General features: G+C 36.1%; 1 protein-coding gene across 1 annotated transcript; it reads left to right on the forward strand.

Annotated features, from left to right (window-relative positions):
* The first annotated feature begins 31,728 nt into the window (after nt 1–31,728).
* LOC131662626 (uncharacterized) lies at nt 31,729–35,659 on the forward strand. Its single transcript, XM_058932469.1, has 9 exons — nt 31,729–31,878; nt 31,984–32,099; nt 32,480–32,589; nt 33,910–34,022; nt 34,097–34,363; nt 34,441–34,510; nt 34,582–34,749; nt 34,803–35,332; nt 35,408–35,659. The coding sequence occupies exons 1-9, from the start codon at nt 31,729–31,731 to the stop codon at nt 35,657–35,659; spliced, it is 1,776 nt and encodes a 591-aa protein (XP_058788452.1).
* The last annotated feature ends 36,430 nt before the right edge of the window (nt 35,660–72,089 follow it).

Genomic DNA, 72,089 nt, shown 5'->3' on the forward strand with positions numbered 1-72,089 from the left:
GAGGTATATTTTCGAGGACGAAAACTCTTTTAGTGGGGGAGAGTTGTAACACCCGTATATTTTAATTTTTAATTTAAATGGAAATTTAATTAATAATTAGAATTATTGGTGATTTGTAGAATTTAATTGGAAAAGGATGGTTATGGTGTTGGGCCATGTGTGATGCTAAGGAATGAGGGGGTGTTATGTTAGTAAAGGTCTTATTCCAATTAAAGTTTATTTTATAAAATAATAAGAATTGGGAATAAGGGAAAGGAACGTGAAAAGTAGAGCAGAGGAGATGAGGGATTGGAAAGCTGGTACGTGAAGAGGAGCAATGGAGGGAGAGACCAATCAAGAACTCTTGGCTAAGGTAAGGGGGGACTCTCCGGTTATCATCTATTGTCGTATTCTTGGATAATAATATTGATTAGGGATGTTGTTGAGTCAATTGGATTATATGTCGGGTTTAGGGAGGTTATGAATTGATGAAAATTGCATGGATTATTGATTGATTATGTGTTGTTTTGATGTGTGATGATGAATAATGATACAATTGATGATTAACTGCATGTATATGATGTTTAGAGTCAGTTTTGGACTCAAATTGGGTGAGATCGCAGGATCTGACGCAGACATGAAAGTCTGTGAAATCGCCAGTTCGCGTCGCGTCCTAGTGTTGGCGCCGCGAAGGCGTACTTGTTTTCTCGTATCGCGCCGCGTGCATGAGTTGGCGCCGCGAACGTGTTTTGTGTGCTTCAGGTCGCGCCGCGAACTTCGGTTGCGCCGCGTGTTGTAGCGTTAGTTGCTTTCTTGGAAAAGTTATACGATGTGTAACTTTCGAACCGTAGGTCCGTTTTTAGTACCGTTTCGAGCACGATGAATCTTATGAGATAGCCTACGTGTTTAAATGATGGAATGAGGTGTAAATCCAATTATTTTTAAATATGATTTTATTTCTTGGTGAATGATGTATTGTACATATATGTGATGAGATGTGTTAAATACATGCTATGTTGAAATATTGATCATGTGACAATTTGTTTAATTGGATGATGTATTGTTGACATATATGATGAAATGTGACAATATAAGATGTTGTTTTGAAAACATTACGATGTGAGGATTGTTGAGAATTATATGATGATGATTGATGATTTGTGAATATTAATATGCTGTTAATATTAATATGTTGATTGTGGTGAATGTATGTGAATGATTAAATGATGCTTGGACATGTACATACTTGTTTGTGATGATATTGGTGAGATGAAATGAGACGATGTTAAGCATCGGATCGGTGATGATATAAGTATGTGATATGTGTGCATTCATTCATAAATCATTTACATTGGATCCCGTTGATGAGTGGATCGTTGGTGGCTAATTCCCATTGTGCGGAGATTAGTAAGCAGTCATCGTGTGCCCATGTGGGGTGTGAGCGATGAGATTAGTCGTGTGCACATGTGGGGTGTGAGCGACTTGAAGGGCAGTATCGTAGAGAGAAGTCCTGTGAATATGATTCACGAATTTTGGTACCACATGCATAGTGTCAGTTCATACATATGCATACTTTTATAACATGATTGGAAGTATTCCAGTGTTATAAATATTGATGATGTGTCGGTTGCGTGTTTGTTGAATTAATGTTTAGTATGATTGTCTGTTTGAAAGATGTGTTTTGTTAGCCTTGTGTAAATGATGGATGTTCCTGATAATCTGAATATGATGCAATTGGGTGAATGATATGACTATGATCTCTTGTTATTTAAGATGCAATAACATTTGTTAACTGTGATGAGACTCACCCTTACTGTTGACATTTTCAGATTGAGGATAGCTGCTTTCGACTTGGTGAGGATTAGCTCATAAGTCGGTTTAGTTGTTGTGTCGGTGTCATGCTCTGATAGATGTAACACTGGGGACGCGTTTGAGTTCCGATTATAACTCTATTGTCTATTTTATTTGAAGTCTGATACATTAACGATGTAATGTTGACTTGATGATTTGATTCCGCTGTGTAAACATAATTTTTATCTAACGAGTTATAATTTCAGATGTTTCAATGAATGCATGACATATGTCGAACGAGTGTTTTCTTTTATTTTTGAATTGTGACACCCTTTGCATGTTTACTCTGATTTAATTTTGTTAATTGCCGTGGGGAATTAGAGGGGTGTTACATCTTGGTCTTCATCTAGAGTTTATGCTATTCATCTATTTACTTTACTTGTGGTTAAAAATCCAAAGGAAAGAAAATTCTCATTTTGACTTATTGTCAGATGCTTGCTTCTAGTTTGGTTAGATTTTTCTATTCCTTAGCTTTTACTTATGCTTTAGGATAATCCCTTCATCTCTTGTTCATCTTCTTTAATTTTAAAAATCTTCTCCCTTTAGGAGATTTCTTTGGTGAAAGTGATATGGGGTGGAGTCGCCGATGGTAATATCACTTGGGAACTCGAGGATAAGATGAAGGAATCGTATCTGGAGTTGTTTGTTTGAGGTAATTTTTGAGGCCGGAAATCTTTTAAGCGGGGGAGAGTTGTAACATCCCAATTTTATTAGATATTTATTTAATTAGCTTATTAGGTGTTTTTATTAATTATTTGTTCTAATTAATTATTATGAGGTATAATGATTAATTGAGTATTTAATTATATGTGTATTTTTTGTTATTTGATTTATAGAGCTATTAATGAAATAATAAGTTGTTGGGCCTAATTAGTGGAATAAGGTATTGGGTAATAATTGGGTTAAGCACAAATTAGAGAGAAAGATAGTAAGAACTAAGTTAGGTCATTTCTCATAATTTTGGGAAGATAGAGAGAAGAGAAAAGAGGCAAAAGAGTAGAAGAGAGAAGAGAAGAGGATTGTGAGATTCTTGATGGTTGGAGGAGTTTGAATAGAGGTAAGGGTTAGAATCCAAGTTCTTATAGTTTATATGATTGGGTAATGTATGTGTTTGTGTGATTCTCTTCAATCTTTGAAATTCCATGAAAGTGTATGAACCTAACATTTTATGTGAAATCAATTGAATTTTATGATTTGTTCATGTTCAATGTGTTGTATGAATGACCCATGGTTAGAGACGTGTTTAGGAACATTATATGTGTGCTAAATTTGCTTTTAATTGATGTATGGATTGTGTATGGGTTTGTGGTTGTTGTATGAGGGAATGGAGAAGAAAAATGGTGATTTTCTAAGTTTTATGCAATGTAGGTCGACCTACACAGGGGCATGAGTCGACCTGAGTAGCCTAAAACGATAGAAAATTGATTTTCCTTCAGCATGCGTCGACCTATAGATTCCATGAATCGACCTATAAAGTTCCTTCATCGAATCATGTGTCGACCTGAGCTAACCCGAGAGGGATGGAAAACTTCCATGCGTCGACCTATAAATCCCTTGCATTGACCTGCAGATTTCCATTTTTGGCAGATTTTGTAAAGATCATAACTTTTGATCCGTAACTCCGATTTATGCGTCATTCGAAGGGTCAGGAAGCTATTGTGATGTTCTATATGATGGTATAGGATTGGATTGCACTTGATTGATTAATTATGAAGTTATTATGTGAAATAACATGTAATTGATTTATGTGCGTTATGCTTTGGTATGTGATGAATAGCAATTGTTGGAATACTTTGTGTAGATATATTCATGATGTTTGTGATTGGATATATGATGGTTGTTATGCCTCGTTTCAATTGTTATTTTGTTGTGAGGATCTTGTACAATTAGAGATAATTCAATGTGTAAATTATTAAGGTATGCGGTATCTTAAGATTTATGTGAATAATCTTAATTGCATATATGTTGAGATAATTGTACATGCATTCATGGCTGGCTTCAAAAAATAAGCGGTGAAACTTGGGTTCACATGGTTGACTTTGATCCTCGATTGGAAATAGAGGTGGTGAAACTTTGGGTTCACAGATTAGATGTTGATCCTTAATTGGAAATAGGCGTAGTGGCCTCGATCTTGTTCGGATTGGAGGTGTGGCTTGGATTCTAGATATTGAATCGGAAAGCGATGAAACATTAGGTTCACATGGTACCACATGCATTGAGTCACATTTGTTGCATTTCGAGTCACATTGTGTGTTATGTGATTGCCTTGTATACATGTGATTTGTTTTGGTGTGATGATTGAAATATATGTTGAGCAGAAACCAAGCACAGGGGATGCAACATTTATGGAGAGTGTAAGGAAGAGGAAGAAGGGCATAATGGATGAAGGTGATGATGAACCAAAGGGTGATGAGGGTGATGAGAGTTCCAGTGATGAGTCAGTGAAGGATATTAAGTTTGAAGACAGTGAGGAAGAAAGGATGAATCCATTTGATGAAGGTTTTTGATGAGGGATTTGAAAAGGATGAACCCAATAAGCAACCAACTGCAGATGATGCAGATGTTGCAGGCTCTAGTCAGGGTAAATCCTAGTTTGATTACACCTGAAATGGGTAAGGAACATGTCATTGAAGATGAGTATTTGACTGATGAGCTTGATAGTGGTGCTGAAGATGACAGTGATGATGATAGGCCTAGGGTTTTTAGGTTTAATGAGGAAGATGGTGTAAGAAAAGATTTTAAGTTTAAGGTAGGCATGGAATTTTCATCACTAAGTCAATTCAAGAGTTGTATTCTTGAACATAATGTGCTGAATGGGAGGGATGTCAGGTTTGAGAAAAATGATGCAGTGAGATGTAGAGTGGTTTGCAAAAAGAAGGGACAGTGCAATTACACTGTGTTGTGTAGCAGACTGTTAACATCAACTACATTTAAGATCAAGACATTGTTTGATAAACACAAGTGTGGAAGACAATTTTTTACAAAAGTGCAAAAGCTGAATGGGTGGCAAAAGTAATTGTTGATAGGATGAAAAACTGTAGCAAAATGAAATTGAATGAAGTAATTGAAGATGTAAGAGTGAGATTTGCAACTGAAATTCCTGGATGTAGGGCATTTAAGGCTAGGCAGATTGCTAAGAGGGTTGTGGAAAGGGACTCCAGCAAACAATTCAGTCTATTATGGTCATATGGGGATGAATTGAGAAGGGCTTCTCCAGGAAACACTTTCAAGATGAATATACAAACTCCAGGACCAGGTTTACTACCAAGGTTTGAAAGGTGTTATTTGTGCTTTGATGGAACAAAGAAAGCCTTGAATTATGCTTGTAGGCCTTTTATTAGACTAGATGGATGTCATCTAAAGCACAAGTATGGTGGGATATTGCTAATAGCCGTTGGGAGAGATCCAAATGACCAGTATCTACCCTTAGCTTTTGCAGTGGTGGAAACTGAGTCAAAAGACACGTGGAGTTGGTTTATGGAGCTTCTACTACAAGATATTGGTGAAAAAGATGGTGCTTCATTTCTGACCAACAAAAGGCATGTCTATTTTATGGCTATAACTCCTTTGATTGGCTTTCCTTAATAATTATATTTGTTAATGGTTTCATTGTTGTTTCAGGGTCTTGTACAAGTTTTTGAGGAGCAATATCCAGCTTTTGAACATAGGTTTTGTGTAAGGCACTTGTATGCAAACTTTAAGAAAAAGTTTGGAGGTGGAACCTTATTCAGGGATCTCATGCTGGCTGCAGCAAAGGCTACTTATTTGGAGGCTCATGAGCAATTCATGCTTAAGATCAAAGAGGCTAGCAATGATGCTTTTGAATGGTTGGAAGCAATCCCAAAAGCTAAGTGGTGTAAGCATGCTTTTCCTCTGTATAGTAAGTGTAATGTCTTGATGAATAATTTAAGTGAGTCCTTTAATGCAACAATCTTGCTTCAAAGGGATAAGCCAATCATAACTATGTTTGAGTGGATTAGATCGTATCTAATGGGTAGGTTTGCAACCTTAAGGGAAAAGGTTGTTGGGTATAAGGGTAGAATCATGTCTAAACCACTTAGGAGGTTAGATAGAGAGATCGAAAAGAGTGCCAGTTGTACTGCAACTTATGCAGGACAATTGACCTTTCAAGTTACACATGTAATGTTTACTGATAGTTTTGTAGTAGACTTGGCTAAGCACACTTGTTCATGTAATTATTGGGATCTGATTGGCATACCATGTAGACATGCCATTTCTGTCATCCATAGGAAAGTAGATGATCCCATTGGTTATGTACATCAGTGCTATCACAAATCAACTTATGTCAAGTGTTATGAGGTAGGCATCACCCCTTTGAATGGTCAAAACAAGTGGCCCAAAACAAATGATCCTGTCATTTTCCCTCCAATGTTCAAAAGAGGCCCAGGCAGACCCCAAAAAACTAAGAAGAAGGGATCCTGATGAATCAAATGCAACCAGGTGGAGAAGATCTTACACTACTCATAGGTGCAAGATATGCATGGAGTATGGTCACAACAAAAAGACATGTAAGAAGAACAAACAGATTGTTCTACATAGCAACCCAAATGTCAATGAAAATGTGTTTCCCACACAAGCAAGTCAAACTGGAACTGAGCTTCCTAAACCAAAGCCAAAAAAGGTTAGTGTTATGTTTTGAAAATATGATTGGTCTATTTTATGCAATGAGAATAAATTTGTCATGATTTGTTCTGTTGTATTTGTTTTCAGGGTAGACCAAAAGGATCTCCAAATAAGAAGGGTAAGGGATCTAAGGTGAAGGCACCAAGTCAAGCATCTGTACAAGGCCATGTTGAAGCTCCAACTGCTGAGGCTAATAATGAAGTTCATAATGAGGTTCCATCTGCTGAAGCTCCACATGCTGAGGTTCCACCAAACTCAGCATATGCTGAGGTTCCATCTGCTGAAGCTCCAACTGCTGAAGCTCATAATGAAGTTCCTACTGATTCTGCACCAAATAGAAGACAATACCTTGATGAAATAGATCCAGATGTTTTGGATGCAATTCTCAATGATATCAACAATGAGGAAGGAAATGTCCTTGACATTCCACCACTGAATGTTGATCTAAGTCCTATAAAAGAGCAGGCTGCACAAAAAGCTGGACCAAAAACTTTTTTTGGGTCTGTACCAAAAGTAAAAAAAACATCATGTGAAGCCAGCTTTTAAAGATCCTGTAAGTGTCCATGTAAAACTATTTCTGCTGGCAATTTATTAATGTTGTTACATTCTTCTTCTGCTGGTAATTTATGTCTGTGTAATTTTAGGTGGAAGCTCTAAAAGAGGCAAAAAGGAATTATGTCCACCATACTGATGGAAACGTGCAGTCTAGTAAAAGTGATGGACAGGTGCAGTCTAGGAAAAGTGATGGAAAGATGCAGTCCAGCAAAAGTGAGGGCAAGGTGAAGACTAGAAAGATTGAGGGGCAAGGTGCTAAGGTGGAGTCTAGCAAAAGTGAGGGTCAGGTGCAGTCTAGAAAGAGTGAAAGACTTAAGAGTGTGAAGACTAAAAACATCAAGGGACCAGGAAAAAAGGTTGATGATCCAGTTGTGATCCATGAAGATGATGCTTCTGAGCCACCAGTCATGAAGGGTATCAAAACCTGGGAAGACATTCAAAGAAATTTGACTCAATGAGGAAACTATTTAGATATCTTTTTGTAGTTGTTTGGTGTTGACAATTATGTAACAGTTACAATCTATGTTTGCTGCAAACTTTTGGCATATGCTTGTAATTCCTATAGGTCTTAAGTTGCAAAGTTTCTTTTTGTTGCAAACTTCCTTTAGGCCAATGTACAATATCAGTCCATTTAATGGATCTGTTATGGATTAAATGATAAACATATGATGACATTTTGAGCACTATTGTTGAATTGCAAACAGACTTTTTAATTAAAACTTATTTTAGCATGAACTAACATTTGATATAAGTCTTACATAAACAAGAATTCATTAAACAGAATCTTACATCAACTTTAGAATTCATCTTACATAAACAAGAATTCAATAAACATAACTAAATCTTACATCAACTTACAACATTAGTTTATAACACAGACTCACATAACAAAATCTCACACAATGACATAGGAACTACATTGCCAATGACACAATTAACTAGTAAAATCACTACTGATATAAGTCAACAATTACATTTGGACAATAGGAACACATTAATCATAAGAGAAACCAACAAAAGCATCATCTTGATTTTTCCAGCCAATGCCTCTGATTTCAACTTTCCTTGCAGGTTCATGTTCTTCTTCTTGAATGCTTGATACATCTCTCTCATCAATTCAACAGTCTCCAATTCCTTTAGCTTGTTGACATCTACAGATTCGACACCAACACCGTCGTCTTCAACCATGTCTTCGTCCCATATAAATAAATCACACGTATCTCCACTCTGCCAAAATGGACACCTCCAGAAGAGCCTACCTTTGTTTCGACCATTCTTGCAAATGTATGAAACCATTCGTGCTTCACATCCACACTTCCTTACTCGTTTGGAGCGAACAGAAGACGACCCACTATTGGGATTTGAAGCCGAGTTTCTGGAATACGACATGAGCTAAGCAGACGATGGAGCTTGATTTTCTAGAGAAGATGGAGCTTCAGCTTTGTTAGGAACCCTAGACTATCAATTTGGGGAAGAAGAAGAAGAGGGCAATAACGTGAATGGCAAAGGGGGATGTAAATTATGTTGAGTATATTGATTACACACGTGGAAATTAAAGCTGCCGTTTTTATTTTAAAAAAATGCCAAGTCATGCTCCACGTCAGCTTCTGTTAAGTGGAATTGACGGTAGGGATGCATAATAGGGACGGAAAATATTAGAGGGACCATTATTTGACCAAAAATATTAGAGGGACTAAAAACATTTTTTGGGTTATTTACAGGGACCTAAAACATATTTAACCCTTTTTTTATTATACTCACATTTATATATATATATATATATATATATATATATATATATATATATATATATATATATATATATATATATATATATATATATATATTCAGGGGCAGAGCTACAGCCCGGGCACGCGCCCAGGCTCAACCCCTCTTTTCGTTGTATATTCTCCACATAATAGTCGATTTTTGGACAACATCAGGGGAAAAATTAATAATTTTTAGACAAAATTAAGGGCAGAATTGGTAAAAATAGGGTGTGAAATTTTTGGACAAAATCAAGGAAAATTTTTTTTAGGCAAAATCAAGGATAAAATTAGAAAAAATAGGGTGTAAAATTAGTAGAAACAATGTGTAAGTTTTTTGCCCAGGCTCCCTAAAATTTCTGGCTCCGCCACTATATATATATATATATATATATATATATATATATATATATATATATATATATATATATATATATATATATATATATATATATATATATATATATATATATATATAATATTTGTTTTTGATTCCTTTAAAAGACAAGTATGAAAAAGTATAGAATTTTCTTTGTTCAATTGTAGACTATATAAAATAAAAACACAATACTCAATTTCATATTATATCATTGATCATATCATGATGGAAAAATTTAAAATAAAAAATATACATCACTTACATTATTTTTACGGGTCAAATTTTTTTGACGAAGGTAGTAGTTATAGTTATTTGATAATCAACCAAATCGTGGAGGTGGTGGCATAAAAATGGGACCCTCGGGAAACCATATCACCTTATGAAAGGGTAAATTTTCACGAGGATGAGGGTATATAGCTGGTGGTATTCGCTGATTAAGAGGATTGTAATATGGTGATGGCTTATCTTGTAGGGCTTTCTCATCATTATGAGTTATGGGTGAAGGTTTGTCATTAGCCAACACTAGAGTGGTGAGCATCAGCACTCCAAGCATAAGAATTGCTAGTGAGTATATAGAGACCATGCTTGTGATGGATGGAAAGAACAAGGCAAATATTTATAGACAAAGGCTTGTACAGATAACACAACCAAGATGTGAAACAAATGGTATATATTTAAAAATAATTAAGAAGATGCTTGTGATGGATGGAAAGAACAAGGCAAATATTTATAGACAAAGGCTTGTACAGATAACACAACCAAGATGTGAAACAAATGGTATATATTTAAAAATAATTAAGAAGAGTGTATATATAATCTACTTAATATAAATGTAAGGTTGTCATGATGGCAACCCTAGACAAAACTCTAACTTTAGGATGATGTGTCATTCTCTCATAGCTTTTCAGATGACGTCTCATTCTCTCATAGCTTTTCAAATTAAATTGATTTAATTATTATTAAAAAATATCACCTAAACCAAATAATATATCTTTTATTTTTTAAACTTTAACTCTTAAATTTTATAATTATATTTTCAATAATTTTCATTTTTGTTACCATTAAAATTGTATACACTACAATAATAAAAATATATAAAAATACAAATTTAAAAAAACTTTCATTTTCATGATCAATAAAATTGTTATGATCAATAAAATTTTCATGATTAATTTAAAAAGGGAACTAAAAATTAATTGATATGATAGTTTAAATTTTTTTACTGAATAATTTTTTTATCACAATATGTTATATTATCAGTACAAGATTTTTATTAAAATTTACAATCATATTTTTTGAGTTTGTTAAACTATGTAACATTTCATTAATTTAAATTATTTATAGAAATTTTTTAAAATGTGCTATATTTAATTTAAATATAAAATTTAATTAATAATATGATTAATCATGCAAGTTACATAACAACAAAACTATTAGTAGCCTATTAATTTTGTGAACGTTACATAATATGTGAGTTATTAGAAATTTTAAAAGATTTAATAAATATAATCTATAATTTAGTATTTTTATTAAAAATTTAATTCATAATTTATTATAATATAAATTCATTTAGTGAAATATTTTCAATTTTATAATTTATAGAGAAAAATCACATATGTCAACTACCACTATTAAATCTTTTTAATTTTGATTAAAAATGTTAGGTCATAAGATATTACATTATAATTAAAATATATTTGATATAAATTCATTTATAATACTCTTCAACAACTTTAATTCAGGGAAGTTACATAATAAATATATTATTGGACTATTAACTTCCTGAACGTCACATGATAAAAGAGTTAAAAGAAATATTTAAGATTTTTAATAAAAATAATTTCATTTAATTTTTTGTTTTGTTTTTAATGTCATCATTATTATATTATTTTTAGTTATAACTTATTTTTGAAACAAAATCAGTTACAATTTTTTAATTGCATTATCTTCTTAATTAATGTAAAATTAATGTTTAGAAAATGGAGAGTTCTATGAAACGGTTAATTTTTTTTATATCTTACTATAATATCTATTTATTATTTTAAAATTGATCAATTTGTCTCATTTTCTTTCTTAAATATATAAATGCCCACTCACTTTCTTCCTCACACGTATATTTTAGAAGTAGATGCTGTTAGCTGAAGATTTCGTCTTGTAATATTTGTCCTTCGAAGAAGTGGAAAATCGAAGGAAAGATGGTTACTGATGGCCATCCCTTAAAAATAAAAGATGGCTACTGATGGCCATGCTTCGAGAATAAAGATTTCTAAGTTCGTTATGAAGATAATGAATACTGAAAGCTAGTGAAAGTATGTGTCATCGGGGACTTAGACAAAATTTATAAAATATATTCAAGTATTACTACTTAGCGTGTTTTCGTAGTGTTTTTAATACACTGCCACGCGTCGAAGACGGACTCAGGCGGGAAGATTTGAAATTCGAAGACGGTTTCGTAACTGTCCAAGTAACAGATGGCGTCGCTGGAAGTTCTTATGAGAGACGTGGCAGCAGATTAGTGTAGGACCGTTAAGGTCGAAACTAGTATAAATAGGAGTCTTAATGTTAGGATTCTGTGTGTTCATTTTGTACAAATCACTCACATATTTACTCAAGTATCAAGTGTTAAGAGAAAGAGTTCGCTGAAAAAATGTACGTATGACACCACCACTTTAATACATGTGTATTATCTTTCGTTTTCAAATATCTTTCAGAATTACTGCATTCCATTTACTTCTTGCCATTTACATTTCTGTATCTTTACTTTAATGTCATTTACTTTCGAATTACTTTCATGTCATTTATTTTCAAAGTCTTTAACGTTTCTGCATTCTAAGATTCTTTACGTTTTAACAGTCCTTTTAGTTTCATATGTTATGTTACTTATCTTTTCATTGAAATCATACTTACATATAACAAAGTGATTATCAAGATTACTTGTTCTTTAATCGAACAACGCTTATTGAAGAAGACGAATCATGAATATGGCTCAAATGAACATTGATAACAATCTTTTTGACTATGTGTCCTAGGATCAATCTAGTCGATCCTGCGAGTAACCAAATCATATTTATTATAGTTTGGAAGACTAGCGGTTGTTTACCGGAAATCACCGTAAACAAATTGGCACGCCCAGTGGGACAGTGTCAAGCGGATTGTTTTAATCAATTGCTTTATTTTTGTCTAGACAATATCAAGACCTTGTATGAACCTTAGGAACGGTAAATTAACGAACAGTGCACAACCGATTCCCAAACGAAGGTACAACAAGAAAATGGTCGTTACGGCCAGTGCAGGGGGTGATCAAGATCCCCCACAAGGTTCAAGATCAGGAGCGGCAAATTCGACTTCCACTCAAGGAACACGGGATACAACGGGTCCAAATGGATCGAGACCTGCAGATAATTCCCAGGCTATGCCTGAAAATAATACAGGACCCTCAGGGACTATTCCAGTTTCAGTGTCGACAACCGCACCCTCATCCACAAGTGCAGAGGACGTACCGTTTTCCTCGACAAATGCTGCAAACAATTTGTTTGGTCAAGGCACGAATTCTGCTTTCGAATGGAGACCAAATAATCCATATGGAATGCCATACCAATATGGAACAGGCGTACGAGGGGCAGGACCTATATATGCCCCAACTAACAATGCGACATTTTCACCGAATGTTAGTTCAGTGGGTCGAAGTGCACACAACACTAGTTTTTCTACCCAGATGCCCCACTTTACCACAAATAACCAAGCAGCATTTCGACAAGAAATGGATGCAAGCAACCATGATATGCTAGGGGCTTTGGCCAGAGAATTGACTTCAATTTTAAACCCACTAGTGACAAATATTGCTACTACAAATAGGGAAAACTTGGAGACTTTCCAAAAGATATCATCTCAAATGAATCGAATGGCAGAGTTCATGGGAGTAACACCACCTAGAAGGAAAGACAAACAGCCTTCGAATCAAGAAGAGAGGCCCATTATGGAACGTGTACAAGATATAGTTCCGTTATCTAGGACAGCCACTAGGGATGTAGGCCCCTCACGAAGAACAGAGACGATCGAAGGAACTCCAGTAATTAACTTAGAGGCTTCAAATCAAAGAACCGTCCCCGTTCGACAGGAAACGGAGGAAGAGCGACCCAGATTAAGGGTTGTGGGTAGGAACGAACACCCAGATGAGGTTGTCCAAAGAGTCAGAAGAGAAAATCTGGCTACAGAAAATAACTTAACTGCCATGATAGAAAGGGTTATGGCCAATAATGGCCTTAGTACTGGACTTAGACGTCCAAATTATACATCCCCTATATCAGATTATATCATGCAGACAGAATTGCCTAGGGGCACTAAGGTACCCAAATTCACAAAATTTTCAGGCGAAACTAATGAGTCAACGATGGAACATATTGCTAGATATTTGACAGAAGCAGGAGACTTAGCGGGAAACGAGGATTTAAGGATCAAATATTTCCCTAGTTCGCTGACAAAGAATGCCTTCATTTGGTTTACTACTTTGCCACCAAATTCGATAGATGCGTGGGCATACTTAGAAAGGCTGTTCCATGAGAAATTCTATATGGGCCAAACTAAGATAAGTTTGAAAGAATTGGCCAGTATTAAGAGAAAATTCACAGAAACAATTGATGACTACTTGAATAGGTTCCGTCTGTTGAAATCAAGGTGTTTACAACAGTCCCAGAGCATGAACTTGTCGAGATGGCTGCGGGTGGTCTAGATTATTCAATAAGAAAGAAACTAGATACCCAATACCTTAGGGACATGGCCCAATTAGCAGACAGGGTTCGACAGGTCGAACGTCTGAAGGCAGAAAAAGTTAGGGCAAATAAAAGTTATAAGAAGGAAAGGGTAGCGTACGTCGAAGCCGAGGACGCTGATGATGAGTCTTTCAATGACTCATATAGCCCTGAAGAAGTCGAAATAGACTTGGCTGAGTTGAAAGAGGCGCCACCTTATGCCTGCAAATTGCTAAATCCTGCAAATGGAAAAAACCCAGTAGAAAACGATAAGAATGATAGGTTCCCTAAGAAAACTTATACATTCGACGTTACCAGGTGTGATGAAATATTTGATTTACTGGTAAAAGATGGCCAAATGATACTACCTCCAAATTCCAAAATTCCTCCGTTGGAACAACGGAAGAAAAGAGGTTTTTGTAAATATCATGGTTTTTTAGGCCATAAAACTTCTCAATGTTTTCTTTTCAGGGATCTAATTCAAAATGCTATCAATGATGGAAGGTTGAAGTTTGCTGACAAGACCAAGAGTCACATGAGGGTCGATACCAATCCCCTGAACATTGCTGACGCTAGCCTCTGTGAGGTAGAAGATATCAACATGGTGGAGGCATCTGAAGTCGAAGTTGTGGAAACTAAAACAATGTTCAATGGAAAGCAGGCTACTGAAAGCCTAAATGGTGACATAGTCTTCAATACTGATGTTGAAGAATCTTCCAAGACAGAGATAACTGAAGCATCGAAGGAAGAAAACAGTGAGGCCACTGAAGACCTCAGGATGAAACTCCAGAAAATCCAAATCTCTGAAGTTCCTCCAGCAGTGGTTAACATGGTCAGCGCCAGACGCCCACTGTCTGAGTTTGGCGAACTAGAGACATGGCTGACGAGGCAAAATGGGGGCATCGAAGTTCCTCCAAAAACTGAGAGCCTCAAAGATTACTTCTGGAATTTCCATGAGAGAAATGGTGGTAAACAATGGATGTGTCCAAGGTGTTCGATCATGCTGAATCGAAGGGTCGAAGCCAACTTCGAAATGGCTCGACGTGAAAGATGGGAACACCCAGGAAGAGAGCCAAATCCCCTACTACAACTGTACCCAAGGATGGAGGAAAGCTTAGTAGGATTTTTGGTCAGATGCCACAAAGGAAACACTGAAGTTGCTCTGTGCCCCAGATGTGGGGCAGTCTATGATGAAATGCTAGCACGATCATTCGAACGTGTGTACTGCTACATGAGTCGAGAAACTCAGGGGTTGCGTCCTAACCTGTACGGTTTCGACATATGGACTCCAACAAAGAGGCCTGATAGCCCACACCCCAAAGCTCGAAGGGTAACATTCAAAATCCCCGCAGATGCACCCAGGGATAGGTGGGTGCAAGCTGATGCAAGAACCAAGAAATGGCGAAGTTGGGACCAAGGAGGGAGAACTGCAATGACATATAGGAAACAATTTCAAAGACCAAATCGAGAGGCGTATCGATTGGAGAATTATAAAGGAAAAAATCCTATGTCTCGGTCCCAGTGGAGAAGGCATCAGAGAATAAAAAAGGCTCAGAAGGAATACAGGCCAAGAGAAACTGGAGAATCTAGTAGCAACCAAGTCCCACACCAGGGGGAAAAGTCAAACAAACCTCCGGTGGAACGCAGATTATTCGAAGCTGAAAAACTCTTGGATGAAGAAGAAAAGATGCGTTCAAATTCCTGGAAAGAAGAGGATAGAATGAAAAATGATTTTGATTCTGATGGAGTGTCATCTATAAACTTGAATTGCAATGTTGTATCCGTACTCCCTCACGAGTTTAATCAGGAAACTGAAGTGGAAGACTGTGAAGAGGCTGATATCGAAGAAATGGCAAAACACAGACCTGTGTGTTACTATGTGCTGAATAATGGTGCAGTTGAAGAACAGAATGCTTTCTTCGAAAGGCCTGATGAGGGTATGCGAAATCATTTGAAGCCACTCTATATCAGGGCTAAGATTGAGAATGTTGGCATTAATAAAGTCCTAGTTGATGGGGGAGCAGCAGTGAACCTAATGCCTCAATACATGCTAAAGAGAATTGGTATGTTCGATACGGATATAAGGCCACATAACATGGTTTTATCTAACTACGAAGGCAAAATAGGACAAACACTAGGAGTCGTTCAGGTCAATTTGACAGTAGGCTCAGTTACCAGGCCAACTATGTTCATGGGTATACCAGCAAAAGCAAACTACAACCTTTTGCTTGGTAGGGAATGGATTCATGGGGTAGCAGCTGTGCCCTCAACAATGCATCAGAGGGTGACAATTTGGAGGGAAGATGGTATAGTGGAGAATATCGAAGGTGATCAGAGTTACTATATGGCTGAAGTCAACCAGGTGAATAAAACCAACTTCGATAGGAACCTGGCAAACATAGGCCCTTGTCATGCTGCAGAAGAGATGTATACCCCAAATAAAAATGCATTGTACTATTTAACTTTACACCCAAATGGATTCCAATGGGATAGAGAGATCATGGATGGTTCAGCAGATACAGCACCATTGAAGAATTATCCAACAGTACGGCCAACAGGCTGGGACGATGACATTAATCATGTCTGAGTCTTCGTTCTTCGAAAAGATTTTGGCCTATGTGGCCGAGAACAAAAGGAAGGCGGCTCTCGAAGCCGAACTATCAAATACAAAGATAGATGCAGTTCTAACCAAAGAAGGAATAACAGAATTGGAGATACGTACGAGTTTCGAACTCTCTGAAGACACGGCTCCAGACGAAGAGATCATAAGAGAAGAACCAAATCAAAGGTTAGATGCAATATACGACGAGGAACCTTTGGGATTCGAAAAAGACCCAATGGCGTCGAACATAAAGATGTTGGCCCAAGATCCACTTGAAGAAGTAAATCTTGGAGACAATGATAAAAAAAGGATAACATATATCAGCGCGAAACTAGAACCAGAATTAAAAGCAACGGTCATCAAAATGCTGAAAGAAAACAGAGATTGTTTTGCTTGGGATTATGATGAGATGCCTGGTCTAGGAAGAGACTTAGTCGAATTAAAATTACCAATAAAGAAGGGAAGAAGCCTATAAAGCAAACTCCCAGAAGATTCGCGCCAGAGATTCACTCGAAGATTAAAGCAGAGGTCGAAAGGCTCTTGCGTTGCAAATTTATCCAAACTACAAGGTATGTTGAATGGATTGCTAATATAGTACCTGTAATTAAAAAGAATGGCTCATTAAGAGTATGCATAGACTTTCGTGACCTTAATGCAGCTACTCCTAAAGACGAGTATCCCATGCCTGTAGCAGAAATGCTAGTAGACTCAGCCGCAGGTTTTGAGTATTTGAGCATGTTGGATGGATATTCGGGATACAATCAAATCTTTATAGCAGAAGATGATGTATCCAAAACAGCATTTCGTTGCCCAGGGGCAATAGGCACTTACGAATGGGTTGTGATGCCTTTTGGTTTGAAAAACGCTGGGGCAACTTATCAAAGAGCAATGAATTCTATATTTCATGACTTTATAGAAACATTCATGCAAGTATATATAGATGACATTGTGGTAAAATCTACCTCGGGTATGAGTCATCTCGATCATCTGAGCCAATCATTCGAAAGAATGAGGAAATATGGCTTGAAGATGAACCCCCTCAAATGTGCTTTCTTTGTGCAGGCAGGTGATTTCTTGGGTTTCGTAGTCCACAAAAAAGGGATAGAAATTAACCAGAACAAGACAAGCCATTATGGAAACCAAGTCTCCATCCACGAAGAAAGAACTACAATCATTATTGGGTAAGATAAATTTCTTAAGGAGATTTATCTCTAACTTGAGTGGACGCACGCAAGCTTTCTCACCTCTACTACGGCTTAAGCAAGGAAAATTTGAATGGCGTGTTGAACATCAAGAAGCTTTCGATCAGATAAAGCAATACTTGACTTGTCCACCAATTCTGTCTCCCCCAAATGGGAAGAAGCACATGCGCCTATACATTTCAGCGTCAGATAAAACAATAGGCAGCATGCTGGCACAAGAAGATGAGAATGGCATCGAAAGAGCCATTTATTACTTAAGTAGAGTACTCAATGATGCAGAGACTAGATATACTGATATAGAAAAGCTCTGCCTTTGCTTGTATTTCTCCTGTATCAAACTTAAGTATTATATAAAGCCAGTTGATGTTTACGTTTCATCTCATTGTGATGTTATTAAACATATGTTATCTAAGCCAATACTACATAGTCGAATTGGCAAGTGGGCTTTGGCCCTTACTGAATATTCATTAATATTTCAGCCTCTCAAGGCAATGAAAGGTCAAATTGTGTCAGACTTCATTGTCGACCATGCAGTGGTTGAGAATCATCAGCATTATGTGGACTTAAAACCTTGGAAGTTATACTTCGATAGTTCAACACATAGAGAGGGTACTGGAGTTGGAATGTTGATAATTTCTCCTGATGGAATTCCAACAAAGCTCAAGTATAAAATCGAAGGTCCATTATGCTCCAACAATGAAGCTGAATACGAAGCATTAATTGCTGGACTTGAGGCTTTGTTAGAATTGGGGGCAACCAGAGTCGAAATTAAAGGAGACTCCGAATTGGTCATCAAACAATTGACAAAGGAGTACAAGTGTATCAAAGAGAATTTCATCATGTATTTTGTCATTGCAAATAGGCTACTCAAGAGATTCGAATATGTGGAATTAAAACACGTATCAAGGGTGAATAACCAGGAAGCAAACGACTTGGCACAATTAGCTTCAGGATATAAAGTATCAAAAGAAAAGTTGGAGGAATTGATTGAAGTAAGAGGAAGAGCAATGTCTACTAAACTTTCTCCAAGTGATCTAGAGAACTCACAATTGGGTTATGCCAACAAAGAAGAATTCGAAGTACTAAATATAGACTCGTTGGCAGACACAGATTGGAGGAGTCCAATTATTAACTATCTGAAAAATCCTTCGACGGATACAGACAGGAAAATCAAGTATAGAGCCTTATCATATTTCCTGATGGGAAATGAATTGTTCAAGAAAACTCCTGAAGGGGTATTGTTGAAATGCTTGGGTGAAGCAGAAGCATACTTGGCTCTGTCGAACGTACATAGTGGGGCATGTGGTGCACATCAAGCAGGGCACAAAATGAAATGGCTCTTGTTTCGTTATGGGATGTATTGGCCTTCGATGTTAAAAGATTGCATAGAGTTTGCGAAAGGGTGCCAAGAGTGCCAAGAACATGCAGGTATCCAACACGCTCCAGCAAACGAATTAAGTACGATAGTAAAATCGTGGCCTTTTAGGGGATGGGCATTAGATTTGATTGGAGAAATTCACCCCAAGTCATCTAAAGGTCAAAGGTACATTTTGGTAGGAATAGACTATTTCACAAAATGGGTCGAAGCAATACCACTGGCAAATGTGGATCAAGAGGCTGTGATTGAGTTTATTCAGAAACATATTATATATAGGTTTGGAATCCCAGAAAGTATAACAACCGATTAGGGATCAGTCTTTACTGGACGAAAAATGCAAGACTTTGCCAGAGAAATAGGTTTCAAGTTATTTACTTCTACACCTTACTACGCTCAAGCAAATGGACAGGTTGAAGCAGCAAACAAAATAATAATTGGCCTTATTAAGAAACATGTGGGAAAGAAACCCAAGAACTGGCATAAGACTTTAGATCAAGCACTCTGGGCTTGTCGAACATCTCCAAAAGAAGCTACAAATACAACTCCTTTCCAGTTGACGTTTGGACATGATGCAGTACTCCCAATTGAGATATATTTGCAATCGGTAAGAATACAAAGACAAGCAGACATTCCTCCCAACGTGTACTGGGAGTTAATGATGAATGAGTTAGTAGATTTGGACGAAGACAGACTTCGAGCACTGGAAATGATAAAAAGGCAAAAGGAAAGAGTGTCCAGAGCATACAACAAAAAGGTGAAAGGTAAAACTTTTGTTAATAATGACTTAGTTTGGAAAGTTATTTTACCTATAGATCGAAAGAATCAGGCACTTGGTAAATGGTCCCCACATTGGGAAGGACCCTTTCGAATCTTAAAAGTATTTTCGAACAATGCTTACGAAATTGAAGAGTTAGCAGAAGATCGTAGGATCTTAAGAGTAAACGGGAAATATTTGAAGAGATATAAACCAAGTATGTACGAAGTAAAGATTGCAAAAACGTAGATACTCAGGGTACTACGAAAGCCAAAATGGTCAGGCATGTGTCAAAACATATATGTCACATTGATCAAAATGGCTTTACAATCAGAATAGATTGTTAAATGGAAGGAAAAGAGTCTAAAGAGACACCAAAATATTTTTCATTCAAAACATAGGGGTACGTGCATTACAAAAGGATCCAAAGAACAGGATCTGAGATTACAAAAGAAAAAGAAAGCATAAAAAACCTAAGGTAAATACTTGCTAGTTAATCCTTTGGTCTAAACCTTCCAAGGACAGCACAGGCGAGGGTTCAGCTTCAAACATATCCATGGCTCCAGAATTGCGCATCCTCTTCACTACACCTTTCCTAAGGAAAATGTAACTGAGGAGTCTCCCGTATGGAAGACAGGTCACACTCCCTTGACGGTTGACACCAATAGAGACAGCCTTAACAAGTCCTTTAAAGATCATCAAAGGAATGTATTTTCTTCCCTCGAAGACCACAGAGGATAAACTCCAAGTCTTCAACCATGATGTTGTTTTCATCAATCCTCCGAGGTTGAAAGTTTCCCACGAGCATCTGGTGCCAGATTCTGATAACTTTGGCACTAAAGCGGTCGTTGTCCATAAGAGTTCTCAACATGAGATGAGTAGTCATGTTGAAACTGTTGTCATCAAAAGTTTCCCCAGAGTTTTTGCATCTCATTAGGTTGGCAATGGTGGTGGGAGTGATGCTAAGACGAGCATGTCGAATATCAGAATCAATGGTGGTCCTACCTTCACGATCTATGCGTAAAGACGCATTCATCCAGAATTCTGCCACCATGTTGGGGTAGATAGCACCCTCCAGGACTTCTTCAAAATAGAAGTCCAGTTCTTGATTGACAAAGAGGGTTTCGATGTTGATGAAGTTACGAACAAGTTCATCCTCAGAGAGTCTGAACTCGTTCTTGATGAGGGCTTTGATGTTATTAAAGGAAAAAGGTTCAGCCATTGCAAGGAAAAGAAAGGTTTTTGAGAAAGAAGTTGTGTGTTTTCTTTTTCTGTGTTTGGTTTGGAGAGAAAGCGCATGAATGAAGAAATGAAGGCAATATTAGACCCTTTATATAGACTGGGGATACTGAAGGGTGGTTTTAAATTGTTAATGATTGATTGGACTGCGTTTGGTTTTCCAAAGAGAGAAGTTATGGCTTCCGCCGTTTCCCGCCCTTGGAAGTTGAGAAGTAATCATGAAACTGATGCACGCACGTCTTAAATTGACGTTTTGAAGAAAGTGACGTCACTGTTCAATAATGATTATGGCTAGAGAAGTGGAAACGTCAAGTCTAGAGGCAAGGATGCTGCGAAGGATGTTCAGGGTCTATACGTTGCATTAAATAAAAGCACTGTAGAAAATCTAAAGATATATTTTGGCAGAAATTGAAAGATTCGCTAAAATAGTGCTGGCGAACATTGTAGATATGAACGAAGAAAATAGAAGTCAAGCATACAAATAGATGTTTCTACAAAGGCTTCGATTACGAAACGAAAATGCAACAAGTTACAGGATTGGAAACAGCTAGTTAAAATCCTCAGGGAGATTGTTTTTGATCTTCAAGTATTGAGTTTCCCACGAAGACATACGAAGCTCAATTAGTGCCCGTTGTTTCTTCAATCTTTCGATCTCTGGCACTAATTTCTGTGCAGTCTCGAAATGTTTAATCCCCGACTGCACCACTTCGAGCAAATCCTGTTGGTTGGATTTTTGTATGGCTGCCTGACAACGTTCAGCTTCCTTTATCTTGTCCTCGAGTACCTTTATCTCTTGTTTCCAGGAGTTGATGTTCTTCTCATAATCATCAAAAGCCTTCTGATTTTCTGAATGCTTAAGCTTGAGGGCCTCACCTTGTTTCGTTGCATCCACAGCAGAATTCCATGAAGAGTCATGAGAGGCCATTGTCTCAGATAGCTCTTTTTCGACATTTTGCTTTCGAAGAATGTTGGCCTGGAGTTGATCAATTAGAGAACCTAGCAGAACAATTACCTCTGAAACTTCTGTGGAGACTTGAAGCAAATCTACTTTCTTTAAAAGTTGATTTAAGTTGTGACTCTTAATAGGTTCCCGGCTGAGAACATCCACAAGATTGACCCCAAAGAATCTCTCTTTTATTTGTCGAAGGAGGCTAGGAATATCTTTCTTGTCACTAGATTCTACAGTCATAGCTGGAGAGACATCAAGTTCCGAAGGCGAAGAAGTATTCACATTCATAATAGCCTTTAGGAAACTAAGAGGATCAGTTTGCTTAAGTTGTTCCAGCTCCGAAGGAGTAGGCTTCGCAGGGGCAAGCGTCGAAGTTGTCCCAGGAATGGCTTCTGTATCAAGAGTCGAAGTTCCTTGAGGATCTTGTTTTTCTGGTTTAGAAGTCTCCTCCATAGCATCTTGCTCCGATGCAGTATCTTCGCTGTCATGTGGTTGTAGGTTCACATTGTCGCTGCCTGAGAATGGGTGATCTTCTTCCAAATTTTTGTCTTGGTAAGTAGGTGGGGATTCGTCAGTGGATTGGCTTTCTTCGACTGGTTCATTAGGCAATATGGTGGCGATTGGCCTAGCATCTTCGAAGACTGGCGAGAGAACATGAGTTTTGTTTTGAGAGGTATCTGTATTAAACGAAGCAGAGTTAGTCATAAAGATAAGCCTTTGAGGGGTTTATTGACGAAAGTTAAAGTTTGGCGATTACCGTAAAGTTTGTCAACATTAATGGTAAGGCCATGATCCTTAAAACCTGAAGTGGCAGTGCCAGCATCATCCTGCAATAACAAGGTAAAATGTCAGTTCAATTATTTAGTTAAAATCACAAGATAATATGTGGGGTGAAACCCAAATACCTTGGTTGGGATATTGTCTGGACTTGAATTATGACTTTCTACAACGAAAGCATTACTAGCAGCTTTCACAGGAGACTCTTCAGAGGATGCCTTATCGCCAGGAGAAGCAGCTTTAGAGGGACTTATCCCTTTCCCTTTTCTTGAAGGGGTAACAGCTTTTTGTTTCTTCCTGTGTCCTTGTCTAGTACGAGGAGGGGATTTATCTTCGTCATTTGAGGCAGCTGTCGAAGAAACTTTCCGCTTCGAACCTGTTGGGGGTTTCGAGCTCTGGAAAATAGATGATAAGTAAGATGAGTACTACTCACAGATTGTACAAGATTAAGAATATGAGTGGGTATGTACCGTGGGCTTTTTGTCAGTGACGATGGAGTCACTCTCACTTGGTTTGTTGCTTTTAGATGTCCCAGAATCCTTTTGGGCAGGAGCTTCCTTAATCTTCCTCCTTCGAGCAACAGCTGTAGTTGAAACTGAAATCAGTATATCAGCAAAGAAAAGAAAAGTCAGTCGAAAAGATTGTCTGAATCCAAACCTTCAGGTATTGGAGTCAAGACACGAACATGTTCAAGATCTATATGAAGATGTCCTTTGAAAGTATCCAAGGTATGCTTAGTCGGAACCACTCGTTCGGCGCGTTTTTTAGTACTGTTTTGAAGGTCTTTTAGAACGTTGCCACACACAAACCAATTTGGAAAAGGAGGGCTCAAAGCCACACCAAAATCCGCACTTGGCAGTGGAGGGAATTTTGGAGGATTAAGTTTGAAAGCCACTTCATAACGTAGTTCTGGTCGAACATACGAGGGCAATTTCAACTTATCCAGTTTGGCGGAAAACTTTTCGCGCAAAATGACTGCAGCCTCACGAACGGTCCGACTAAGATCATCAGGCCTGTAGATAGTTTCAAAGAATTTTTGAAAAGCTTGGATTTCTTTAATATGAGTTGAAGTACCTTTGTGAAAATTCTCCTGCACATCAGCAAAAGCTGCAGTTAGTTCTTGAGCAAGACTATCGGCATCAAAGATTTGGGAGCTATAATAATCCGTCCACCATTGGTGAAAATCTGGTGTAGAGTAAAAAGCAGGTTCGAAAGGAACAGGAGAAAAATTGGTGGTGCCAACGTATTTGTTGATTTTTGTTTCACATTCTCCTTCAGTCAAGTACAAGGTATGGAAACACATATGGCTCCTTTTCTCATATAAGCACTTGGGTTTTATTTGAACCAACCCAAACTGTCTCGAGACCAAATTTGGTTGATAGCACACGAGAATACATTGACCTTTTGATGGTCGAAGGCGATGAGAAAATAACCTTGGAGTCAGAAAGGCTTCCCAAATTTCCATAGACTCAGTTTGTTGATCCTGAGATGTTGATGGGAATTTTCGAGTAAACCATTCGGGACCTATTGTTCTGTGTACAAACGGGGCCATAGAAGGATCGAACTGATTACGCTGGGCAAACATCATTGAATACGCCAGAAAGTGTTCACGAAGCTTCCCAGTTTCTTCTTTTGGAGTTAGGTAAGCTTACCTGGTCCCTTCTATAGTTCGATTCTTGATTTTGCTATCTTCCTCATTGACGTTTCCTCGAAAGGGAAGATGAGTTTCGAATGTAGCGTTAAGCCACAGTTGCAATAGCCAGAAAGGACCAGCATAAAGCAAAGTACCGGATTTGTAATTCTTGGTAAGGTTTGCAGCTTCGCTGAGGTTTTCATAAAGAAACCCTAAAAGCAGTTGGCTGAGGTTGAGCTTTTTTCCAGCATGCAACTGATTAGCCATGCAAAGGTATCTCTTTGCAACTTGTATGGATCTTGAGCAGAAGGCACATCGTGAGAGCCATAGCGCTAAGAAAGCAATATGCTCTTCATCGGATACTGCCGTTTCGGTGGTGATATGGTGCTTCTGGATGAATGCAGTATAAGTGACTAGCGAGTCATTAAAACCAATAGTATCAGTATCCATCTCATTGGGATCGAAGGTTTCGCCAGTTGGTCGAAGTCCTGTAATCGCAGCCACATCGAAAAGAGTGGGGGTAACCATTCCACATGGGAGATGGAAAGTGTTGTGAGAAGCATCCCAAAAGTGAACCGCTGCTACTAGCATGGGTTGGTTATATTCTAAGCCTGTTTTTGACAGTTGAATCAAATCGTATATTCCTAACGATTTCCAGAAGGATTCTTTCTGTTTCTCTACTTTTTCTAACCAGGCATAGTACAAATCAGGATCTTTGGCTAAAGGAATTGACCTAAACACTTTTACAAAGTTGGTCATATAGTTTAACCTAATTTTCGTCAAAGCCAAAGGGGTTACAGTTGAAGTTTCTTCAATGTTAGCAGATTCTCCTGAGGGAGAACAGCCATCTTCATCTATCTTAGTTTTGCTAACTAATGGTCTAGTCTTGTAATAAGCACGGAAGAATCTATTCAGAGATGAAATATTTTCACCTGGTAACGGACCCATAAAAGCAAGAGATTTTCCAGAAAGTTCAAAGCGAATGATTACCTGGGAAGCGTAAATAGTGTGTACTTCTTCGATGTTAGGGTTTGGAATGTGCTCTTGTTCCCCAGACCGTGTTGTTGATTGGAGCTTCAGAACAGGTTGAAGGACATTTGAAGATGAAGCCATAGAGAGATTTTGATTAAGAAAGCAAGATTTTGAAAAGATTGAGGATGTTGGTTTTTCTGTTGAAGAAGATGAAGAAATAGGAATGAAAGGTTGTATAGAAGTGCAAGACCAAGTATTTAAAGGTTTAACGGAAACCCTTTTTAAATCTTTTGGGTAAAACCCAAAGAACACGTGGCGGCTGGTGATTTAATCCGACGGCGGTCGAATAAATTAGCTTCACTCCTAGTATGTAGGAGTAATGATCAAGAAGTAAGGTTAAAAACGTGGGAATGTAAGTTATGAGAAGACATCTTTGAAAATGACAAGACGTTTCGGGAACAGGGTCATCAATGATTATGACGTTAGTCAGCAGTCTTGGAACTCTCAAAGATCGATAAGAAACGAAATCTTATGATGACAAGAAACGCCTATTTCTGTTGATTTTCGAAACAGGCATTTATTGGGGGCAATTTGTTAGCTGAAGATTTCGTCTTGTAATATTTGTCCTTCGAAGAAGTGGAAAATCGAAGGAAAGATGGTTACTGATGGCCATCCCTTAAAAATAAAAGATGGCTACTGATGGCCATGCTTCGAGAATAAAGATTTCTAAGTTCGTTATGAAGATAATGAATACTGAAAGCTAGTGAAAGTATGTGTCTTCGGGGACTTAGACAAAATTTATAAAATATATTCAAGTATTACTACTTAGCGTGTTTTCGTAGTGTTTTTAATACACTGCCACGCGTCGAAGACGGACTCAGGCGGGAAGATTTGAAATTCGAAGACGGTTTCGTAACTGTCCAAGTAACAGATGGCGTCGCTGGAAGTTCTTATGAGAGACGTGGCAGCAGATTAGTGTAGGACCGTTAAGGTCGAAACTAGTATAAATAGGAGTCTTAATGTTAGGATTCTGTGTGTTCATTTTGTACAAATCACTCACATATTTACTCAAGTATCAAGTGTTAAGAGAAAGAGTTCGCTGAGAAAATGTACGTATGACACCACCACTTTAATACATGTGTATTATCTTTCGTTTTCAAATATCTTTCAGAATTACTGCATTCCATTTACTTCTTGCCATTTACATTTCTGTATCTTTACTTTAATGTCATTTACTTTCGAATTACTTTCATGTCATTTATTTTCAAAGTCTTTAACGTTTCTGCATTCTAAGATTCTTTACGTTTTAACAGTCCTTTTAGTTTCATATGTTATGTTACTTATCTTTTCATTGAAATCATACTTACATTTAACAAAGTGATTATCAAGATTACTTGTTCTTTAATCGAACAACGCTTATTGAAGAAGACGAATCATGAATATGGCTCAAATGAACATTGATAACAATCTTTTTGACTATGTGTCCTAGGATCAATCTAGTCGATCCTGCGAGTAACCAAATCATATTTATTATAGTTTGGAAGACTAGCGGTTGTTTACCGGAAATCACCGTAAACAGATGCATAATCTGAAAAACAATGAGATGAATGAGTGAGCTATTCTACCCCATTTCAAAAAGAAAATTTATTTTTCTATCTTTATCTAATCCAAAAGCTCTGGAAAGGTTCATCTTTTTCTACATCTATTCAAATATATTTCATGTCCATATTTTTCTGTATAAATTTTATTCAATTGTTTTGACCATATTCAAATTTATTTCATAAATATTATTTTGATCATATTCAAATTCATTTCATAGTCATATGTGTAATATATAATTTTTCATTATTATTTTGCAGGTTTTGCAATTTGAATGAGAGTCTACTCGGGTCAAGCTCCTAACAATAACAATTTTAGAATGAAGATTGAAATATACATCTCTTGCAATCATCTGGAGCATCTAAATTTTAAAAATCGTAATACATATGCTTATGTTAAAATTATTTTGATATATGCTTTATATTTTTATTGTAATAAATATGCATATAAATTTACCTGTTCCAATTTGGAAGTAATTTATCGGCCTCTACTTCTACGCATAACAACCTTAGAATGAATATTGAAATATATAATTTTTGCAATCATTAAGATCGTCAAATTTCTAAAACTATACATGTTTTCGTCCCAATATAACCATGCGACTTAGATTATTATTTTTTGTTTAATTTTCTTTTTCCACTTATGATTTTTCGAATATAACCATACCAACAATATTTAATTTTCATTAAATTTCCTTCATCTCAACTTCAAAATATTTTTGTTGTTTAGTAGAAACATGGAATAATTGATGTTGTTATTCTTTATAAAAAAATATTTTATTAATTTAAAGAAACTACTTTTAACAATCAAGATTCTTACACTATAATCGGTGCATATTGATGATATTTAATTTTCATTTTAATCATTTTGAAGTTTTGTTTTTTATTTCTACATTCCTATTCAACCATCAATGACCTATTAAAAATATTAAAATATATTTTTCACTATTTATGAATCCAAATTGTAACTCTTAAAAAAATTAAAACTCCATTTTCCTATATTAAAGACATTATCTAGCAATAAAATTTTTAACTTTGCAGTTAGTACCAAATTCTAATTTTAAAAAAAATCGATCTCAATTATCCTAAACCTATAATTGATGACTATTAGAATTTTTGAAATTATACTTTTTTACTTATTATTAATAGAAATTTTAACCGTTTAAATGACAATCAATCAAATGTTGTTTTATATATTCTTCGTTCATTAAAATCATTAAAAAAAATTATGCAAAAATCATTAAACTTTTAAGATACAAACTAATTGATAGAACTTATTATAATTCCTATATTATTTACTATTATATCTATCTAATTTATTACTCTTTAAAATTCAACATATTCTTAACTATTATAATAAACTCATATACAATAATTAATCAAATAAACTCATTAGAAAAAAAATCTTATAAACACAATCAATTGATCCTTTATATTATTCTTAATATTCAACTTTTTTTAAAATATGTATCTAAAAAACTACCTATAACAATTACTCAAATAAAATAATTTAAAAAATACTCCATAAACATAACAATAATTTTAAAATTTTGATGAAGTTTAAAATTTAATATACAATAATAATAATATATTATAAGCAAACCGCGCATCGCGCGGGTTATATACTAGTACATTTTTAAAAACACAGTTTTCTTTGAACCACATTAAATAAATAAATGTAACATATTTATCCAACTTTTGATGCATGATAAGAGGCACTGCCACAAAAAGTTCTATATCGTTTGGGAATTATACACCGACAAACATTTCTAGAAGATATTTTTTAATTTGGCTTGGTTTCGACGAAGATAATTGGATCTCAAAGAACAAAAGGATCAAGTTATCATGTAGAGTGATCAATGGGAAACGAATGGAAGATTTTCAATGATCGTTATCATAAAGGAACATATCACAACTCATTTTGTATTACACTTGAAAGCTCATAAATATCACTCAAACTTCATCGCTAAGATGTTTTAAAAGGATTGTGCATAAAGTCATTGATATAAGCTAAAAAAAAGTGTGTTTCTTTCAAAAGAATTGTAGTGGTAATCGACTAATGCCCCATGCTAATCGATTACCAAGCTTGAAAATTTCAAAAAATTATACATTGGTTGATGGAAATCGATTACATGATAACTGATTAGCATATGTAAAGATGCAGCTTTTCATGAAACAACATTAATGTAAGACTATCAACAATTATTTCTAAATTCAACATCCTATTTTTTCATTTTTTACACTCCACATTATTATCTCTCTTCCATCTAATAATTCAACACTCATTCAATTTTTACTTACTACAATGATTTTGTTTAATAAAATTCAACACTCTACCCCACCACTTTTATTTCATATTATTATTTTCTTTTATATTTTTATTTTTGTGATTATATATTAATAACAATTATCAATTGAAATTAAATTAAAATAATTAAGAGTTAAATAATTTATTTTAATTTTTTCTAATTTAATAATTTATTTTAATTTATTTTTCTAATTTTATATTCTTAATTAATTTTTTTCCTTGCAAGTAATAAATACGAAATATAGGGATAGTCATTATTAATAAAACAAATAAAATTACATAAAACTTAAAATGCAATACAATACACTAAACACACAACACATCTAAAATGAAACACACATAACTTAATTCGTACAATAGACTCAACTCATAAGCAATCTATTTAATCATGAAACATTCTGAACTTTGTCCATATGTGTTTGACTAAATCTTCTTGCAATTCGTGATGTACATGTGAATCGCATTACAGATCTAGCACGCACATGATTCGCAAATGTAGGTAGCACCTCAGTTGAGAATGGCTCCGGTGTACTAAACCCACTTGCCTCAGATTGATCATAATCTATGCAATGTTGATCATAATCCTACGGAGTTGGAATCACTTGCATCACTCTCGTGGGCTCTCTTAGATCCACTACTTCCAGATCCAGTATTTCCTCCAACCTGACTACCATAACGTGGTTGATCACGGACAGAGAGCCGTTCTGACATTAGAAGGAAATGTCCACTCTTACCACTTGAATATAATTCATGTGCTTTTGCCAATACATCATTCTCCGACCACCCGCTTTGTTGCATATGCTTAGAGTTATCATAAGCGTCAGTCCATTTATTAAGTAATTTGTTCGTGTAGTTGTAATGATTTCTACACGCAGCTCCATCACGGGGAGGATCAAATGAGCAACGCTCATTACAGTAATCATCAATTTTACCCCAATATGAATCCCTTTTTCGGATTCTCCCAACAACACTGTCTGTTTGTTTACGGTGATTTCCGGTAAACAACCGCTAGTCCTCCAAACTATAAATATACTTTGGTTACTCGCAGGATCGACTAGATTGATCCTAGGACATAGTCAAATAGTTGTCTTTCGAGATAATTTGCCTCATATTTATTGGTCTTTTGCTTCGAAACTTGGTTATAGTATGAACATGTAAATAACTTGCGAAATAAACTAACAAAGAATGTACACAACTGAAACATAAACTGGTTATAAATGTAAGTAAAAACTTTGACGAAAAGATAAAGGAATGTAACTTTCAGAAACGTAAAGTACAGAATTGTAAAGTGCAATAATATAAAGACTTATTGAAAAGAAAACTAGAATTGAAGGAAAAACTGGGCGAAAAGTAAAAGAAACTTAAAGACACTTGGATTCTGTAAATAGAAATACAAACATATTAAAAGTGTGGTGTCATACGTACATTTCTCAGCGAACTATTTCTCATAACACTTGATACTTGAGTGATTTGTGAGTGATTTGTACAAAATGAACACCCTGGATCCTGATACTAAGACCCTTATTTATACTAATTCGACCCTAACGGTCCTACGCTAACAAAATGACACGTTGCTCACATGCATGCGTTTCGAATCCCTGGGGCGCCATCTGTCCTTGTTCGGTTATACATAATATTTTGAAATTCAAATCCTCCCGCCTGAATTCTCTTTCGATACGTGGCAACGTGATCTTTAGTGAGAATGCAACGAAATACGCTAAGCTTCAGTACTCTTTGTATTTCGAAAAACACTTAAGTCTCAAAGACAATCTATCTCGATTCAGCTTCGATTTCAATCATCTTCATCATAAATAACATCCTCGGAAATGGCCTTAAAAACCATTTATTCTCAAGAATGGCCATCGAAAGCCATCTTCTTCTTCGAACTCTAATTCTTCAAGAAACATATCCTTCAATCAAAATCTCCAGCTAACAAATTGCCCCCAATAAATGCCTGTTTCGACAAACAAGAGAAATAAGCGTTTCTTGTCATGATGAGATTTTGTTTTACTCATATATTTTAGAGTTCCAAGACATCTGACTAACGTCATAATCATTTATGACTTATCTTTCAAAATGTCTTGTCATTTTCAAAAATGTCTCTTCAAAACGTGCGTTCCCACGTTTTGTCATTACTTGTGATCATTGCTCCTAGATACTAGGAGTAAGGCTAACGATTGTTCGACCGCCGTTAGATTAAATCAGCTATTGCCGCGTGTCCGTTTGACCTTTATTCAAAAAGATTTGAAAAGCTCTTACTAAACCTTTAAATACTTAAGCTTTAGCCTTCAAGGTTTTCTCCTTACTACATGACTTTGTTCTCTATCTTTCTGAAACTCAACACACAAAAACCCTTTTTAAGTTTCAAACCAAATTCTTGAAGCAATCTCATCCATGGCGTCTTACACCATCCATATCCCCACATCGGAGACTTCAAATGCGCTTCAACCTGTTCAACAGTTTCAGCATCCTACACAGGTGGGTAACCAGCAATACATTCCAGACCCAAATTTAGCAGAAACTCACGCTATTTACGCTTCTCAGGTAATCATTCCTTTTGTTCTTTCTGGAAAAACTCACGCTTTTATGGGTCCTTTACCTTGAGATAGTAGTTCTTCTCTGGGTAAATTCTTTCCTGCTTATTATAAGAATAGGCCCTTAGTTAGCAAGAACCAAATAGACAAAGAGGGTAACCTAGTCTTAACTGAAACCACCAATGCGGATGATGTTTCGACTGAAGCCGCCGCGGTTCCAGAGAAAATTAGGTTAAATTATATGACCAACTTTCTCAAAGTGTTTAGATCAATCCCTTTAGCAAAGGATCCTGAACTTTACTACGCTTGGTTGGCTAAAGTAGAAACAAAAAAGGCTTCATTTTGGAAAGACTTGGGGATTTATGATCTGATCCAATTGTCTAAGACAGGCTTAGAGTACAACCAAGCTATGTTAGTAGCATCTTATATTTTTGGGATGCTTCTCACAACACCTTTCATCTTCCTTGTGGAATGATCACCCCAACCCTTTTCGACATATCCGCTATCACAGGGCTTCGACCAACAGGGGAAGTTTTCGATCCCAACTACATGGATACTGATACTATTCAATTTAATGAAATCAAAGCCACTTATACTCCATTTATCCTAAGACACCATGACACTTCGACTGATGAAGTAACAGATGAAGAGCATATTGCATTCCAGGCACTTTGGCTCTCAAGATGGGTTTTTTGTTCTAGATCCCTCCAGTGGCAAAGAGGTACCTTTGTATGGCTAACCAGATAAATGATGGAAAGAAATTGAATTTAAGCCAGCTAATTTTAGGGTACCTTTATGAAAATCTTGGCGAAGCAACAGACCTCGTCAAAGATTACAAAACTGGATCTCTCCTCTTCGCTGGACCCTTCTGGTTACTACAGCTGTGGCTCAATGCCACCTTCGAAGCTTACCTCCCACGCAAAGGAATCGTGGATGAAGAAGATATGGCCATACGAAATCGAACAGTCGAAGGGACTAGACTAGCCCACCTAAATCTCAAAGAAGAACCAGGAAAGCTTCGTGAGACTTTCCGAGCGTACATGATGATGTTCGCTAAACGTTACCACTTCAGTCCTTCTATGGCTCCATTTGTGAAAAGAGAGGTGGGTCCTGAATGGTTCACCCGAGAATTCCCTGCAACTTCTCTAGATCAACAAGCTGAATCCATGGTTAATTGGGAGGCTTTTTGACGCCTAAACTGTTGTATCATCGACTACAATCTCCGAAGAGCCACTGTTGTCTTCTTTGTTACCAACCTAACATCGTATCAAGACAATTTGGGTTGGTTCAACTCAAACCAAAATGTATGTATGAAAAGAGAAGTCATATGTGTCTACACACTATGCATTCAGCTGAAGAAGACTATGAGTCTAAGATTTCTAAATATGTTGGCATCACGACCCTCTCTCTCATTTCCTTCGAACCTGCTTTCTATTCTACCATAGATTTTCATCAGTGGTGGACAGAATATTATAACAAGCAAATCTTCTATGCGAATAGTCTTTTGCAAGAACTAACTGAAGCTTTTGCTGATGTGCGTGAACTTTAATAAAGGTACTTTAACTCATATTAAAGAAATTCAAGCCTTTCAAAAATTCTTTGAAACTATCTACAGGCCCGATGATCTTAGTCGGACCGTTCGTGATGCTGCGGTCACTTTGCGTGAAAAATTTTCCACAAAACTGGATAAGCTGAAATTGCCCACGTATGTTCGACCTGAACAACGTTATGAAGTGGCTTTCAAGCTCTATCCTCCAAAATTCCCTCCACTACCTAGTGCTGATTTTGGTGTGGCTCTAAGCCCTCCTTTTCCAGACTGGTTTGTGTGTGGGAATGTCCCAAAAATCCTTTGCGAACAATCCAAAAAATGCGCTGAACGAGTGGTTCCGACTAAACATACCTTGGATAATTTCAAAGGACATCTTCATATAGGCCTCGAGCACGTTCGTGTTCTGACTCCAATACCTGAAGGTTGGGGCTTGGATAATCTTTCGATTACAACCTTTTCTTTGTCTGTTTACTAATTTTGCTTTATTTACAGCTCTAGGTCGAAAGCGAGTCATCAAAGAGGCAGCTGCACAAAAGGACGCTGAAGCTTCGAGAAGCAACAAAGCAAGTGGAGATGACTCTGTTAACACTGGCAAGAAACCAATGGTATACACTTTCACACTCTCACTTGTGCTTGTATTCTAGAAATTACTAAATTTCCTTATTGTGAATATTTTTAGAGTTCGAAACCCCCACCAACTCCAAAAAGGAAACCTTCAAATACTAGTGCTTCAGATGATGAGGATAGATCTCCTCCTCATACTAGACAAGCCGCGAAGAAAAGACAGAAGGCCACCATTTCTTCAGTTAAAGGCAAAGGATCTGGGACCTCAAAACCCACATCATCAAGTGATAAAGTACTGTCTGATGAACAACTTTTGAAGACCGATGGTAATGCCCTAGTTGTCGAAAGTCATAACTTAAGCCCAGATAACATCCCACCCAAGGTATCGAATCTTGGACTTTAACAATCCAATATGCCTAACTTTTCATGCTAAGTTTACATTTTACCTTAAATTTGTAGGACGATGCAGGCACAATTACTTCTGACCTCAAAGCTTCAACTCTCAACTTTGACCTTGATAATCCCCAAGGTATACCTTTATAGGCCTTGAACCTATCAATACTTTTTCGTAGCTTTTATCTTAATGTATTTTTGTAACAGGTGTTCCTCAACAAAAATCTCCCAGTCTTTCTCCTGTTCTCAAGGATAACGAACCTAGCGCCAAAGCTACTTCCCCTGAGCATACTGAAGATACTCATTCGAATGATGGATCTCCCGTTATCAATCAAGACGAAGATATGGAAGATCCTCCTCAACATTCTAACACTGGTGAGTATCTGAGCAATCTACCTGAAATGAGGACACTAACTTCGGGATTGAAGCTACAAACGAAGTCTCTAGTTTACATAAATCAAGCAATGTTGAAACTTCGACCTTTGGTACTATTGTTGCTCCTGCAACCACTTCAACCAAAACTTCTTCTGAACTCACTCCAGCTGAATTAGAGCAACTCAAAAACACTGATCCTGTAAGCTTCCTCAAGGCTATGATGAATGCCAAAAGTGTTTTGCCCATCATGGTTGAGACTTCTTTGAACATCTTGGTGGAAAGTGGTACGGGAAATGATACTCCAAACCTCCTTCGCCAGATAAAGAAAAAGTTCTTTGAGACTAACCTTATCGAAGTTCTGAGCAAAGACTCCACCAGCTGCTTTGGTTTGAATAATCTTTTAAAGAAGGTGGATCTACTCCAAGTCTCCGACGAAGCCTCACAAGTGATTGTTTCGCTAAGTTCCTTGCTTGATCAGCTTCAAGCTGATAACCTTCGAAAGCGAGAAGTTGACCAAAAACTCAACACGAAAGTAACTTCTCATAGTTCTTCATGGAAAGCTGCTAACGAATCAACTACCAAAGTTGGTGCCCTTAAGCTTGAGCGTGCGAAGCTCAAAAAGGAATATGACACTTGCGGAGTGAATATCAAACCTTAGGAAGAAGAAATTGATCACCTCCAAGAGAAAGTGAAAGCTGCCAAGTCTCGCCAGGAAGAAATCAAGCAGTTAAAGAAAAAAGAATTAGATGATGTGGTACAAGCGGGGATTCAACATATCGAAACGGCGCAAAAATTAGTGCCAGAGATCGAAGAGTTGAAGAAGCAACAGGCCACAATCGAACGCCACTTGTCTTTATGGGCCTCTCAATACTCCACAATGAAGAACAATCTCCCTGCAGATTTTGCTTAATCATAATAATCTTTGTAATGTTTTTTTCCATTTTGTACTTGTCCTGCTTTTAGTAATCGACCTTGCTAATGAATATACATATATTATTTGTCTCTTAATTATACATATATTCTACCATGCAATGTCACATATAATATTTTAACAATTTAAATTGTCAAAACCTATTTTCCAACCATCATGATGACCTCGATAACTTATACACGTGACATGATCACTCTTCGCAGCCACTTAGTTTTGACTTGACGTTTCCACTCCACTAGCCATAACAGTCAGTTAATCATGACATCACTTTCCCAAAACTTCTAATTAAGACGTGCGTGTATCAGTTTCTAACATGATTACACTTCAACTTCCAAGACTAGAAACGGCGGACTCCATATCTTCCCTCGGGGATCCCACACGCGGTCCAATCAAATTTCAAAGCGTAATCACTCTTCAAGACAAACATCTTCTATATAAACCTTATCATTTCTATCATATCTTCATCCTCTTCCATATTTTCATCAAGTTTTTTCTTTCTTATACTTCTTTCTTGCAACGATGATACCTCTAACTTATAACAACATTATCTCTGCCATCAAGAAAGAATTCAAACCATCTGCTGAAGAGTTCCAACACAATGACATTGATGTTGATGAACTCTTTGCCACCCAGAACTTGCAGGTTTATCTGGGAATCTTAGAAGGGTCTGTTTACCCAAACATGCTGGCGGATTTCTGGATGTTTGCATCCATCCATATGGACTCAGAGGGAAAGACCACCATCGTTTCCCGATTCCACGGGTCTCGCATTGTCATCTCTCCAACACTCATCTCTGAAGTGATGAGATGTGAAAACTCTGGTCTTGTTTTTGACAACTCTTTTGCCATGAGCACTTCTGACGTTTTAGCGAGTACTTTCGCTAATGACCCCTTCAACGCGCTCCTTTGCAGGATCTGACATCAATTCCTGGTGGGTAACTTTCACCCACGAAAGGAAGATGAGGAAAGCATCATGGTGGAGGACCTAGAGTTCATGCTCTATGCTCTCGAAAAAAAGAAGATCAACATACCACTTATGATTTTCAAACATCTCACCGAAGTCGTTGTCGTTGCTGCTTCTCGCCAAGGCAAACCCTCTTGTCTTCCTTACGGAAGATTGCGCAGGGAAGGATCCCTTGACCCATTCGAGGCGGAAAGCTTACCCTTGCTAAGCTTATAGGGTTTGCAGCAAAGGGTCAAATGAAGGGTGTTGGAGGCATCGTGGGTCTTTAATATTTAATACTTCTTTTATTTAGTAGTAATTTTTTATTTTTTTTGGTTTGCATGTAATGCAACCATCTTGACCAAATGTACCCCTAATCTTTTGAAGTAATGGAATATATATTTTGACATCGTTTTTCTTCTTACTTTATCTTACTCAACTTGCATAAAGATAAAGCCATTTGGGCGAAATGTTGTACCATTTTGGCCCACGACATCTACAGTTAATGCTTACGTTTTCGCAATCTTTACTTCGTGCATAACTGGCTTGTATCTTTTCAGATACTTCCCATTCACTCTTAAGATCCTACGATCTTCTGTCTGCTCTTCTATCTCGTAAATATTATTTGAGAATACTTTTAAGATTCGAAAAGGGACTTCCTAGTGTGGAGACCATTTGCCTAAAGCTTGGTTCTTTCGATCTATAGGAAATATAACTTTCCAAACTAAATCATTGTTAATAAATGTTTTACCTTTCACCTTTTTGTTATATGCTCTTGACACCCTTTATTTTTGCCTTTTTATCATTTCCAATTCTCGAAGTCTGTCTTCGTCCAGATCAACTAATTCATTCATCATCATTTCCCAATATATATTTGGGGGAATTTCTTCTTGTCTCTGAATCCTGGCTGATTGCAAGTATATTTCGACTGGAAGTACTGCATCGTGTTCGAACGTCAATTGGAAAGGTGTAGTATTGGTAGCTTCTTTTGCTGATGTTCGACAAGCCCAAAGTGCCTGGTCCAACGTCTTGTGCCAATTCTTAGGTTTCTTCCCTACATGCTTCTTTATCAGACCAATTATCACTTTATTGGCTGCTTCGACTTGTCCATTTGCTTGAGCATAATAAGGTGTAGAAGTGAACAACTTGAATCCCATCTCTTTCGCAAATTCTTGCATCTTTCGACTAGTAAACACTGATCCCTGGTCTGTGGTTATTGTTGCACCCCAATTTTTGACCTCTGAGATCCCATCATTTTCTAAGTGTTATGATCATTATTGTTATACCCCAAAATTTGCCCGCGTATTTTTTTTTCAAAGAGAAGTCAACAGACTTTTGTCTAAAAATTTGGAGTTTTATACAATCTTGGATTTTTATTTCATAAATATCCTGATTTTATGAATACTCAATTTTTAGAATTTTTTATACAGTATTTTGGTTCGCTGTTAAATTTATTCTTACATAAACGCCAAATACTGTTTATCACTTCATACACTGTTTATTTCAGATTTATTTTCAGACAAATAATGCTGACGCAGTTGGTACAGAATTAAAATTTACAGGCGCGAAGTCCGGGTTTCAGATTATACTGGAGAACGAGTTTTTGAGACCTCAAATGGATTTCATGGATCTCCATATGTCTCAAAGTACCACCAGGCAAATTTTCATACTTCGATTCGCTCAGACGCACAGTCAACAGCTCAAACAGTCAACAGACGGCCAGTTTGACCAAAAAGTCAACAGACAGTCAAAAATGCAATTTTTTGTCAACATCCATATTTTGTCAAAAGATTCATCATGTGATCAATGGTTGATCATAATTCATCAAGAAAAGTTCAGAAATCGACAAAACTCAAAATTGCAAAATTAGAGTTTTTTACCTAAAAGTCAACTGAACTTTGACCGACCATAACTCTCTCATAATTTATCAGAAAAATTCCAACCAAAGCTCATTCTCAAGGAAATTAAATTCTCTACAACTTTGATGTTGGGACCAAGGTCAAGAAATGCGTCCGCCTAAGAGATATAAGCCAAAACATTACAGGTCATTTTCAAAGTCAACAAAAAGCAGTTTTTTGTCAAAGCCCATATCATCAAGATAACTTCTCCAAATGCAAAAACGCTTCCAAAGTGGCTTGTAGAGGACATCTTGGGCTTTCCAAAAAGTAAAAGAACACTTTCATAGGATCAAAATTGAGGGAGATATGCCTTGATGAAGTTGACCTTTTTTTGGAAAAATGCATGAAACAAGTAATGACCAAAACTTGATTCTTTTTCAAAAAGGCCAATTCTTTTGTGATTCAATCTTGATTCCCATATGTCTAAAGGGCATCCACGACCTATCCATGATTCATGACACTTTTATTTCATTTTAATTAAATTTTATTCATTTAAAATTCAATTAAAGTGAGATAATTCAAAGATATTATCAAAGATGCTTATGGTTGCCAATCAAGACCAATTCAAAGATGCTTCAAGATAATATTTGAGATTGGAAAGAATAACACTTGATTGTTTTAACCATGGTTAAGAAATGCACTCATTGAAAATATTCCATTATCATATTTTTTCCACAAAATCAATCATGAAAATTCCAACTTGCAAGGGTTCAAGATCAAATCATTTGCCTATAAATAGAGCTTCATTTTCTTCATTCAAGGAGAGGAAAAAAAAGAGAGGAACAAGCAAAGAACAACAACAATCACCACAAAGTCATAGTTTAAGTTTATATTTTTTGCAAAAGTTTCAAGAAACTTGTAAAAATCAAGGCTCATTCAAATAGCCACTTTCAATCAATTTCAATCACTCTATTCCACTCTTGGAACATCATAGAGTAAGTACAATGTAATTTTTAATATGTAGTAGTGTTAGGAGTTCATGAATTAAAAACTCCATATTTATGCATATTTTCAATTTCTCAAAAAAAAGTTTTAATTTTAGTTTTAAGTTGATAAAATGTTTATTTAATTTTTAACATAAAAATATTTTATTTCTTTTCATAATTAATTTATTTTGCTTAATTAATTAGTAATTATGTAAATATTGCTTTTTAATTATTTTCAACCAATCAAAAAACTCCAAAAATATTTTCCTTTTAGATTTAGGTTTATATTTTTATAATCTAATATTTGACATAAAAATATTTTATTTTTATTCATAGTTAATTTATTTTGCTTAATTAATTAGTAATTATGTATATATTTGCTTTTTTTAATTATTTCTAACCTATCAAAAAATTCGAAAAAAAATATTTTATTTTTTTAAATTAGGTTTATATATCATATACTAATTTTATACATAACTAGATTTATTTTTCTTGTTAAGTTTAATTATTTGTATAATTATTTGTTTAATTAGCTTGTTAATTAACTTAAAATCAATTCCAAAAAAATCACAAAAAGAATGAATTAAGTTTAATTTGTTTTATATTTATTTTTGTATATTATTTGATATTATTTCTTATCTTTTTCCTTTGTCCCGAATCAGAATAAAAGATCAAATATGGCAGAGATTGTATGTAGTTGATTTAAGACTTTTGGAAATTTATCGTGTAGTCGCTATGATTCTATTAAGCTTCTGATAAATTTTCATTAACTTTAAATCCGAGATCATCATTCACTCACCATCGATCTTCACTAACATCGTGAATATACTTGACTAGCTTCAAGATGATTCACGTGCTAACATACTAACAATTGACTTTAATTTCCGCATTTTATTATATTGTTATTTATATTTCTTGCTTTATGCTTTATTTTATTATTTATTATTTATGTTTCTGTTATTTTTTTTCTTTGTCCACTTGGACATATTATTTATATTTCTGTTATTTTTCCTTTGTCCATTTGGACATATTATTTATATTTCTGCTATTTTTTCTTTGTCCATTTGGACATATTATTTATATTTCTGTCATTTTTTCTTTGTCCATTTGGACATATTATTTATATTTCTGCCATTTTTTCTTTGTCCATTTGGACATATTATTTATGTTTCTGTCATTTTTTCTTTGTCCATTTGGACATATTATTTATATTTCTGCTATTTTTTCTTTGTCCATTTGGACATATTATTTATATTTCTGCTATTTTTTCTTTGTCCATTTGGACGTATTATTTATATTTCTGCTATTTTTCTTTGTCCATTTGGACATATTATTTATGTTTCTGCTATTTTCTTTGTCCATTTGGACATATTATTTATGTTTCCGCTATTTTCTCTTTGTCCATTTGGACATATTATTTATGCTTCCGCTATTTTTTCTTTGTCCATTTGGACGCATTGTTTATGTTTCCGTCATCTTCACTTCTTCTATTTTTAAATCAAAAGTGAGCTAAGCAATTAAGAGCCCATGGATAACCATGGATACAAAGGGTGCTTAAAACCTTCCCTTTGTATAACCAACCCCCCGAACCCAAAATCTGTCAAAAGGTCTTTCCTGTTCTTTTATGCCTTTCCTATTTGGATAAAATAAAAGTCGGTGGCGACTCTTGCAAAAAAATAAAAAAAATAAATAAAAAAAAAGAGCAAGGAGTCAGTTCGCTCAAAAAACCGAGTTTACAGAACTGGCGACTCTGCTGGGGACAATGTTTTCTAAAGAGGGGTTACCTTAGGGTTTTAGATCACTTTAATATTTCCTTATACTTGGTTATTTTGTACATACTTGTTATTTCATGCTATTCTTGATATATGTGTGGTTTTGTCACTTGAGATACATTATGGACAAATCCTAACCCGGAGTAAGTACACATAAGAATTAGGTGGAGGGTATAGTCATGTATGGCATACAAGGAGTTCAGTCCTTAAAAAGCTGGCATGAGAATCCTTCCGCTCAGTGGAGGTTCCTTGTTGGTAATATATGTTTAGCATGTTTCGTAGCGAAGACATTATTGCTTTCATTGAACTGTAGAAGCTGAGTTGGCCGTAGAACCCCAACCCATCCTGGCCTTTTTAGGTTGTGATGCAGAAACTATTCAGGTATAGACTTGGATTAGTTGTCATGCGGAGAATCACACTCAGAAGAGTTTTTCTTGAGAATATTATTGGCTCACAAGTTCAGTTGTGCAAGCCGGTAATATCCGAAAGAAGAATGTGGACTCTGACGTATCAGTAGAACACGTTATGCAGGTGATTAACCCCTAGTACTATCCCATATTTGGTTCTTTAACCTCATGCTCGTGACGTTGAACTTTGGAACCTACCTTATGTGCACCATGTTTGTGTTACCATTTCTGTATATGTGGCATTCATGCATTCATACATTCATAAAAATCTTTTCCTTTGATTTCCAATGAACTCAGAGGTCTTTTTTTGTAAACATCGTAAGTTTCATCAAACTCAATGGATCTTGGGTGTTGATGGGGTGAAAACTCTAATCCACCAAAATGGATGATTGATTTTGATGATAACTTGATCAATGCTTTAATCTAATGCCTGAATGTTTGCAAAATAATATCTTAAGTTCTTTGAAACTCAAAAAAAATAATATAAACAACAATTGCATCATTTGCATACATACATCCAGGTTATCCATGAAACTTATCCTTGTCTGTCTCCATCTTCAAAGTTATCTGTCTACCGTCAAGCTGATTCTTCCTCCTCGAAACCCTCTCCCTGATGGTTTCAGATCTGATCTTCATTGTCCTTTCCATCAAGGGGCAGCGGGCCATGATTTAGAAAGATGTTTCCCTTTGAAGGCCAGAGTTCAAGAGTTGGTTAGATCAAAGTTGTTATCTTTTAAGAATGTTGGTCCCAATGTTGTCACTAATCCTTTGCCGAATCCGAGTGGCTGAAAACGGGTCAGAGACAATTACCTCCCTAAAGCCAGTGTATCAAGACAGGACAGCTCATCCTCGTCACTGATTAGTCACTAGGCCATGTTTCCTTACTGTTTGCATTTCCTCAGTTGTATTGTTTTCTTTTAAACTTTGTATATTCCTGAATGTTAGTTTTAATGAAATGAGCATCGTATGTTTGAATTCATTTTCATCCACTATGTCTATGTTTATGCTTCTTTTACAAAAAAAAATTATTTTGCTTTCTCTATCAAACTTGTGTTTTATGCAAAGATTGGAGGGAGGATGATGACAACGAAGTACCCAGGTTGTTGAACTGTATGCTTTCAAATAAAACTTTGCTGACGATGTACAGGCATTGTTTCAATTCCCAAACACTGGAGAAATAAGGAAGTTAATCCCTCGTCAACCCCTTTGAGCCTAGAAGTTGGTGTTTCTTTCTATACGAAATAACCCACATATTAACCCGGGGCAGGGTAGTTCCCAGTTAATTTGGTTGTGCATTCTATTTTAAGAGAATCATTCAATACACCTTTCAACAAGTGTTTTAATCACAAGCTTTCCTCCGCATACATCAAAGAAATGTTGGAAACGTCAAGCAAAATTCGATGATGGTTTTTTATAATCATTAAGCAAGGTAGTCACTATCTTTCAAAAAAAAGGTATCAAAAAATGAAAATAAAAGAAAAGCCTGCTAAGTCAAAATCAAAAAATGACTTAGGCAAAAATTAAGGCATCCCGCTGATTGTAAGTTCAAAATAAACAGTTCAGGCAAAAGTTAGGGATATCAAAAGAAGGAAAAAAGAAGAGATAAGTCAATAAGTTCTTGAACCACAAAATGTTGTGACTATCAAAAGGAAGAAGTGACTGCCATCTCTAAGTTTTTTTGGCTTGTGAACTATCATCATTACAACAGGTAAAAAATTCCAGAAGTCTCTTGGAGCCTGAATGCATATTTTGAATTAACTGGGTTTAGGACTGAAGATCATCACGAAGATGGGGTGGGTTACAAAAATTTTGAGCCTTATACCTTTTATTTTTTAAACCATGAACCTGACCACGTTACAACCTTCAAAAGCCCTAATTGAAGCAAGGTTTATTTTGAAAGCATACTACAACAAGGTTGCGTAAGCTGACTCCCAAGAGATTTACCAATCATTTATGTTGATACCATATCTTTGCTTCATCTTTCACGTTGATTGTTTTAACCTTTATATTTTGAACAGTGATTCCATTTTCTTTACAAAGTGACTTTGATTTCAAAAATATGTTTTGAGCATTGCATTAAAATTACCATTCTTGAATGAACATTTTATTTGCAATTAAGCACTCATCTTCTAGGAAGTTCAAACAGTCGAGAAACTTGGTCAGTGATCCTATCAGGGGCACGTTACTTCAAGATCCTGTTGTTCATATGTTTAATCAAGATTTGTTGATCAGAATATCCTCTTCAAGATGTATACTGTGGCAAGTCTTCCCAACGTTCATTTCAAGAGTTGAATCCATGATCAGTTCATCCCCAACATAGTTCAACTGAAGCCATGATCAGTTAACTTGCAACAATTATTCAATCAGGGACAATCTTCTTCAGCAATCCCCAAGCACAGTTTATCAGTCCTTTTCAAAGGATCATTTGTTTAATACAGTTATCAGTGTGACAAGAAGTTTGATCAAGCATCTTCTTTCCAAGCAGGATTTTTCAGAGTTCCCGTGTTGAGGAATCAAAGCTCCAATCTTGCCTCACAAAAGAGTCATTCTCAGTTGTCATAAATAACTACATTGCATTGAGCATTCATCATGCATAGAAAAATTTAACATCATGCATAGAAACAAATTCATGCTCATTTATATTTTTCCAAGTCTTGTTGTTATCAACATCTTACCTTGAGATCAAAGTCCAACTTACTTGGCATTGACCTTTAATATTATTCAATCACGCTTTACTCTTGATTGATCTTTATTTATATTCAATCATGTTTTACTCTTGATGTTGTTTGATCGTGCTTTACTCTCGGTTGGTGTCTCAATCATGTTTTTGATCGCGACTTTACGTGTCTATAAATCTGATAACTGCAAGTGCACAGTCGTGTCGTGTAGTTTTAAAAGATATCGAATCCACAGGGACTATGAATCGATCTACCGTTATCTAAGGTTACTATGTAAAGCTAGGAGTACTCAAATTTCGATTGTTCCTAAGGGAAAGTGATTGTGAGAGAATAAAGAATAATAATAAGAGACAGGTATCAGTATGTATTTCGTTTAACTACAGGAAATCCGAAGGTCCATTGGCTTTTGCATAATCAAATTAAAAATCTTTACTAATTCAATTGATTAAAAATCCTCGTCTCAAACTTTCGCTCTGTTGAGTCAGACTACTATCCTAATCCTAATGTACGCTTTCGCCATCCCATTAGACTTTAGAAGAGCTTTTTGGAAACAATGTAATTAATAAAATGCCTATTTTATGAGGTTGTTATCTATTTAAATCTCCTAATCTCAAACTTTCGCTCTGTTGACTCGGAGCAAGCTAATATCCCTAACGTACGCTTTCGCCATCCCGCTCGAGTGTAAAAACAATTTTTGGAAATAAATAAGTCCCAATTAGTTTTAATACGCTTTCGCCATCCTTAAAACTAATGTCCTATGTCTACTATCCAGTTAAAGACCTCAAACTTTCGCTCTATTGGTTTTAACCTTTAACCGTCTTAAGCCCTCAAACTTTCGCTCTATTGGTTTTAAGACTTACTAATTAAACTAGACATATAAACCAAAAATAAGTGATAATTAATAAAACATAATTTAAGCCAATTTATTTCGGATCCCTACGGTTAACTTACTTTACATACCGACACCTTTAGTAATTTAGCCAGACATATTAATATGGTTAAACATGCATAAATAAATTTGGTTCATATTAATAGGCATATTAATTGGCATATAATATATCATGCAATAATAATATAAATAAAGGCGGTAAATAATAAACCTGAATTAAAATAAATCTGAATTAAATTGAATCTTGAAGTACTCGAACTCCCACCACAGCTTGGCTGGATCGTTCTTCGGAATTTAAATGGCAGAAAATAAAAACAAGGAATTAAAACGACAAATCTAACGTAAGGCTAGATCTACGAAAAGTTCACAACAATTTCCAGTGTAGAAATCGTTGTGAGAAAATAAATGGTTGAATGAAAACAGAATAATGAAAAGCGGTTCGCGGTACAATTTCGGCAGCACTTCGTTGGCAGGAAATCGGACAGATTGAAGTGAGATAGCAGGTCCTATTTATAGGAGGGGATTTGCAGTTGGAATCCGTGAATTGAGGGACCTTTTTCTGACTGGGACTTGGAGACGTGCGTCTCCGATTCTTCAGGGAAGCAGCTGACTGACTTGAGACGTGCGTCTCAAGTGGAGATTCTTTAGGGAGGTGGAGACGTGCGTCTCCCCTTTGCTGAGGTGGCAGAGACGTGCGTCTCTGCTTACAAGTGTGGCCTGGGTTGCTTTCCTTCGTGGGCTGGATTGCTCTTTTGGGCCTTTTGGGTCCTAATTGCACTCCCTTTTTACTTCAGCACCCAATTTACGTCTTTTAAGCATAAATATTGGTCATTTAAGCTCGATTTTCTTTCCTTTTCGCAAATAGACGTAATTGAAGTGTAAAACCTGAAACAAAACAAATACACGCGTAATATCATAATAAATTAACATAATAAACGGAAAATGCTATAAATATCTATGGATTTTAGGCTAAATATACGATATAAAATCGTGTTATCAGTTTTACCCTTGATGTTGTTCAATCATGTTTTACTCTTGATGACCTTTGATATTGTCCAATCATGTTTTACTCTTGATTGTCTTTGATGATGTTCAATCATGTTTTAGTCTTGATTGCCTATGATGTTATCCAATCATGGTTTACTCTTGATTGCTTTTGATAATATTCAATCATGTTTTAGTCTTGATTGCCTATGATGTTATCCAATCATGGTTTACTCTTGATTGCTTTTGATACTATTCAATCATGTTTTAGTCTTGATTGCCTGTGATGATGTTCAATCATGTTTTACTCTTGAATGCCTCTGTCAATTTATACTCCTTTCCAAATTCATTCATGTTTTACTCGAATTATTTCTGATGTGGGTTCTAGAGATTTTTCTTTCTGAACGTCTCTGTTGATTTCCTGTCCAAAGTTCCTTTCACGTTTTACTCTTGAAAGCTTCTGTCGACTGTTTCTTTCTTTTGTGAAGTCCGGTTCTATTCCTGGATGACTTATACCTTTTCCCCAACGGAGTCTGTTTATTTCTCCCCTGTGGTGTCCTGTTTCCATCTCGTGGAAATCATATGCATTCATAATCATAAGCATTACATTGCATCTCAGGTTCAAAAATTGTGTTTTTATATATATTTAAGTCTCTTCAATCACGTCGAAACGAAGATTTCAAATCTTCACACCTCCGGATAGAAGAAACTTAAATAGGGGCATCTGTTGCACCCTAATTTTTGACCTCTGAGATCCCATCATTTTCTAAGTGTTATGATCATTATTGTTATACCCCAAAATTTGCCCGCGTTTTTTTTTTCAAAGAGAAGTCAACAGACTTCTGTCTAAAAATTTGGAGTTTTGTACAATCTTGGATTTTTATTTCATAAATATCCTGATTTTATGAATACTCAACTTTTAGAATTTTTTATACAGTATTTTGGTTCGCTGTTAAATTTATTCTTACATAAACGCCAAATACTGTTTATCACTTCATACACTGCAGATTTATTTTCAAACAAATAATGCCGACGCAGTTGGTACAGAATTAAAATTTGCAGGCGCGGTGTCCAGGTTTCAGATTATACTGGAGAACGAGTTTTTGAGACCTCAAATGGATTTCATGGATCTCCATATGTCTCAAAGTACCACCAGGCAAATTTTCAAACTTCGATTCGCTCAGACGCACAGTCAACAGCTCAAACAGTCAACAGACGACCAGTTTGACCAAAAAGTCAACAGACAGTCAAAAATGCAATTTTTTGTCAACATCCATATTTTGTCAAAAGATTCATCATGTGATCAATGGTTAATCATAATTCATCAAGAAAAGTTCAGAAATCGACAAAACTCAAAATTGCAAAATTAGAGTTTTTTACCTAAAAGTCAACTGAACTTTGACCGACCATAACTCTCTCATAATTTATCAGAAAAATTCCAACCAAATCTCATTCTCAAGGAAATTAAATTCTCTACAACTTTGATGTTGGGACCAAGGTCAAGAAATGCGTCCGCCTAAGAGATATAAGCCAAAACATTACAGGTCATTTTCAAAGTCAACAAAAAGCAGTTTTTTGTCAAAGCCCATATCATCAAGATAACTTCTCCAAATGCAAAAACGCTTCCAAAGTGGCTTGTAGAGGACATCTTGGGCTTTCAAAAAAGTAAAAGAACACTTTCATAGGATCAAAATTGAGGGAGATATGCCTTGATGAAGTTGACCTTTTTTGGAAAAATGCATGAAACAAGTAATGACCAAAACTTGATTTTTTTTCAAAAAGGCCAATTCTTTTGTGATTCAATCTTGATTCCCATATGTCTAAAGGGCATCCACGACCTATCCATGATTCATGACACTTTTATTTCATTTTAATTAAATTTTATTCATTTAAAATTCAATTAAAGTGAGATAATTCAAAGATATTATCAAAGATGCTTATGGTTGCCAATCAAGACCAATTCAAAGATGCCTCAAGATAATATTTGAGATTGGAAAGAATAACACTTGATTGTTTTAACCATGGTTAAGAAATGCACTCATTGAAAATATTCCATTATCATATTTTTTCCACAAAATCAATAATGAAAATTCCAACTTGCAAGGGTTCAAGATCAAATCATTTGCCTATAAATAGAGCTTCATTTTCTTCATTCAAGGAGAGGAAAAAAAAGAGAGGAACAAGCAAAGAACAACAACAATCACCACAAAGTCATAGTTTAAGTTTATATTTTTTGCAAAAGTTTCAAGAAACTTGTAAAAATCAAGGCTCATTCAAATAGCCACTTTCAATCAATTTCAATCACTCTATTCCACTCTTGGGACATCATAGAGTAAGTACAATGTAATTTTTAATATGTAGTAGTGTTAGGAGTTCATGAATTAAAAACTCCATATTTATGCATATTTTCAATTTCTCAAAAAAAAAGTTTTAATTTTAGTTTTAAGTTGATAAAATGTTTATTTAATTTTTAACATAAAAATATTTTATTTCTTTTCATAATTAATTTATTTTGCTTAATTAATTAGTAATTATGTAAATATTGCTTTTTAATTATTTTCAACCAATCAAAAAACTCCAAAAATATTTTCCTTTTAGATTTAGGTTTATATTTTTATAATCTAATATTTGACATAAAAATATTTTATTTTTATTCATAGTTAATTTATTTTGCTTAATTAATTAGTAATTATGTATATATTTGCTTTTTTTAATTATTTCTAACCTATCAAAAAATTCGAAAAAAAATATTTTATTTTTTTAAATTAGGTTTATATATCCTATACTAATTTTATACATAACTAGATTTATTTTTCTTGTTAAGTTTAATTTTTTGTATAATTATTTGTTTAATTAGCTTGTTAATTAACTTAAAATCAATTCCAAAAAAATCACAAAAAGAATGAATTAAGTTTAATTTGTTTTATATTTATTTTTGTATATTATTTGATATTATTTCTTATCTTTTTCCTTTGTCCCGAATCAGAATAAAAGATCAAATATGGCAGAGATTGTATGTAGTTGATTTAAGACTTTTGGAAATTTATCGTGTAGTCGCTATGATTCTATTAAGCTTCTGATAAATTTTCATTAACTTTAAATCCGAGATCATCATTCACTCACCATCGATCTTCACTAACATCGTGAATATACTTGACTAGCTTCAAGATGATTCACGTGCTAACATACTAACAATTGACTTTAATTTCCGCATTTTATTATATTGTTCTTTATATTTCTTGCTTTATGCTTTATTTTATTATTTATTATTTATGTTTCTGTTATTTTTTTCTTTGTCCACTTGGACATATTATTTATATTTCTGTTATTTTTCCTTTGTCCATTTGGACATATTATTTATATTTCTGCTATTTTTTCTTTGTCCATTTGGACATATTATTTATATTTCTGTCATTTTTTCTTTGTCCATTTGGACATATTATTTATATTTCTGCCATTTTTTCTTTGTCCATTTGGACATATTATTTATGTTTCTGTCATTTTTTCTTTGTCCATTTGGACATATTATTTATATTTCTGCTATTTTTTCTTTGTCCATTTGGACATATTATTTATATTTCTGCTATTTTTTCTTTGTCCATTTGGACGCATTATTTATATTTCTGCTATTTTTCTTTGTCCATTTGGACATATTATTTATGTTTCTGCTCTTTTTCTTTGTCCATTTGGACATATTATTTATGTTTCCGCTATTTTCTCTTTGTCCATTTGGACATATTATTTATGCTTCCGCTATTCTTTCTTTGTCCATTTGGACGCATTGTTTATGTTTCCGTCATCTTCACTTCTTCTATTTTTAAATCAAAAGTGAGCTAAGCAATTAAGAGCCCATGGACAACCATGGATACAAAGGGTGCTTAAAACCTTCCCTTTGTATAACCAACCCCCCGAACCCAAAATCTGTCAAAAGGTCTTTCCTGTTCTTTTATGCCTTTCCTATTTGGATAAAATAAAAGTCGGTGGGGACTCTTGCAAAAAATAAAAAAAATAAATAAAAAAAAAGAGCAAGGAGTCAGTTCGCTCAAAAAGCCGAGTTTACAGAACTGGCGACTCTGCTGGGGACAATGTTTTCTAAAGAGGGGTTACCTTAGGGTTTTAGATCACTTTAATATTTGCTTATACTTGGTTATTTTGTACATACTTGTTATTTCATGCTATTCTTGATATATGTGTGGTTTTGTCACTTGAGATACATTATGGACAAATCCTAACCCGGATTAAGTACACATAAGAATTAGGTGGAGGGTATAGTCATGTATGGCATACAAGGAGTTCAGTCCTTAAAAAGCTGGCATGAGAATCCTTCCGCTCAGTGGAGGTTCCTTGTTGGTAATATATGTTTAGCATGTTTCGTAGCGAAGACATTATTGCTTTCATTGAACTGTAGAAGCTGAGTTGGCCGTAGAACCCCAACCCATCCTGGCCTTTTTAGGTTGTGATGCAGAAACTATTCAGGTATAGACTTGGATTAGTTGTCATGCGGAGAATCACACTCAGACGAGTTTTTCTTGAGAATATTATTGGCTCACAAGTTCAGTTGTGCAAGCCGGTACTATCCGAAAGAAGAATGTGGACTCTGACGTATCAGTAGAACACGTTATGCAGGTGATTAACCCCTAGTACTATCCCATATTTGGTTTTTTAACCTCATGCTCGTGACGTTGAACTTTGGAACCTACCTTATGTGCACCATGTTTGTGTTACCATTTCTGTATATGTGGCATTCATGCATTCATACATTCATAAAAATCTTTTCCTTTGATTTCCAATGAACTCAGAGGTCTTTTTTTGTAAACATCGTAAGTTTCATCAAACTCAATGGATCTTGGGTGTTGATGGGGTGAAAACTCTAATCCACCAAAATGGATGATTGATTTTGATGATAACTTGATCAATGCTTTAATCTAATGCCTGAATGTTTGCAAAATAATATCTTAAGTTCTTTGAAACTCAAAAAAAATAATATAAACAACAATTGCATCATTTGCATACATACATCCAGGTTATCCATGAAACTTATCCTTGTCTGTCTCCATCTTCAAAGTTATCTGTCTACCGTCAAGCTGATTCTTCCTCCTCGAAACCCTCTCCCTGATGGTTTCAGATCTGATCTTCATTGTCCTTTCCATCAAGGGGCAGCGGGCCATGATTTAGAAAGATGTTTCCCTTTGAAGGCCAGAGTTCAAGAGTTGGTTAGATCAAAGTTGTTATCTTTTAAGAATGTTGGTCCCAATGTTGTCACTAATCCTTTGCCGAATCCGAGTGGCTGAAAACGGGTCAGAGACAATTACCTCCCTAAAGCCAGTGTATCAAGACAGGACAGCTCATCCTCGTCACTGATTAGTCACTAGGCCATGTTTCCTTACTGTTTGCATTTCCTCAGTTGTATTGTTTTCTTTTAAACTTTGTATATTCCTGAATGTTAGTTTTAATGAAATGAGCATCGTATGTTTGAATTCATTTTCATCCACTATGTCTATGTTTATGCTTCTTTTACAAAAAAAAATTATTTTGCTTTCTCTATCAAACTTGTGTTTTATGCAAAGATTGGAGGGAGGATGATGACAACGAAGTACCCAGGTTGTTGAACTGTATGCTTTCAAATAAAACTTTGCTGACGATGTACAGGCATTGTTTCAATTCCCAAACACTGGAGAAATAAGGAAGTTAATCCCTCGTCAACCCCTTTGAGCCTAGAAGTTGGTGTTTCTTTCTATACGAAATAACCCACATTTTAACCCGGGGCAGGATAGTTCCCAGTTAATTTGGTTGTGCATTCTATTTTAAGAGAATCATTCAATACACCTTTCAACAAGTGTTTTAATCACAAGCTTTCCTCCGCATACATCAAAGAAATGTTGGAAACGTCAAGCAAAATTCGATGATGGTTCGTTATAATCATTAAGCAAGGTAGTCACTATCTTTCAAAAAAAAGGTATCAAAAAATGAAAATAAAAGAAAAGCCTGCTAAGTCAAAATCAAAAAATGACTTAGGCAAAAATTAAGGCATCCCGCTGATTGTAAGTTCAAAATAAACAGTTCAGGCAAAAGTTAGGGATATCAAAAGAAGGAAAAAAGAAGAGATAAGTCAATAAGTTCTTGAACCACAAAATGTTGTGACTATCAAAAGGAAGAAGTGACTGCCATCTCTAAGTTTTTTTGGCTTGTGAACTATCATCATTACAACAGGTAAAAAATTCCAGAAGTCTCTTGGAACCTGAATGCATATTTTGAATTAACTGGGTTTAGGACTGAAGATCATCACGAAGATGGGGTGGGTTACAAAAATTTTGAGCCTTATACCTTTTATTTTTTAAACCATGAACCTGACCACGTTACAACCTTCAAAAGCCCTAATTGAAGCAAGGTTTATTTTGAAAGCATACTACAACAAGGTTGCGTAAGCTGACTCCCAAGAGATTTACCAATCATTTATGTTGATACCATATCTTTGCTTCATCTTTCACGTTGATTGTTTTAACCTTTATATTTTGAACAGTGATTCCATTTTCTTTACAAAGTGACTTTGATTTCAAAAATATGTTTTGAGCATTGCATTAAAATTACCATTCTTGAATGAACATTTTATTTGCAATTAAGCACTCATCTTCTAGGAAGTTCAAACAGTCGAGAAACTTGGTCAGTGATCCTATCAGGGGCACGTTACTTCAAGATCCTGTTGTTCATATGTTTAGTCAAGATTTGTTGATCAGAATATCCTCTTCAAGATGTATACTGTGGCAAGTCTTCCCAACGTTCATTTCAAGAGTTGAATCCATGATCAGTTCATCCCCAACATAGTTCAACTGAAGCCATGATCAGTTAACTTGCAACAATTATTCAATCAGGGACAATCTTCTTCAGCAATCCCCAAGCACAGTTTATCAGTCCTTTTCAAAGAATCATTTGTTTAATACAGTTATCAGTGTGACAAGAAGTTTGATCAAGCATCTTCTTTCCAAGCAGGATTTTTCAGAGTTCCCGTGTTGAGGAATCAAAGCTCCAATCTTGCCTCACAAAAGAGTCATTCTCAGTTGTCATAAATAACTACATTGCATTGAGCATTCATCATGCATAGAAAAATTTAACATCATGCATAGAAACAAATTCATGCTCATTTATATTTTTCCAAGTCTTGTTGTTATCAACATCTTACCTTGAGATCAAAGTCCAACTTACTTGGCATTGACCTTTAATATTATTCAATCACGCTTTACTCTTGATTGATCTTTATTTATATTCAATCATGTTTTACTCTTGATGTTGTTTGATCGTGCTTTACTCTCGGTTGGTGTCTCAATCATGTTTTACCCTTGATGTTGTTCAATCATGTTTTACTCTTGATGACCTTTGATATTGTCCAATCATGTTTTACTCTTGATTGTCTTTGATGATGTTCAATCATGTTTTAGTCTTGATTGCCTATGATGTTATCCAATCATGGTTTACTCTTGATTGCTTTTGATAATATTCAATCATGTTTTAGTCTTGATTGCCTATGATGTTATCCAATCATGGTTTACTCTTGATTGCTTTTGATACTATTCAATCATGTTTTAGTCTTGATTGCCTGTGATGATGTTCAATCATGTTTTACTCTTGAATGCCTCTGTCAATTTATACTCCTTTCCAAATTCATTCATGTTTTACTCTTGAATTATTTCTGATGTGGGTTCTAGAGATTTTTCTTTCTGAACGTCTCTGTTGATTTCCTGTCCAAAGTTCCTTTCACGTTTTACTCTTGAAAGCTTCTGTCGACTGTTTCTTTCTTTTGTGAAGTCCGATTCTATTCCTGGATGACTTATACCTTTTCCCCAACGGAGTCTGTTTATTTCTCCCCTGTGGTGTCCTGTTTCCATCTCGTGGAAATCATATGCATTCATAATCATAAGCATTACATTGCATCTCAGGTTCAAAAATTGTGTTTTTATATATATTTAAGTCTCTTCAATCACGTCGAAACGAAGATTTCAAATCTTCACACCTCCGGATAGAAGAAACTTAAATAGGGGCATCTGTTGCACCCCAATTTTTGACCTCTGAGATCCCATCATTTTCTAAGTGTTATGATCATTATTGTTATACCCCAAAATTTGCCCGCGTTTTTTTTCAAAGAGAAGTCAACAGACTTCTGTCTAAAAATTTGGAGTTTTATACAATCTTGGATTTTTATTTCATAAATATCCTGATTTTATGAATACTCCATTTTTAGAATTTTTTATACAGTATTTTGGTTCGCTGTTAAATTTATTCTTACATAAACGCCAAATACTGTTTATCACTTCATACACTGTTTATTTCAGATTTATTTTCAGATAAATAATGCTGACGCAGTTGGTACAGAATTAAAATTTGCAGGCGCGGAGTCCGGGTTTCAGATTATACTGGAGAACGAGTTTTTGAGACCTCAAATGGATTTCATGGATCTCCATATGTCTCAAAGTACCACCAGGAAAATTTTCAAACTTCGATTCGCTCAGACGCACAGTCAACAGCTCAAACAGTCAACAGACGACCAGTTTGACCAAAAAGTCAACAGACAGTCAAAAATGCAATTTTTTGTCAACATCCATATTTTGTCAAAAGATTCATCATGTGATCAATGGTTGATCATAATTCATCAAGAAAAGTTCAGAAATCGACAAAACTCAAAATTGCAAAATTAGAGTTTTTTACCTAAAAGTCAACTGAACTTTGACCGACCATAACTCTCTCATAATTTATCAGAAAAATTCCAACCAAATCTCATTCTCAAGGAAATTAAATTCTCTACAACTTTGATGTTGGGACCAAGGTCAAGAAATGCGTCCGCCTAAGAGATATAAGCCAAAACATTACAGGTCATTTTCAAAGTCAACAAAAAGCAGTTTTTTGTCAAAGCCCATATCATCAAGATAACTTCTCCAAATGCAAAAACGATTCCAAAGTGGCTTGTAGAGGACATCTTGGGCTTTCCATAAAGTAAAAGAACACTTTCATAGGATCAAAATTGAGGGAGATATGCCTTGATGAAGTTGACCTTTTTTGGAAAAATGCATGAAACAAGTAATGACCAAAACTTGATTCTTTTTCAAAAAGGCCAATTCTTTTGTAATTCAATCTTGATTCCCATATGTCTAAAGGGCATCCACGACCTATCCATGATTCATGACACTTTTATTTCATTTTAATTAAATTTTATTCATTTAAAATTCAATTAAAGTGAGATAATTCAAAGATATTATCAAAGATGCTTATGGTTGCCAATCAAGACCAATTCAAAGATGCCTCAAGATAATATTTGAGATTGGAAAGAATAACACTTGATTGTTTTAACCATGGTTAAGAAATGCACTCATTGAAAATATTCCATTATCATATTTTTTCCACAAAATCAATAATGAAAATTCCAACTTGCAAGGGTTCAAGATCAAATCATTTGCCTATAAATAGAGCTTCATTTTCTTCATTCAAGGAGAGGAAAAAAAAGAGAGGAACAAGCAAAGAACAACAACAATCACCACAAAGTCATAGTTTAAGTTTATATTTTTTGCAAAAGTTTCAAGAAACTTGTAAAAATCAAGGCTCATTCAAATAGCCACTTTCAATCAATTTCAATCACTCTATTCCACTCTTGGGACATCATAGAGTAAGTACAATGTAATTTTTAATATGTAGTAGTGTTAGGAGTTCATGAATTAAAAACTCCATATTTATGCATATTTTCAATTTCTCAAAAAAAAAGTTTTAATTTTAGTTTTAAGTTGATAAAATGTTTATTTAATTTTTAACATAAAAATATTTTATTTCTTTTCATAATTAATTTATTTTGCTTAATTAATTAGTAATTATGTAAATATTGCTTTTTAATTATTTTCAACCAATCAAAAAACTCCAAAAATATTTTCCTTTTAGATTTAGGTTTATATTTTTATAATCTAATATTTGACATAAAAATATTTTATTTTTATTCATAGTTAATTTATTTTGCTTAATTAATTAGTAATTATGTATATATTTGCTTTTTTTAATTATTTCTAACCTATCAAAAAATTCGAAAAAAAATATTTTATTTTTTTAAATTAGGTTTATATATCATATACTAATTTTATACATAACTAGATTTATTTTTCTTGTTAAGTTTAATTATTTGTATAATTATTTGTTTAATTAGCTTGTTAATTAACTTAAAATCAATTCCAAAAAAATCACAAAAAGAATGAATTAAGTTTAATTTGTTTTATATTTATTTTTGTATATTATTTGATATTATTTCTTATCTTTTTCCTTTGTCCCGAATCAGAATAAAAGATCAAATATGGCAGAGATTGTATGCAGTTGATTTAAGACTTTTGGAAATTTATCGTGTAGTCGCTATGATTCTATTAAGCTTCTGATAAATTTTCATTAACTTTAAATCCGAGATCATCATTCACTCACCATCGATCTTCACTAACATCGTGAATATACTTGACTAGCTTCAAGATGATTCACGTGCTAACATACTAACAATTGACTTTAATTTCCGCATTTTATTATATTGTTCTTTATATTTCTTGCTTTATGCTTTATTTTATTATTTATTATTTATGTTTCTGTTATTTTTTTCTTTGTCCACTTGGACATATTATTTATATTTCTGTTATTTTTCCTTTGTCCATTTGGACATATTATTTATATTTCTGCTATTTTTTCTTTGTCCATTTGGACATATTATTTATATTTCTGTCATTTTTTCTTTGTCCATTTGGACATATTATTTATATTTCTGCCATTTTTTCTTTGTCCATTTGGACATATTATTTATGTTTCTGTCATTTTTTCTTTGTCCATTTGGACATATTATTTATATTTCTGCTATTTTTTCTTTGTCCATTTGGACATATTATTTATATTTCTGCTATTTTTTCTTTGTCCATTTGGACGTATTATTTATATTTCTGCTATTTTTCTTTGTCCATTTGGACATATTATTTATGTTTCTGCTATTTTTCTTTGTCCATTTGGACATATTATTTATGTTTCCGCTATTTTCTCTTTGTCCATTTGGACATATTATTTATGCTTCCGCTATTTTTTCTTTGTCCATTTGGACGCATTGTTTATGTTTCCGTCATCTTCACTTCTTCTATTTTTAAATCAAAAGTGAGCTAAGCAATTAAGAGCCCATGGATAACCATGGATACAAAGGGTGCTTAAAACCTTCCCTTTGTATAACCAACCCCCCGAACCCAAAATCTGTCAAAAGGTCTTTCCTGTTCTTTTATGCCTTTCCTATTTGGATAAAATAAAAGTCGGTGGCGACTCTTGCAAAAAAATAAAAAAAATAAATAAAAAAAAAGAGCAAGGAGTCAGTTCGCTCAAAAAACCGAGTTTACAGTTATGCTTTCTGGGATTCCAAATCTATACAATATATGTTTTTGAATAAACTCAATCACAGCCTCTTGGTCTACATTGGCTAGTGGTATTGCTTCAACCCAACTTGTGAAATAGTCTATTCCTAGTAATATATATCTCTGGCCCTTGGATGATGTGGGAAGGATTTCTCCAATTAAGTCTAATGCCCAGCTGTTTACGGTGATTTCCGGTAAACAACCGCTAGTCTTCCAAACTATAATAAATATGATTTGGTTACTCGCAGGATCGACTAGATTGATCCTAGGACACATAGTCAAAAAGATTGTTATCAATGGTCATTCGAACCATAGTCATGATTCGTCTTCGTTAATAAGAATTGTTTCAAATAAAACGAGTAATCTTGACAATCACTTGGTTATACGTAAGTATAATTTCAGTGAAAGGATAAGTAAAATAACATATGAAACGAAAGTATTGTTAAAGCTTAAAGAATCTTAAAATGCAGGAATATTAAATACTTCAAAAGTAAATGACATGAAAGTAAAAATACAGAAATGTAAATGGCAAGAAGTAAATGAAATGCAATAATACTGAAAGATATTTGAAAACGAAAGAGAATACACATGTATTAAAATGGTGGTGTCATACGTACATTTTCTCAACGAACTCTTTCTCTTAACACTTGATACTTGAGTAATATGTGAGTGATTTGTACAAAATGAACACACAGAATCCTAACATTAAGATTCCTATTTATACTAATTTCGACCTTAACGGTCCTACGCTAATCTAATGCCACGTTTCTCATAAGGACTTCAGGGACGCCATCTGTTATTTAGACAGTTACGAAACCGTCTTCGAATTTCAAATCTTCCCGCTTGAGTCCTTCTTCGACGCGTGGCAGTGTATTTAAAAACACTACGAAAAGACGCTAAGTAGTAATACTTGAACATATTTCATAAATTTTGTCTAAGTCCTCGAAGACATACACTTCTACTAGCTTCAGTATTCATTATCTTCATAACGAACTTAGAAGTCTTCATTCTCGAAGCATGGCCATCAGGAGCCATTCTTTTATTTTTAAGGGATGGTCATCAGTAACCATCTTTCCTTCGAATTTTTACTTCTTCGAAGAACCAAATTTATAAAACGAAATCTTCAGCTAACAAATTGCCCCCAATAAATGCCTGTTTCGAAAATCAAGAGAAATAGGCGTTTCTTGCCATCATAAGATTTCGTCTCTTATTGATCTTTGAAAGTTCCAAGAATGCTGACTAACGTCATAATCATTGCTGACCCTGTTTCTAAAACGTCTTGTCATTTTCAAAGATGTCTTCTCATAACTTACATTCCCACGTTTTTGACCTTACTTCTTGATCATTACTCCTACATACTAGGAATAAAGCTAATTTATTCGACCGCCGTTGGATTAAATCACTAACCGCCACGTGTCCCTTGGTTTTTACCCAAAAAGATTTAAAAAGGGTTTCCGTTAAACCTTTAAATACTTGGTTTTGCACTTTTGTACAACTTTTCATTCCTACTTCTTCATCCTCTTCAAAAGAAAAAAAACACTCTCAACCCTTTCAAAAAGATTACTTTTCCAATCAAAACCTCTCCATGGCTTCATCTTCAAATGTTCTTCAACCTGTTCTGAAGCTCCAAACAACAACGCGGTCTGGGGAACAAAAACACATTCCAAACCCTAATACCGCAGAAGTGCACGCTATTTACGCTTCCCAGGTAATCATTCCCTTTGAACTTTCTGGAAAACCTCTTGCTTTTATGGGTCCGTTACCAGGTGAAAACAATTCATCTATGAACAGATTCTTCCCCGCTTATTACAAAACTAGACCCTTAGTTAGTAAGATTAAGATAGATGAAGATGGTCGCTCCCCCTTAGGAGAATCTGCTAATACTGAAGAAACTTCAACTGTGACCCCTTTGGCTTTGGCGAAAATTAGGTTAAACTATATGACCAACTTTGTAAAAGTGTTTAGGTCAATCCCTTTAGCCAAAGATCCTGATTTGTACTATGCCTGGTTAGAAAAAGTAGAGAGAACGAAAGGATCTTTCTAGAAATCGTTAGGCATATATGATTTGATTCAACTATCAAAAACAGGCTTAGAATATAACCAACCCATGTTAGTAGCAGCGGTTCACTTTTGGGATGCTTCTCACAACACTCTCCATCTCCCATGTGGGATGGTTACCCCCACTCTCTTTGATATAGCTGCTATTACGGGACTTCGACCAACCGGGGAGACCTTCGATCCCAATGAGATGGATACTGATACTATTGGTTTTAATGAATCAACAGTTACTTACGCTGCTTTCATCCAGAAGCACCATGACAAAACGCAAGAAGAAGTTTCTGATGAAGAACATATTGCTTTCTTGGCATTATGGCTCTCACGATGTGCCTTCTGCTCAAGATCCATACAGGTCGCAAAGAGATACCTTTGCATGGCTAATAAGCTACATGCTGGAAAAAAGCTCAACCTAAGCCAGTTACTTTTAGGATCTCTTTATGAAAATCTTAGCGAAGCCTCAAACCTTACCAAAAACTACAAAACTGGCACTCTGCTTTTTGCTGGTCCTTTCTGGCTACTGCAACTGTGGCTTAATGCTACGTTCGAAACTCATCTTCCTTTCCGAGGCAATGTCAACAAAGAAGATAACAAAATTAAGAATCGAACTATAGAAGGAACCAGGTTGGCTTACCTAACTCCAAAAGAAGAAACTGGGAAGCTTCGTGAACATTTTCTAGCATATACAATGATGTTCGCCTAGCGCAATCAGTTCGATCCTTCTATGGCTCCGTTCGTACACAAAACAATTGGTCCTGAATGGTTTACTCGAAGGTTCCCATCAACATCTCAGGATCAACAAACTGAGTCTATGGAAATTTGGGAGGCTTTTCTGACCCCAAGGTTGTTTTCTCATCGCCTTCGACCATCAAAAGGTCAATGTGTTCTTGTATGCTACCAACCAAATCTGGTTTCGAGACAGTTTGGGTTGGTTCAAGTGAAACCCAAGTGTTTATATGAGAAAAGGAACCATATGTGTTTCCATACCTTGTACCTGACTGAAGAAGAATGTGAATCAAAAATCAACAAATACGTTGGTGTCGCCAATCTTTCTCCTATTCCTTTCGAACCTGCTTTTTATACTACACCAGACTTTCACCAGTGGTGGACGGATTACTATACTTCTAAAATCTTTGATGCCGATAGTCTTACTCAAGAACTAACTGCAGCTTTTGCTGATGTGCAGGAGAATTTTCAAAAAGGTACCTCGACTCACATTAAAGAAATCCAAGCTTTTCAAAAATTCTTTGAAACTATCTACAGGCCTGATGATCTTAGTCGGACCGTTCGTGAGGCTGCAGTCATTTTGCGCGAAAAGTTTTCCGCCAAACTGGATAAGTTGAAATTGCCCTCGTATGTTCGACCAGAACTACGTTATGAAGTGGCTTTCAAACTTAATCCTCCAAAATTCCCTCCGCTGCCAAGTGCGGATTTTGGTGTGGCTCTGAGCCCCCCTTTTCCAAATTGGTTTGCGTGTGGCAACGTTTTAAGAGATCTTCAAGAAAGTACTAAAAAACGTGCTGAACGAGTGGTTCCGACTAAGCATACCTTGGATACTTTCAAAGGAAATCTTCATATAGATCTTGAACATGTTCGTGTCTTAACTCCAATACCTGAAGGTTTGGATTCAGACAATTTTTCGACTGACTTTTCTTTTCTTTGCTGATATACTGATTTCAGTTTCAACTACAGCTGTTGCTCGAAGGAGGAAGATTAAAGAAGCTCCTACCCAAAAGGATTCTGGGGCATCTAAAAGCAACAAACCAAGTGAGAGTGACTCCATTGTTACTGACAAGAAGCCCACGGTACATACCCACTTTATATTCTTAATCTTGTATAATCTGTGAGCAGTACTCATTTTGCTTAATATATATATTTTCCAGAGCTCGAAACCCCCAACAGGTTCGAAACGGAAAGTCTCTTCAACAGTTGTCTCAGATGATGACGATAAATCTCCTCCTCGTACCAGACAAGGACATAGAAAGAGACAAAAAGCTGTTACCCCTTCAGGAAAAGAGAAAGGGGTAAGTTCCTCCAAAGTTGCTTCTCCTGGCGACAAGGCATCTTCTGAAGAATCTCCTCTGAAAACCGCCAGTAATGCTTTCGTTGTCGAGAGCCATAATTCAAGTCCAGACAATATCCCAACCAAGGTATTTGGGTTTTAACCCACATACTATCTTGTAATTTTAACTAAATGATTAAACCGACATCTTACCTTGTTATTGCAGGATGATGCTGGCACTGCCACTTCAGGTCTTAAGGCTTATGACCTCACTATTAATGTTGATAAACTTCACGGTAATCGTAACTCTTTCACTTCCGTCGATAAACTCCTCAAAGCCTTATCCTTACGACTAATTCTGGTTTGTTTAACACAGATATCTCTCAAAACAAAACTCATGTTCTCTCACCAGTCTTCGAAGATGCTAGGCCACTCACCACCATATTGCCTAATGAACCAGTCGAAGAAAGTCAATCTACTGACGAATCCCCACCTACTCATCAAGACAAAAATTTGGAGGAAGATCATCCATTCTCAGGCAGCGACAATGTGAATCCACAACCACATGACAGCGAAGACACTGCATCGGAACAAGATGCTATGGAGGAAACTTCTAAACCGGAAAAACACAATCCTCAAGAAACTTCAGCCCTAGACACAGAAACCACTCCTGGGACAACTTCGAAGCCTGCCCCTGCGAAGCCTACTCCTTTGGAACTGGAACAGCTTAAGCAAACTGATCCTCTTAGTTTTCTAAAGGCTATTATGAATGTGAATACTTCTTCGCCTTCAGAACTTGATGTCTCTCCAGCTGTCGTTATAGAATCTGGTGACAAGGAAGTCATTCCCAACCTCCTTCGACAGATAAAAGAAAAGTTCTTTGGGGTCAATCTCATGGATGTTCTTAGCCGGGAACCTATTAAGAGTCACAACTTAAATCAACTCTTAAAGAAAGTGGATTTGTTTCAAGTCTCAACAGAAGTTTCAGAGGTAATTGTTTTGCTGGGTTCTCTAGTTGAACAGCTCGAGGCCAACATTCTTCGAAAGCAAAATGTCGAAAAGGAACTATCTGAGAAAATGGCCTCTCATGACTCTTCATGGAATTCTGCTGTGGATGCAACGAAATAAGGTGAGGCCCTCAAGCTTAAACATTCAGAAAATCAGAAGGCTTTTGATGATTACGAGAAGAACATCAACTCCTGGAAGCAAGAGATAAAGGCCCTCGAAGAAAAGATAAAGGAAGCTGAACATTGTCAGGCAACCATACAAAAAGCCAACCAACAGGATTTGCTCGAAGTGGTGCAATCGGGGATTAAACATTTCGAAACTGCGCAGAAATTAGTGCCAGAGATTGAAAGATTGAAGAAACACCGGGCGTTACTTGAGCTTCGTATGTCTTCGTGGGAAACTCAATATTTGAAGATCAAAAATAGCCTCCCTGAGGATTTTAACTAGCTGTTTCCAATCCTGTATTTTGTTGCATTTTCGTTTTGTAATCGAACCTTTTGTAGAAACATCTATCCGTATGCTTGACTTCTATTTTCATTCCGTCTATGTTTCTAATATTCGCAAGCATTATCTTTTAGCAAATCTTTCAAGTTCTGCCAGAATATATCTTCAGATTTTCCACAGTGATTTTATTTAATGCAACATGTAGACCCTGACCATCCTTCGCAGCATCCTTGCCTTTAGACTTGACGTTTCCACTTCTCTAGCCATAATCATTATTAAACAGTGACGTCACTCTCTTCAAAACGTCTATTTGAGACGTGCGTGCATCAGTTTCATGATTACTTCTCAACTTCCAAGGGCGGGAAACGGCGGAAGCCTTAACTCCCTTTTTGGAAAACCAAATGCAGTCTAATCAATCATCAACATTTAAACCGACCTTCAGTATCCCGTGTCTATATAAAGGGTCTAATATTACTTTTATTTCTTCATTCCTGTGCTTTCTCACATACTAACAACAGAAAAGAAAAACCAACTTCTTTCTCCAAACCCTTTTTCTGAAATGGCTGCACCTCTTTCTTTTAACAACATAAAAGCTCTTATCAAGAAAGAATTCAAACTTTCTGAAGATGAACTTGATAACAACTTCATCAGCCTCGAAAACCTCTTTGTCAACCAGGAACTGGACTTCTACTTTGGAGACATCCTGGAGGGTCCTGTCTATCCCAACATGTTGGCAGATTTCTGGATGTTTGCGTCTCTACGCATAGATCCTGAAGGTAGGACCACCATTGTTTCTGAGGTTCGACATGCTCATATCAGTATCACTCCCACCACCATTGCCAACCTAATGAGATGCAATAATTCTGGGGAAACTTTTGATGATAACAGCTTCAACATGACTACTCATCTCATGTTGAGGACTCTCATGGACAACGACCCCTTCAGTGCCAAGGTTATCAGGATCTGGCATCAACTGCTTGTGGGTAACTTCCATCCTCGGAGGCTTGATGAAAATAGCATCGTGGTTGAAGATTTGGAGTTTATTCTCTGTGGTCTTCGAGGGAAGAAGATTAACTTTCCTTTGATGATTTTCAAAGGACTTGTTAAGGTTGTTTCCATAGGTGTCACACGTCAAGGGACTGTGACCTGTCTTCCCTATGGGAGACTCCTCTCTTACATTTTCCTTAAGAAAGGTGTAGTGAGGAGGATGCGCAATTCCGGATCCATAGACATGTTCGAAGCTGAAAGCTTGCCTGTGCTGTCCTTGGAGGGTTTAGACCAAAGGATTAATTAGCAAGTGTTTGCCTTAGGTTTTTATGCTTTCTTTTTGTAATCTCGGAAGTTTCTAGATCATGTTCTTTGGATCCTTTTTGTAATGCATGTACTTCTGTGTTTGAATGAAAATATTTTGGTGTTTTCTTTGACTCTTTTCTTTTAACTTATCAACCCATTCTGATTGTAAAGCCATTTTGATCAATGCAACGCATATGTTTTGATACATGCCTGACCATTTTGGCTTTCGTAGTACCCTGAATATCTACGTTTTTGCAATCTTTACTTCGTACATGCTTGGTTTATATCTCTTCTAATATTTCCCGTTTACTCTCAAGATCCTACGATCTTCTGCCAACTCTTCAATTTCGTAAGCATTGTTCGAAAATACCTTTAAGATTCGAAAGGGTCCTTCCCAGTGTGGGGACCATTTGCCAAGTGCTTGATTCTTTCGATCTATAGGTAAAATAACTTTCCAAACTAGGTCATTATTAATAAATGTTTTACCTTTCACCTTTTTGTTGTATGCTCTGGACACTCTTTCCTTTTGTCTTTTTATCATTTCCAGCGCTCAAAGTCTGTCTTCATCCAAATCTACCAACTCATTCATCATTAACTCCCAGTATACGTTGGGAGGAATATCTGCTTGTCTTTGTATCCTTACTGATTGCAAATATATCTCGATTGGAAGTACTGCATCATGTCCAAACGTCAACTGGAAAGGAGTTGTGTTTGTAGCTTCTTTTGGAGATGTTCGACAAGCCCAAAGTGCTTGGTCCAAAGTCTTATGCCAATTCTTGGGTTTCTTTCCCACATGTTTTTTAATAAGGCCAATTATTATTTTGTTTGCTGCTTCAACTTGTCCATTTGCTTGAGCATAGTAAGGTGTAGAAGTAAATAACTTGAAACCTATTTCTTTGGCAAAGTCTTGCATTTTTCATCCAGTAAAGACTGATCCTTGATCAGTTGTTATACTTTCTGGGATTCCAAACCTATATATAATATGTTTCTGAATAAACTCAATCACGGCCTCTTGATCCACATTCACCAGTGGTATTGCTTCGACCCATTTCGTGAAATAGTCTATTCCTACTAATATGTACCTTTGACCTTTAGACGACTTGGGGTGAATTCCTCCAATCAAATCTAATGCCCATCCCCTAAAAGGCCAAGGTTTCACTATTGTACTTAATTCGTTTGCTGGAGCGTGTTGGATACCTGCATGTTCTTGGCACTCTTGACACCCTTTCGCAAACTCTATGCATTCTTTTAACATCGAAGGCCAGTACATCCCATAACGAAACAAAAGCCATTTCATTTTGTGCCCTGCTTGATGTGCACCACATGCTCCACTGTGTATGTTCGACAGGGCCAGATATGCTTCTGCTTCACCCAAGCATTTCAATAATACCCCTTCAGGAGTTTTCTTGAACAATTCATTTCCCATCAGGAAATATGACAGGGCTCTATACTTGATTTTCCTGTCTGTGTCCGTCGAAGGATTTTTTAGATAGTTTATTATTGGACTCCTCCAATCTGTAACTGCCAATGAGTCTATGTTTAATACTTCGAATTCTTCTTTGTTGGCATAACCCAATTGTGAATTCTCTAGGTCACTTGGGGAAAGTTTAGTAGACATTGCTCTCCCTCTTACTTCAATCAATTCCTCTAACTTCTCTTTTGATACTTTGTATCCTGAAGCTAATTGTGCCAAGTCGTTTTCTTCTTGGTTATTTATCCTTGATATGTGTTTTAATTCCACATATTCGAATTTCTTGAGTAGCCTATTTGCTATGACAAAATACATGATCAAATTTTCTTTGATGCACTTGTATTCCTTTGTCAATTGTTTAATGACCAATTCGGAGTCTCCTTTAATTTCGACTCTGGTTGCCCCCAATTCTAACAAAGCTTCAAGTCCAGCAATTAATGCTTCGTATTCAGCTTCGTTGTTGGAGCATAATGGACCTTCGATTTTATACTTGAGCTTTGTTGGAATTCCATCAGGAGAAATTATCAACATTCCAACTCCAGTTCCTTCTCTATGCGTTGAACCATCGAAGTATAACTTCCAGGGTTTTAAACCCACATACTGTTGATGACTCTCAACTACTGCATGGTCGACAATGAAGTCTGACACAATTTGACCTTTCATTGCCTTGAGAGGCTGAAATATTAATGAATATTTAGTAAGGGCTAAAGCCCACTTACCAATTCGACTATGTAGTATTGGCTTGGATAACATATGTTTAATAACATCACAATGAGATGAAACATAGACATCAAATGGCTTTATATAATACTTAAGTTTGATACAAGAGAAATACAAGCAAAGGCAGAGTTTTTCTATAGCAGTATATCTAGTCTCTGCATCATTGAGTACTTTACTTAAGTAATAAATGGCTCTTTCGATGCCATTCTCATCTTCTTGCGCCAGCATGCTGCCTATTGTTTTATCCGACGCTGAAATGTATAGGCGCATGTGCTTCTTCCCGGTTGGGGGAGATAAGATTGGTGGACAAGTCAAGTATTGCTTGATCTGATCGAAAGCTTCTTGATGTTCAGCACGCCACTCAAATTTTCCTTGCTTAAGCCGTAGTAGAGGTGAGAAAGCTTGCGTGCGTCTACTCAAATTAGAGATAAATCTCCTTAAGAAATTTATCTTTCCCAATAATGATTGTAGTTCTTTCTTTGTGGACGGAGACTTGGTTTCCATTATGGCTTTCGTCTTGTTCTGGTTAATTTCTATTCCTTTTTTGTGGACTACGAAACCCAAGAAATCACCTGCCTGCACAAAGAAAGCACATTTGAGGGGGTTCATCTTCAAGCCATGTTTCCTCATTCTTTCAAATGATTGGCTCAAATGATCGAGATGACTCATACCCGAGGTAGATTTTACCACAATGTCATCTATATATACTTGCATGAATGTTTCTATAAAGTCATGGAATATAGAATTCATTGCTCTTTGATAAGTTGCCCCAGCATTTTTTAAACCAAAAGGCATTACAACCCATTCGTAAGTGCCTATTGCCCCTGGGCAATGAAATGCTGTTTTGGATACATCATCCTCTGCAATAAAGATCTGATTGTATCCAGAATATCCATTCAACATGCTCAAATACTCGAAGCCTGCGGCTGAGTCTACTAGCATTTCTGCTACAGGCATGGGATATTCGTCTTTAGGAGTGGCTTCATTAAGATCATGAAAGTCTATGCATACTCTTAATGAACCATTCTTTTTAATTACAGGTACTATATTAGCAATCCATTTAACATACCTTGTAGTTCGGATAAACTTGCAACGTAGAAGCCTTTCGACCTCTGCTTTAATCTTCGAATGAATCTCTGGCGCGAATCTCCTGGGAGTTTGCTTTACAGGCTTCTTCCCTTCTTTTATTGGTAGTTTCAATTCGACCAAGTCTCTTCCTAGACCAGGCATCTCATCATAATCCCAAGCAAAACAATCTCTGTTTTCTTTCAATATTTTGATGACCGTTGCTTTTAGCTCTGGTTCTAGTTTCGCGCTGATGTATGTTATTCTTTTTTGATCCTTGTCTCCAAGATTTACTTCTTCAAGTGGATCATGAGCCAACATCTTTATGTTCGACGCCATTGGGTCTTTTTCAAATCACAAAGGTTCTTCGTCGTAAATTGCATCTAACCTTTGACTCGATTCTTCTCTCACGATCTTTTCGACTTGAACCGGGTCTTCAGAGAATTCGAAACTCGTATGTATCTCTAACTCTGTTACTCCGTTTTTGGCTAGAACTGCGTCCATCTTTGCATTTGATAGTTCGGCTTCGAGAGCCGCCTTCCTTTTGTTCTCAGCCACGTAAGCCGAAATCTTTTCGAAGAACGAAGACTCAGACATTATTAATGTCATCGTCCCAGCCTGTTGGCCGTACTGCTGGATAATTCTCCAATGGTGCTGTATCTTCTGGACCATCCATGATCTCTCTATCCCACTGGAATCCATTTGGGTGTAAAGTTAAATAGTACAATGCATTCTTATTTGGGGCATACATCTCTTCTGCAGCATGACAAGGACTTATGTTTGCCAGGTTCCTATCGAAGTTGGTTTTATTCACCTGGTTAACTTCAGCCATATAGTAACTTTGATCTCCTTCGATATTCTCCACTATACCATCTTCCCTCCAAATTGTCACCCGTTGATGCATTGTTGAGGGCACAGCTGCAACCCCATGAATCCATTCCCTACCAAGCAAAAGGTTGTAATTTGCTTTTGCTGGTACAACCATGAACATAGTTGGCCTTGTGACTGAGCCCACTGTCAAATTGACCTGAACGACTCCCAATGTTTGTCCTATCTTGCCTTCGTAGTTAGATAAGACCATGTTATGTGGCCTTATATCAGTATCGAACATACCAATTCTCTTTAGCATGTATTGAGGCATTAGGTTCACCGCTGCTCCCCCATCGACTAAGACTTTATTAATGCCAACATTCTCAATTTTAGCCCTGATATAGAGTGGCTTCAAATGATTTTGCATACCCTCATCAGGCCTTTAGAAGAAAGCATTCTGTTCTTCAACTGCACCATTATTCAGCACATAATAACACACAGGCCTGTGCTTTGCCATTTCCTCGATATCAGCCTCTTCGCAGTCTTCAACTTCAGTCTCCTGATTAAACTCATGAGGGAGTATGGATACAACGTTGCAATTGAGGTTTATAGACGACACTCCATCAGAATCGAAATCATTTGTCATTCTATCCTCTTCTTTCCAGGAATTGGAGCGCATGTTTTCTTCTTCTTCTAAAATGTTTTCAGCTTCGAAGAGCCTGCGTTCCACCGGAGGTTTGTTTGACTTTGCCCCCTGGTGTGGGACTTGGTTGCTACTAGAATCTCCAACTTCTCTTGGTCTGTATTCCTTTTGAGCCTTTTTTATTCTCTGATGCCTTCTCCACTGGGATCGGGACATAGGATTTTTTCCTTTGTAATTCTCCAGTCGATACGCCTCTCGATTTGGTTTTTGAAATTTCTTCCTATATGCCATTGCAGTTCTTCCTCCTTGGTCCCAACTTCGCCATTTGTTGTTTCTTGCTTTAGCATGCACCCATCTATCCCTGGGTGCATCTGCAGGGACTTTGAATGTTACCCTTCGAGCTCTGGGGTGTGGGCTATCAGGCCTCTTCGTTGGAGTCCATATGTCGAAACCGTATAGGTTAGGACGCAACCCCTGAGTTTCTCGACCCATGTAGCAGTACACACGTTCGAATGATCGTGCCAGCATTTCATCATAGACTGCCCCGCATCTGGGGCATAGTGCAACTTCAGTGTTCCCTTTGTGGCATCTGACCAAAAATCCTACTAAGCTTTCCTCCATCCTTGGGTACACTTGTAGTAAGGGATTTGGTTCTCTCCCTGGGTGTTCCCATCTTTCGCGTCGAGCCCTTTCGAAGTTAGCTTCAACCCTTCGATTCAGCATGATCGAACACCTTGGACACATCCATTGTTTTCCACCATTCCTCTCATGGCAATTCCAAAGGTAGCCTTTGAGGCTTTCACCTTTTGGAGGAACTTCGATGCCCCCATTTTGCCTCGTCAGCCATGTCTCTAATTCGCCAAATTCAGACACTGGACGTCTGGCGCTGACCATGTTAACAACTGCTGGAGGAACTTCAGAGATTTGGATTTTCTGGAGTTTCATTCTGAGGTCTTCAGTGGCCTCACTATTCTCTCCCTGCGACCCTTCATGTATCTCTGTCTTGGAAGATTCTTCAACATCAGTATTGAAGACTATATCATTATTTAGGCTCTCAGTAGCCTGCTTTCTATTGAACATTGTTTTGGTTTCCGCAACTTCGACTTCAGATGCCTCCACCATGTTGATATCTTCTAGCTCACAGAGGCTAGCGTCAGCAATGTTCAGGGGATTGGTATCGACCTTCATGTGACTCTTGGTCTTGTCAGCAAACTTCAACCTTCCATCTTTGATAGCATTTTGAATTAGATCCCTGAAAAGAAAGCATTGTGAAGTTTTATGGCCTAAAAAACCATAATATTTACAAAAACCTCTTTTCTTCCGTTGTTCCAACGGAGGAATTTTGGAATTTGGAGGCAGTATCATTTGGCCATCTTTTACCAGTAAATCGAATATTTCATCACACTTGGTAACGTCGAATGTATAAGTTTTCTTAGGGAACCTATCATTCTTATCGTTTTCTATTGGATTTTTTCCATTTGCAGGGTTTAGCAATTTGCAGGCATAAGGTGGCGCTTCTTTCAACTCAGCTAAGTCTATCTCGACTTCTTCAGGGTTATACGAGTCATTGAGAGACTCATCATCAGCGTATTCGGCTTCGACGTACGCTACCTGTAGCGGGGAAAATCTGATATCGAAGCCATGGGATTGACTCGAATCAATATTCCGTTTTGAAATCGCCACCGCGCTTTATTTTTTCAAAGGAAAAGGGAAAAGAACGTAAAACCCAAAGTTTTGTTTTTAAAAAAACAAGAAAGAGATCTCAGGTACGGGTGTTGATTATATGAGGGGAAGGTTTAAAGCACCCCTCATATCTGTGGTACTCCACAGGAACCTTTTTGAAAATCTGTGTTGTGTGTGTGCTAAAAAACGGTTTGTTTTATTTTTAAAATAAGCTCGGCAAAGCGTTAAGCCTTGTGCCTACATACCTCCTCGGTGCAATGGAGAAGTCAGAGCTAATGTAGTTCCGCTTTTGGGAAAAACGTTTTAAAAACGAATAAACACTTTGGTGTCGTTAGAGAGAAATACTCAGCCATTGATTTTGAGCATGAGAACAAACAAGTTCTTTGCATCGCAAATGAAAGAAGGGCGCCAACTCGGATAAAATCAACGAGTATGCCACTAGCTCTCTCACGCGGAAAAGATCTCGTTATTATCAATCAATTTCAAAATCGTGGGGTATAACCACTCGTTTCGACAATTAACGGTGTCTAAACTTTTGAAGAAAAGCCACTAAGGGCGAAAGATATTTTTAAGAAAAATGTTTTGAAAAGATTTGCAAACATAAGAATATTTTGGAAAAAGGGAGAAGATTTTGAAAATTTAAGAATGGGAGGAGATGAAGAGGCTAACCTAATGCATAAAATAAAAGCTAAGGAAAGAAACGGTCTAACCGAATAAGAAGCCAACACTTGACATTAAGAGCCAAGGTAGTTTTCCCATCCTTTGGATTTATCAATACCAACACATTAACACTTGGGGATCCAGATGAACTTATTGTCTTAGCACCATTTTTTCATTAAGCACATTAAGATTCTGACAAAAATTGGGCAGAGTAACGGCTGTTTTTGGGTAAAATCCTTATCTCAATGCCTTGGAATTAACCATCAAGGGCTTTCAAGGAAATACCTGCACACATAAACATACAACAGAACAATGCCAGACAGACAGAACAATCACAGGATAGTAATAGAATGAGTCCAAAGGTACTAGGTCCATAAGTCCGAATCTCCAAATTGCTAGGGATAGTAACTGATAGTCCAAAGAGAACCTTATGTATTTTTTAGATTTTGATTATTTATTAGTGTTTTAGCAAGAAAAATAGAGTATGGTCCAAGTGGACAAAAGAAAAAAATGACGGAAAGTAAATATGATGAAATGATAAAATAAAGCGATAAAGCGAGAAATATAAAGAGCGGTAATATAAAGAGCGGTAATATAAAGAACGATATAGTAAAGGTGCGGAAATTAAAGTTAGTTGTTAAATGTTAAAGATAACCATCTTGAAAC

The sequence above is a fragment of the Vicia villosa genome, linkage group LG1, assembly GCF_029867415.1.
Source record: "Vicia villosa cultivar HV-30 ecotype Madison, WI linkage group LG1, Vvil1.0, whole genome shotgun sequence".
Lineage (NCBI taxonomy): Eukaryota > Viridiplantae > Streptophyta > Magnoliopsida > Fabales > Fabaceae > Vicia > Vicia villosa.

What these genes read in the sequence shown, in the direction of transcription:
- LOC131662626 (XM_058932469.1), top strand. Translation starts at nt 31,729, where the DNA reads ATGGCGTCTTACACCATCCATATCCCCACATCGGAGACTTCAAATGCG. An exon ending in GCGGTTCCAGAGAAAATTAG is followed by an intron (nt 32,100 to 32,479) that starts GTTAAATTATAT and finishes ATTTATCCTAAG; the next exon opens with ACACCATGACACTTCGACTG. An exon ending in TCCTCAACATTCTAACACTG is followed by an intron (nt 34,750 to 34,802) that starts GTGAGTATCTGA and finishes TCGGGATTGAAG; the next exon opens with CTACAAACGAAGTCTCTAGT.